This window comes from Vidua macroura, chromosome 14 (genome assembly GCF_024509145.1).
Source record: "Vidua macroura isolate BioBank_ID:100142 chromosome 14, ASM2450914v1, whole genome shotgun sequence".
In the NCBI taxonomy this organism is placed as follows: domain Eukaryota; kingdom Metazoa; phylum Chordata; class Aves; order Passeriformes; family Viduidae; genus Vidua; species Vidua macroura.
In genome coordinates, this window is record NC_071584.1 from 15,768,585 (window position 1) to 15,838,373 (window position 69,789).

A 69,789-nucleotide genomic window follows, 5' to 3' on the forward strand; every position below is an offset into this window, starting at 1 on the left:
CTGGGATGGAATAGAATCCCAGATTCCTGCCTCACTCTCTGCTTGGAGCCCATCTGATCCTGCATTATATTGAGAGCAGGTCCCCAGTCCCAATCCCGGCAGTTCCCACACTCCAGCACAGCCCACAGGCTCCGGGCTGAGCTCTATGACAATGTTTTACACCCGTTCTTGTGGTTAAAATTTCTTTTTTTTTCATCTTTTTTTTTTTTAAGTTCTCATTTGTTTTTCTAAGAAAAAGCAACCAGAAAATAATTCGGAGTTTATACAAAACATCTTTACATTATTTCTTCCAAAAAAGACTAGTATTTACACAAACAAAATGGGGGGGGGGCGGAACAAAAAAAAATTAAAAAAGGAAAAATCAACCAAATTTCAATGCTTTCCAAGAAAAGAACCCGAGGGACACACTCTGATTCGGGACCCAGCAGCTCGAGGTGCTCAGCAAAAACCAAGAGTTCTGATTTCACCCTTTCTTCACATATTTACAAGATTCTGCAGCTGTTCCCAGCAGCAGGAGTGAGACTGATGGAGACCTCAGCTGGGGACAGCCACCATGAGAAGCCACTGGCACTGTCAGATCACTTTTGGTACAACCTGTGGCCACACTCTGTCCCTTCTCCACCAAAACCAAACCAAAACTACATTGTCCTCTCACTTCCCCCTCCACTCCGGACTATTCCTAACGGATTCCACTGTCACCGTCACCACTGCCACCACCACCCAGCCAGGGCTCTTCCCACTTCAGGAAACACAGGCTAAGGTTTGGCAGAGGGAAAAGGGAAAGGGGATTTTTTTAAGACACAATTCTCTGGGATTTCCCCATCAGGGAATGGGGTCCTGGTGGGGGCGGCTCCCAGGCCAGGATGGGCAGTGGATCCCACAGAGGAGAAAGGGATGGAAGGTGCTACATGGGGGAAGCAGTGCTGGGATGGGGAACAGGGGGGAGCACCCACTGGGGTGCATCTCTCCCGAGGGAAGCGGCCAGTTTGGGGCCCTGGAAGCAGAACCACCTCAGGATGCCACGGGCAGAAGCGGAGCTGGGACACCCCACTCCACTCCAGCCCAAATTCCTGCCCTAAACCCAACAATGTGACACCACAGGATGCTCCCATCCCGCTCAGGGTCAAACCCCAGCACAGCAGCCGGGCCACCGGATCCCCCTGGGACCACCGGATCCCCCCAAGTCACCAGATCCTCCCAGGCCACGGGCCCCTGTCCCTGCTCTGCCCCTACCCCCGCCCGCTCCATGTCAAGGCACTTTAGCAGAGCAGCTCCCTCGCTCTTTGGGCACTTCCTAACGCGGGATTCGGGGCCCTGGGGACAGGCGGGAACAGCGCAGGTGGGAACAACCCCGCCGGCCCCACTCCTGCTCCCTGAGCAAAAGCAGCTACTGCTGGAAGGAAAAGAAAGTGAGGAAGGGGGGACAGCCCGAGGACAGGCAGTGACAGGGCACCGCCAGCCCTGCCGGGCTCACTGGCATCAGCCGCGGTGCTGGCGGCTCCTCCCGGGAAGAGGAAGCTGGGAATGATCCCACCAGACAGGCTCAGCCCCTTCCAGTTTTGGGCAGGAGATGGACAAGGCAAGGGCAGGGGAGCCCGGGCTGTGGGACCCCCGGGCGGTGGCAGGACAGGGAATGCTCCTGTGCCAGGAGCAGGGCAGGGAACAGGCACAGCGGGGGCTGGTCCCCAAAGCAGGTCCTGCCGAAGGGCACTGGATTCTTCAGGTCAAACAGGAGGGTGGAAAAGCCTTTGGCTCAGCTCCCAGCCAAGCCATGCCTGGTGCTCCAGCCTCTTGGGGGCTTCCAATCCCGAGCACCAGCCTCCTCCTGACACCCCTGGCACAAGCTGCAAGTCAGGAACCTTTGTTTTCCAGTTTTCCTTTCCAAGGACAACCACCTGCAGTATGCCCAGCTTGGGAGGGGGCTGCAGCTTCCCCCTGCCACCCCCTACTTTGCTTCCAGCAGGCTCAGCCCCAGCCTGATAGAAAGCCAAAGGCTTTTTTCCACAGTGGGATGCTCCAGAGGGGTTTGGGAAGAGCTGCCAGGCCACGGCTGCTCCACATGGGGCATGAGCAGTGTCCAACCCCTCGCGCACTGAACGCTTGAGACAGGGTGGAGATAGAAATTTTTTTTCTTTCTTTCTTTTTATAAAGAGACTAAAACAAGAGTCAACAGCTACGAACACAAAAGTTTCCAGGGGCAGTGGGGGGAGCGGGATCTGCCCCGTGGCCGGCAGGATGATGTGCTGGAAGGAGGTGATAGCGTGTGCCCAGAGGTGGCGGGCCGGAGTCCCGCCCGGAATTCACAAAAATAAAAATGTTACAAAAAAATTAAAATAATTATTATAATAATAATAATAGTAGTAGTAGTAAATCGGGTTTGCCAGCTTCCTCCCTGCACAGTTGTCTGCATCTTGGCACCATGGCAAAGCATCCTCCTCCTCCTCCTCATCCCCCTGTGCGCTCGCTGCTCCTGGGACCGAGGCCCCGGCGTCGCTCCAGGCTCCGGGACCCTGCGGCACTGGCGGGCACTTCCCACAGGGCCGGAGGGGTGACGCGGGGAAATCCCAAACCACAAAGGGGAGGTGGAGTCTCCGGGTTTGCCAGCGGTGTCCCGAGCACAGAAAGGCACGGCGCCCGCCCCCCACGGCCGGCCACAGTCTGGAGAAGAAGAGGAGGAGGCTGAAGGCTCACCCTCAGAGTCTCGGGATTACAAAAGCTGAGAACTACAAAACTAAATACAAAGGGGAGAATCAGCACGTGAGCGTTGAGCCCTCCGCTCCCCGGCGCCGCTCCCGGCGCTGCCCGCGCCGTGCCGGGGGGGGCGTTTCGCTTCCTCCCTGCGGCGCCAGCCCCGCGCCCGGCGCTCCCGCGCTGCTGCATCGGCCGTTCCCAGGCTGCTCCTCACACCTTGTAGTAAATGTTGGCTGGGCTCTGCGGGGGCATCTCCTGCACGATGTAGACGGGGTGCCCGTAGTCCCCGCTCACCTTCTCGTAGTGCGGGCAGTAGTTGTTCTCTGTAGTCCGTAAGGGGATGATGATGTCGCTGGGCTCTGAGCCCGCGTTCCCGCTGCATTTGGGGCTGGCCAAGGTGCTAAGGGACAAGGCTGCGGCTCGCTGCTGCGTGTGCTTCCGGTGCCGCTTGCGGATCTTGATCAGGAGCACAACGAGGAAGATGATGATGAGGATGAAGATGACGCAGCCGGCGCCGATGGCCGCGAACACGGCCACCTTGGAGCTCAGGAAGCCATCGCTGGGACCTTGGGTCTCCTGGCCATCCTGGTTGACGGAGCCTGCAAGGCAAGGGGAGACGGGGGTCAGAGAGGCAGCAGATTTGTGCTCTGTCCATGCGTGGATCACACCTGTGGAGCGGGGGGATGAGTTGCTCATTGGAGCCCCTCTCTGCTCCCCAAACTCAGAACAACATTCTCCTGCCGTGCTCCCAAGGAGGGGAGCCCCTCACCTGCAAGGGGACGGCACTTGCTCCCCACCTTCCCTCCCCAGTCAGACCCACACATCCCTGGGAAGGACTGGGCAGGGCAGGCAGGAGTCCCAGGCATCCACAGAGGGGGCACCACACACCCTGTTCCCCATCCTGCACCACTGCTCCCCTTCCCATTTCCCAGCCTATGGAGCAGAGTGTTGATCATGCCCAGGTGACACCATTCCAGACCTGGGGAGCTTTCCCTCCCCATAACAGACCAGGATGTCCTGGTGAATGTGGGCTCTGACACCCAGAGCCCCCCAGTCTCCAATTACTGACCCCTGGGCCGGGGCAGCCGCAGCGCCCGCAGGGGCAGCTCTCAGAGGCTGATCCAGGCAGGAAGAAAAGAAAGACTTCCCAGCTTCATCTGATTCCACTTTGCTCTCAGAGGGGTCAGGAACGCATGAAACTACCTTCAAAGGGCTCTCACACCCAAGGACCTCACCTCCTCCAAGCCCTCTCAGATATACTGTGAGGAACACATGGGAGGAGGAGGAGGAGGAGGAAGAGTGCTGAAACAGCACTTCCCTGCCAAGCTCTGCCAGGAGCTGGGGAAACAAACCTGAGCTGCTCTGCAGCCTGGGCTTGGGACAGCAGCAGGACAGCAGAGATGAGCACAACACTTCAAGCAAACCCATCCAGATCCCAGATCCAGAGAGTGTGTTATCCCTGTGATCCATGCAACAAGCTTAACTTGGAGGGGCTTCATTGGCCCCATGGGAGGCAGAGTTCCATCCCTCTCCTGGGGAATCCCTGAAATACCCACCTGGCTTGCCGGGCTCCTCCACCGCCGGGACCTTGCTGCGCGGGCTCTGCGTGACGACTTTCACGGTGTCATCCGACTCCTTGCTCGGCCGACTCGTCGTCAGCTGCTCTGGGATCACCGCGTTGGGATCTGGGAAAGGGGAGAGGAAGGATGGATGAGAAGCCTTGGCCCAACCTGGAAGGCAGCAGCTTGTTCCCCCCTTAAGAAGTGCCCCCAGTTGTCTGCCACTCCCACGGGGCACAGGAGCACTGGGAGATGCCGAGAGCAACAGAGCAAGGCTGAGCTGCTCCAGGGCTTGTGGGAAGCAGGACCCCACCCTAATTCCCTGGTTTGCTGTTTTCAGAGCTCCCGTGCGTGGGCTGAGACAGGTTTCTTGCTCGGGCAGCAGGAGGAAAGGAAGGGAAGGGCAGGCAGGAGGCCAAGGCTGCAGCACGGCTTTGCCTGTTTATTATAAATATTGGCCCCAACGTGCAAACACAATAATGAGAAGCAGAATCGGGAGCTATGTATCCGAGTGGGGCCAAAATGAGTCCGGGGCATCGCTGGCTCTGGGAAGCAGCTCAGGATGGAGGTGGTGGGGAGCAGGAGCCCCAGGAGAAGAGTCTGTTAGTGATATCCCTGATGTCCCACTGCCACCGGAGTCCCCACAGCCTGGTGGCCTCCAGAGCTGAGAGCCACCAAGCCCAATCCCTGATGCCTGGCCAGCTACAATCCCCCCTTGGATGCCCAGGAAGTCACAGAGGCACTGCCTGTGCCAGCCCCTCTGAGACACTTGCAGGGCTCATGGGTCCTCTGCCCAGGTCACTTCCCACTGGGACACAGCCCACGAGGTAACTGGGAACAATCGCTCCCTTTCAATCCCAGTGCTTCGCACATGCGCCATGTTGGCAAGAGAAAAAACACAGGAAGAAAGATCCTAAAAATGAAATTCTGCTGAACTAACCCAGGAGTGCTCCCAGGAGCAGCTGGCCTGGCCTCAGTTTCCCTGGAATCTTGAACTCCCACATCCCCCAGAGGCATAGGGACCCTGGTTCAGGGGCAGCAGGAGACCCCAGGGAACAGGAGGACTCACCCTGCCCCACTTTCATGACAATCTTCATGGAGCGTGTCTGGCAGACCCCTCCTTCCCGGTTCTCCAGGCCATCCAGCGTGCCGTTGGAAGTGGCTGCAAGAAAAGAGGGGGAATGTTAGACAGGTTCCTAGGAGCTGGAAGGGCACTGCTGGGCAGCTCTCTGCTGTTCCCTGGCTTTACTATGCAGGTCCTCACTGTCCCCTGGCACTGCCAAGCAGGTCCCAGCTATACCCTGGCACCTCCTACCCCAGGGATTCACTCCTGACCCTCCCACATCTTCACACCCCAATCTGGAGCCCTCCGAATTCCCAGCTCCTGCCCCTTCCAAATCTGCCTGCGGCAGTGAGGACATGATCCCTGCAGCTTCCTCTCACTGCCACATCCACACAAGTGAGCCATTCTCCACGCCTGCACCCTCCTCCCCCTTTAATTCCTGGATAATTTCCTTTGCTCCTGGTGCAGAATGGGAACACTTGCATATGCACAGTTTAAATTATACATCTCTAATTACACCCTGTGCCTCGGTGAAGAATGTAAACTCAGAGCCCCAGTGGACTCCAGGGGCTCTAATTGCAGGGCAGAAGTCACTTAAATTCACATTAACTTTTCGCTGGAACCAGCACCGAGTTTTCAGCCCTTGAATCCCATGGGAGCACAGGGAAGGTCCCCCATCCTCCAGCCCTCTGCAGGGCTCAGGGCAGGGGGGACACAAGAGAGAATAAACCCAAACACAAGGATTTCAGGATTAAGCATTAAATGGCAGATTCTGATAAACAGACTCAAAAATTGGTTTCTGACCTCACCAGGGCCCTGGATGTGTCCCACTGTGCCTGGCATGGAGCGGGACCTCCCCAGGGACCTAGATGGTTCCCACCCCATCACCTCCCTCATCACGGCAAACACAAAGCATCCCAGTGCTCCACCAAATCTAAACACAGGGATCAATTCACCCAGGGAAGCAGGAAAACCTGGGAGGAACTCAGCAACAGCTTGGGGAAGGCAATGTGATGGAGAATCATGGAGTCCAGGGATAATTTTCCAGACACAAGGCAGGACTTGGCCAGCATAGCGCAGTCAACACCTCCCGGAACCTCAAGGCAGAAGCTCAGTCCTGGGGTTTCAAGTTCCTTGTGCAGCCCAATTCCTGCCTCCATCCCACAAAAAAGCAGGTCTGGGAGGGCAGGTGACTGACAGAAATCTGGGACGAATCCATCGGACCCTGCTGGGTGTTGGTGAGGGGACAGGAAGAGGCTGGAGTACAGAGCAATGTGTTTCCACATTCCCCTTCCCACAGCAGGAGGCTGGGTGCCTCCACGAGCCTCCACACTGGGATAAACTAGAAAGCACCCCCAGATCCCTCCAGGAAGCAGGCTCCAAGTCCATCAGCTCCTTCCAAACACCTCTGTGCAATCCAGGCTCTCGCCTGAATCCCCAGCAAATGTTTTCCTAATCAGGAAGTCCTTGAGCCATTTGCTGAGTTATCACCTCTCCTGCAGCAGGGTCCCCACTGCCAGCGGCTCCCGGGATGGAGCCGTGCATCCAGCTGGGATGGTGCATCCAGCTGGGATGGTGCATCCAGCTGGGATCTGCTGGCAGCCCTTCCAACAGCAGCACTTTCAGCACCGAGCCCCATGCAAATGCCTGGGAATGTGGAGAAACGCCCCCGACAGCCTGCACGAGTTCTCTGGAATCCAAACAGGATGGACCTGAGCTCAGACTCCCCATAAAAACACATCGGGAGCGAACTCCAGCAGAAAGCTCGGCAGCCCAGTTCTCTCAGGCCAGAGGCGCCGGTTTGGGGGTGAAATCAGCAGATACATCCCAGCTCACAGCCCTGAAGCAGCTCCTTGAACAGTTTCCCAGCTTCCCAGCTCCATGCCATGGGTTGTTGCATCTCAAAGAGACTCATCCATCGAGGGAGAAGGCGGCAGTCTGTAAAAATCAGTCCCTGTGAGGCCTCACGAGGTCTGATTTATAAATAATTAACTAATTATAACAAAATGTGGTAACAAGCAAGTGTGGTTCAAGTGTGGGAAACCAGAAGACCCCATAAAGGCAGCAGTTCCTCCAAATAACTATGAAAACATTCCATCCACATACAACAAAAAATATTAAAGGTCCAAAGAGGACAGAGGGAGCAGCTGGAGCCACAGGAATGGCAGCTGGAGCCACAGGGATGGACAAAGGGACACAGCTGAGCAGCCTTCTTCCCACCCCACAGCTGGACACAAAGTTTCTTCTTGTTCTAGCCGTGGAAATGATGAGGGAGAAAGTAGCTTTGAGAGGGAACCATGTGGAAAAATGAAGCAGTTGCTTGAGGGAACAAAAGAAAGGAAAAACATTTGTAAAACCCACAGTGATGGTCTTGGAATGGCCTCTGGAAACAAGGACATGAGCTTCCACATTCCGTGTAAATCCACAACGGGCCAGAGAGAAGCTGGATGCGCTGGTTGGGCTTCCAAAAGTCAAAATTCTAAATCCCCAAATCCATCCAAATAGTGCAGAGTCCAGAGAGTTTGACATGAACATGTAGGGCAGGGTGATGTGAGAGCAGCAGGTCCCTGATCCATCGGGAAAGGCTCCTCCAGCACAATTCCCTGCGAAGCTCAGTGATGAAGAGCTGCTCCTCCTGCTTTGTATCCTGCTTTCCCAGTGGAAGAAGCTCCAGCAGACTGCTCCAGGCTCAGCTCAGCCCAGCTCCAGTGGATCCAGACTGGGATCTGGGTGGCACTTGATGGATTCCTCAGGTGCCTGTGCCACTCACTGCCACAGTTAGGGTGAGCTGTGGTGACACCACCAATCCTCAGCTGCCGATGGAATCCAGAGTCAGTAACCCACAGACGAAAATGTTAAATCCACAGGCACGGCTGCAGGAGAGCTGCAGAGAGGCAGCTGCAGGGCAGCAGCAGGAGGCAGAGCTGTGACACAACAAAGGAAGCCAGGCAGGGAGCTGGGAATACCCATGGAATAGGAAATGGCAGGTCTCAAACAACATTTCACCTTCACAATCCGCACCAGCAAGGCTCAATCCAGCCAGACCCAGCAACACTGAGCGTACAGGAGCATTTTCCTGCCTTATTCCATTTTGGATGGATTTGCAGGTTGGCTATAGGACTGGGAGAGCAAAAATAACCTCTGGCCAGTGACTTCCAAAGGCTGACTTCCAAAGGCTGCTCCCAGCCCACAGAGCCACGAGATGCCTCTGCCCTAATGGAGCATTAAGCCCCGGGCTGCCGAGTGATGAGGATTTAACAGTGATACCATTAACCATGTAATTGCTTGTCAATTTAGAGGAGATGCTCAGCCACCATGGAAGCCAGGCAGGACCTCCACTCCTGGAATCCCACACGCCCATCCAGCCCAGTGACACACACCACGGAGCTGGGACAGATGGCTGAGATCCCCAACAATCCCATGGTCCCGTCTCCAAGCCAGCAATGCCATGTGCTGTCCCTGCTGCCTCCCCAGCACCAGCACTCGGTGTCACCAGAGCTTTTCTCCCTCCCCTAAAAATATTTCAAAGGAGAACTCGGGTTTTGGCAGATGGGAGACGCTGGAAGTAATACCTGGCAAGAGATGAAGGCAAGGGTCTCTTAAATGGTCAGCCTTGGCCAGAGCGAGATGTTTGGTTTCTCTGCTGGATTCCCTCTAGCAGGGCTGCGTTATGATTTGGGCCCCAAAGCACAATTAATGTGCTGAGACTGTAGCGAATCCAAGTCTCTTTCCTTTTATTGCTCTTAATCACTCTTCCATCTGTGCAGCTCAGCCCTGCTCCAGCCCCAGTCAGGCACGGCGTGGCCACAGCCCGGCCGCCGACCCCACCACCCCCCTGGCCCCCAGACCTGCACAAGGTTCGTGTTTCCATCGCTTCAGGAGAGGTGGCAGCATCCCACCAGTGCCCCACAGCCTGACCTCGATCCTGCCAGAACCACAGGGGCAAGGGGCAGCTTGCAGAGCAGCCTCAGCCCAGCCTGGACACCCCTGGGCTGAAAGCCCCTCCTGGCACAGGTGAAGCCCCCACAGGTCACTCTGGAGACGTGCCTCCCACATCTCTGATGTGCTCGGACACTGCCAGAGATCCCTGCAGGAATCCACAAGCAGACTGCACGTCAAATAAAATCCCATCTCCTGCCACTCCCCCTCTCCAGATCTTTTTTACACCCCCTCGGTACCAACACAGAGGTGCTGCACTGGAGCCAAAGCCACCATGGGCACTGAGTTCCTTCCCCCCCATCCCAACCAGGGCTGGCACCCCAGGGGACAAGGAGCCACTTCCAGGTCACAGAGCAGAGGCACCCACCTACTCCACTGCACACCAGCTCCCTGGGGAGCACGGCTTGGTTACAGCCCCTGCTCCTCCTCCTCCTCCTGCTGCTCCTCCCAGGCATCAGGGCCACGCAGCTCTGGCTCAGGGCATCCCCTTATTGGTACTATTAATATTAATATCAGTGTCACTTCCTAGCCAGCCCCACTGTGGGGACACGAGCCCCGCACCCCGTGCACATTCCCCAACCCCTTTCCTGAGCTCCGGCACACTGGCTGGGGCTGCTGCCAGAGCCGGGGCAGGGGCTGTGCGGAGGGAGCCCACCCCACGCTGTCACAGTGCCAGCAGGGCCGGCAGCCGCCTTCCAGCCTTCTTCCAGCCTTCTCCCAGCCTTCCCGAGGCAGCTGCGCCGGGAAGGGGCCCTGCAGCCCCTGAAATGCCTGTGTGAGCCAGCCCGGCCCTGTCCCGTCCCCGCACGGCGCAGGAGGTGCAAGGCTTGGGTTTCACAGCCACTCCTGCCAGCTCCAGAGCTGCTCCAGAGCTGCTCCAGCCACACGGTCCGGCATGGAGGGAGAAGGGCCACGGGGGCTGGGCCACCGGCACCGCTGACCGCGGGAGGGCCCCCTCTGTTCTCCTCCCTGGCATCAGGGCACTGCCAGGCCCATGCCATGAAGCCAGCTGGGATTGCTGTGTCCCTCCCCACAGCTGTACAGGGCAGGTGAGGAGCCTGTTGCTGCAGCAACTGGGAATGTGGCCATCCCACCCCACAACTCCCTGCTCCAACAAACACAGTGGGAAAATCACCAGTTCAAATGCACTGCTGGAAATAGGAATGAAAACCATCACATGGGGTTTGTGCGGGATGGGGTTTGGCTTTCCCTGGCCAGGGTCAGCACCCCCAAAATCAAAATAAAGGGTTAAATTAGCCCCATTCTTTACAGAGAGCAGAGGGATGAGCACAGTTACAGCTGGAAGAAGGGAGGACACCACCCACCACACTCATCCTCACCACCTACAGCTCCATTCTCTGCCATTCTTTCCTGGGGCAAAGGGAGAACGGGCAAACACTGAAGTATCCACTGGAAAAAGACACTTTAACCCAAGTAATGCTTAAGTGAAAAGCTAATTTCCCATTAAAACAGCTTTCTGGTGGAAAATTATAACCAGCCCCAATTAGTGTCATAATTAAGAGTCACTGCTGGATTGCAGGGAACCTCATCCAGGCTGGAAAGCACATCTTGGCTGCAGGACCACAGCTTGTGACTCACTCAAGCCCTTTATCATCAACACTGTCGATGTGGATGAGCTGTGGAAACTCCCAGTGTCTCCATCCTGCTTCCTGCGCAGCTCAGGAGGACCACAGTCCTAAATAAACCCTTTGTCTTCAGGTCTGTCCATCCCTTCCAAAGAAAGAGCACGTCATTGGGAGAGGAAGGTGATTTGTGCAGTCCCTGTGGTCGCCCCAAGCAACCGGAGACACGTCAGGATGAAAGTGTGACATAATTCCCCACCTGATGCTCTGCCAGAGTCATTTGTGGGCCCTGCTGAGAGCAGGAGGGGAGGAAAGCACTTACTGCCTTTTAACAGGGTGTAAATCTCTCCTGTTAGGTAGCAAAACCTCTGGGAGATGACTGAGAAATCCTTTGGGAAGGGAATGGAGACAGACAGTGCCATCCCCCAGCTGCAGGGACGATGCCAGCTGCTCACCTGAGCTCGGGCTCCATCCGCACTCCCAGGACTCAGAGAAGACTTCAGGTGATCAGGGACAAAGAGGCTGACAGAGGGACAGATTCATGTGCAAATCTTCTGGAAGCTCCAGGTGCCTGGGAGAGCTCAGGGAGCCAAGGAGGTGCCAGGCAGTGGGGAGGGACAGCAGCCCTGGGTGCTATGGGACAGCCAGGAGGAAACCCCACTGCAATTACAGGCAAACTTTGCATAACCACCAGGAACTTCTGGAACTGGGGAGGTGACATCGGGGAAACTCCTGGCCTAGAATTGCAAATAATCCCCTGCCTGCAAGAGGAGCCAGCCCAGGCACTGCTCCCACCGTGACCATGCACCCACCAGAGCCTGGCTCAGAGTAGGATCACCTGTGGCTTCTGGTGCTGCACCCCACAACAACTGGAGCAAGAGAGGATCCATTGCTCCTGGGGATTGCATGGCAGGACCTCAGGAGCTGGTCTGCTCCAGGCAGACACAAGTGCATGGACCAAATAGCCTCCAGCAACACTCTGAGTTAGAGTTTGGAAATTTCCAATAGATGCCACATAAACCCCTGACTCTCCAGACAAGGATTGGCCTCCTTAATGAGTAATGGATGGAGGAAGAGGACTCTCTACCCCCAAATTAGAGCTGATCCCACTGCAGCCGCCCCCAGATTCCACTGCTCCTGCAGCCCCCTCTCCATGAGGTGTGTAACTCCCACTCCACACTGCCAGGTGGGATCAAAGAGCTCAGGAATTACACAGCAGCAGCAAAAACATCAGTCCCAGGGAAAAGAGACTTCAAGTGGAGGATGACACCAATCCTCCCCGCTGAAGGGGCCACACACCACCTGGGCTGGCCTGGCTGAGGGGTGGATAGACACAGATCCCTAGAAATTAGGGACGGAAAAGGATGGCATGTCACAGTTCGTTAATGTCAAACTCTGCACCCTGCACATCTCAGGGTCCAAGTGTGATGGTGCTTCCTGAAGCCCCCAGTGAGCTCTTGGTCTGACAGACAGCACCCACCACCACCAGGATCCACCACCACATCCCAGCACCTACCATCACACACCCAGCACCCACCATTACAGACCCCTCCACACCAGTTCAGAGCTGCAGTAACACCAACAACCCGCTTCTCAGCACTACAGGAGCAGTGGACTGCAATACAGATCCCAGTAGAAAAGCCCAGGGAGAGGGTCTTGATGTTATGGTTATTTAAAAAAATATGCCAAGGAAGTAGCTGCCTGCACTTATCCATGCACAGCTTCCCAGCCACACCAGTATGCCAGGATTTGTTTCAATTCCTCATCAAGCTGAAAACTCTTTCTGCCTTAAGAGTCTCCTACTCAATGTTTAATCCAAAAGCAGCCAAGTTTAATCATTTCCAGAGTCCCAGAGGAAGTCCTCAGAGGTGACCACCACTGAAGAGCCAGGTCCACCACAATCCATGCAACTGCAGCTCCAGGAGATGCCCTAGGATTTGCTGCAGACATGGCAGGAGGAGCAGGGGCTGGAAGAGCCAGGGTGAGGAAAGGGAAGATGGGATGCACCAAAAAACCTGCTCCGGTGTGATCCTCCCACCACAGCTGCCAAGAGAGCCCTTTTAGGGGGGACAGACAGATTCCCAGTGTCCCAGGAACAGAGGGGCAGAGCAGGATCAGGCAAGTGATGCAGGGGGAAATGTCACCTCTTCACTGCCATCACCCCTGCACACCATCTCTACTGTCACCTCAGTGTTCAGGAGCACTGAGGAGCTAAACATGTTTTGTTTTCTCCTAATGGGTCGTGACAATGCTAAAGGGGTCGTGACAATGCTAGAGATGCTCTTGCAAATCATTTCTCCTGGGGAAGAGCATCCTGAGATGCAGCCAGCCCAATTTCCCAGGCAGACAGCACCCAGTGCCCAGCTCCAGAGCCCTTTGCTGTGCCAGGGCAGTAGGCAGAGCTGGGCTGCCCAGCAGCCAGGGAGATGAGCGGGCACGGGGACCCCTGGGTGGGTGGTTATGGCAGGCAGGGACCCCTGGGCGGGGGTTTGTGGCAGGCAGGGCCCCCCGGCCCCAGAGCAGATCAAAGCACGGGGTATTTACCTCCCGGCCGGGCCCGGGACACCGGCCCTTTCTGAGGGGGCTTTTCATCCCTATTAGGGCCATGAAAGGCTGAGCCATGAGATCAGCTGCCAGGGGCTGTCCGGGGACAGCGCTGAGCCGAAAAGGTCAGGAGGGAGGAGGAGAAGAGAAAAGAGGCAGAGGCTTAAGGGACAGGGCTCAACAAAATCACATTTACTGTGGTCACGCTCTTCAGACAAGCCTGCAAGACAAGGAACCGCGTGTTGTCTAAGGGCCATTATTTGGGTTTGACATGGCCAGGGCCCAGGCTTTGAAGTCGGGAGCAGGACACCGTTAGAGCCGTTTGTGTCCAGCCACCGGCTCCCACGCGGCATCACCATCCCCTGCCAGCGGCTCCCAGCACGATGGGGATGGAGGAGCAAAGCCCCAAAACCAGATGGATGCCACCAGGCCGGCTCTGCTTGGCCCGGGTGTGTCGCAAGCCAGGCCCCTTTGGGTGAAGAATGAGGAAGCCGCTTAATTGAAGTTTTATCAGCAGAAGTTCACAGCTCCCATCATGGCATCAAACGGCCCTTGGGCTTTCAACTCCCCTCCACCAAACAAGCTGTGGGAAGGAGGATGAGGAGCACATGAAAGTGGCCACATTCAAATGGCATCAGCAAAGAGCTGGCGGGCTGACAAAGCCCCCCCTGGCACAGCCCCCAGCCCAAGGAACCAGGGAGGGAATTATCAAATCCCAAGGAATGCAGGAAGGAGCACGAGCGGCTCCGCACACATGCACTGGCACGGGCTGAAGGCTTCCCAAACCAACGGAAGCTGGAGGAGCACAGCCAGAAAAGCGAGTATGGCAACGTGTCCCAGAAAAGCTCCCGAGGAGGAAGGATGATCCTGGCAGCTGGCAGGGTATAGGTGACCCCCTTCCTCACGCTGAGCTGCAGAAAAACGCTGACAGAGCGTGGCCCGGGGACGAAGCCACATCGCAGCAGCAGTGATGGTTTACAACAAATAATTCTTGCCAGGTTAAGACTAATTGCATCTAAAAACAGAAATGCAAGACAAGGGCTTTAACACAACACTCAGGGTAATAGATCCGCTCTCACTGCATCCCACTGCCAAAAAGCGTTGGATTGGATTACGGACGTTATTACATCAAAAATGGATTGAAGGGCTTAAGGACTCACAATAAACAGCAAATGCCTCGGATTTATGAGGAAACATCTACTAGGACCTTGCTTTTCCTTCAGCATTGTCATCAAACAAGGGCTCTGTGCTTTAAAGAGGCTCATGGGACAGGTTGGACACTGAGGAAGAACACCTGGAAGAACACCTCAGCACCACTACCACATCTGCAAACAGCTGTCTGGAGTGCACCCTGAGGCTGAGCGAGGTTTGCCTGGGGTCTCCACACCCCACTGAACATAGAAGGGGCTGCCAGGACCACCACCAGCCCCAAAAACCAGAGAAGGAGATGGGAACTATGGGAGTCCATCCAGTTCATCCCCTACCATGACCAGGGACATGTTCCACTAAACCAGGTTGCTCCAAGCCCTATCCAACCTGGCCTTGAACACTTCCAGGAATGGACTAGGTGATGTTTAACAGTTCCTTCTAACCCAAACTATTCTTTGATTCTCTGATCCAGAGCTCTGGGATAGCAGGGAGCCACCCTGGGAGCTCCTCCTCACGTCACCCTGCTGCCAGGACATGGGGATTAATGGATCTCTATCCAGGCACCTCATTACCAGAGATAGTAAAACTGGAGCAAGTTCAAAGAGGAGCAGCAAACGCAATTAGGAGCTGAAGTGAATTAGGAGGGGAGGTGGAGGGAGCTGAACCTGCAGGGCTGGATAAGCCATGGTGGGGCTGGAGCTGCCCACGACATCCCAGGAGCGCAGGCACCAGGCAGGGGGGAGGCTACTCCAGTGGGAAGTATTTTCAAGGGAGGGCACAGGACACTGGGGAGAGGGAATCACACCAAGACACCAAAGGCAAGCAGGGAAACATCCAGGAGACCCAGGCATGGAAGTAACCACAGCACATCATGATAGAAAACACACAATTCCCAAATTCTCATCTCTTTCACCCTCTCAGCACTTCATTCTGGGGATGGTGCCCACGTCCTGCTGGAGTCCCACGTGCCCCCCAGCCTCTGTCTCCAGTGTGGACCTGCAGGCAGATGCTGCTGCATCTTGTTCATTACGGAAAGCCTCAGGAATAAGCATCACCTTTCCTTATCCACCCCCAGGAGCAAAGATGCTTTTAAGGAAAGCCGGGAGCTGGTGTAGAGGGGGTCGGTGTGAGGCTCCAGAGAGGACGGGGACAGGGAACAGCAGCTTTCAAAAGCCTTTTCATGGCTAAGCCGAGGGCTGGGGCCATGTCCCTCCATGATAAAAGTGTCCCTAAATAAGGCTTGGCATATCCAAAGCAATGGCAAGGAGGGGTCCTGAATAGGAGGGCCCTGGGAAGCCCCCTGGCTCCGGTGAGGAGGTTTTCCAACCGCTGGGGAAGGTGGGGGATGAGTGGCACACGCCCTGTTCCCCTCGGCTCCAGCATTGCTTCCCCAGCTTAAAAATGAAAAGGGAGAAAAAAAAAAAAAAACTCTTTTGTGTGTTCAGGCAAAGCTTGGGGAAAGGGAGGGGAGAAAAATTGGGGGGAAAAAAAAAGACAACATGTGGGTGGTCTGCTCAGGACACTTTTGACTTTGTTTTTTTGGCTATTTTATTTCTTGGCAGAAAGAACTCCTGGGGCTGCTCAGCAGAGGGTATGGCCAGATCACAGGAGCATCCTCAGCCCACCCAGGGGCCAAAGTTCAGCTGGCAGCTCCCAGCTCCGAGGGGTTTCGCATCAAAGCTTGGAGGAGTCAAGAGAAATTAAAGTCAGAAACGGTCCAAGGCAGGGGCAGAGGGCACTGCCGGCCCCCTGAGGAGAGGAGGGGCATCCCACAGGGATGCTCCAAGCACCCCGCTCACTGCATCCCTATACAGCCTGGAACTGGGAACAAGAGGATAAATAGGATTTTATATTAAAAAATGAGTTTAAAAGCCTCAGCCCAACATCCAACGGGACGCACAGCCGGGGATTTCCCAACCTGGGCTATGCCGTCTTTGCAAAATCCCGGCTGCGTGTCCCGTCGGATCCGAAGCGAGCCGGAGCCGGTCACCTGCAGTGACCCAGGTGTGCTGGCAGCCTTGGAGGGGAGCTGGCATCGGCTCAAAGCTGCAGGGGCCCCGCGGGAGCCGCGTTTGGAGTCGGCAGTGCACCGGCGGCCGCTTGTGAAAGCACCTCCCAAAGCTCCGGGAGGTTGATTTTCACTTCAGTTTTTGTGTGAAATGCAAAACAGCTCCTTAAAATTTGGGTAATTCAGAGGCTGATAAATCCTTCTGCCTCCACCTTCCTGATGGACTTGGTTACCATAAGAGGGATCCCATATTTCTTCTTCTTGGTGCTTTGTTCACCTCCTGAACTCGTTTTGGGGAACCTATTTGTCTTTGAGGGCTCTTTGCAGCCTGACAGTCCCACGGGCTGTAGCTCAAAGGACCCCAATTTCAGCCCTCATTAGCTTGATGACCATGTCAGTGCTTGAACTTGACCTCCAAACACAGAGGAGCCACTGACCAAGTGCTTCAAGATGCTTGGCTGACCCAAGCCTGCCACTTTGGCCTCTCTTCCAAGTTTTTGCCCACTGCAGGCAAAGCTTATATTCAATCAAGCTTTCCATCAGCTGAAGGATGGCAGAAGGGCCGAACTTTGCCATCCCAGAGCCACCAGGCTGGTGCAGCTGTGTCAAGGGAGATGGGAGCCTACATGGCAGTTGTGCCAGGGGTTTTGGCATCCCCATCTGCAGCATCTGGGCTGGAACCAGGGTGTCCTGCCCACACTGGCTTCAAAGCTGGTGCCTCTCAAGTGATACAGGACAGACATCCCCATGTCTGGACAGCGACAGTGACCATTGCTCTGGAAGAGCCTGGCCCTGCCACAGTGGCTCAGCCCTGCAGAGCCCACGGTCACTGCCAGCCCCGAGCTGAGCTGGCTCTGCAGGTTGTGGTGCCAGGTCGTCCCTGTTGTCACCCCTCCTGTTAGGGAGGCTTCCCTGGCTGACCATCCAGGAGCCACTTTGGCATCTCCACGGCCACACAGGGAACACGGGGAGCCCCCCACGAGTCCCTGTCACCACCCAGCAAAATTTGCCATGACAGAAGTGATGAGGGCTCAAGGCTGACCTGCCAGAGCCGGGCCCGGCTGCTTCCTCTGCATCAGGTTTATTCCAAATTATTCTGCAGCAAGATTCCAACAGCTCCAGCCAGGCTTGCTGGGGACATCCAGACCAGCAGCTTCATCACAGCAGCATGCTACAGCACAGACCCCCTGTCTCCACTGCCTGCTATGGCCTTGCTGCCCCCTCCCAAAGATTCCAGGCTAAAAATACCCTGTTTCCAGCCAGGAACACACGGCTCCCATGGCTGGGAGCTCGCTCCCACACGGGCAGTGACCCCTGTGCCAGCCGCTCGCCGCAGAGCCCACGGCACACAGCGAGGGGAGCTGAGCCGTGGCCACCGTGCCCTTTGCAGTGCACCCAGCCAGGCGGGGACAGGCAGGCTGAGGAGGAGGGGAGGGGACAAAGAAAGAGCTGGCAGCACTGTCCAGACACGGCTGAGCTCCCCCTCCATCCGCAGCAGAGCAGGCACAAGGGGATACATTTCTGTGCAGCAATCCCCTGCATGCACAGACCACAGGCTCCAAGAAAATCCCAGCCTCCTCTCTCTCCCCTCCAGAAAATGCCATGGTGCACCAAGACACAAACAGAACAAGCCAGTGTGCAGAATTTTTCAGCCACTTCGATCATCTCACACATTGGACACCATCAGCACTTCCCCGTGCTGGGGCTGCTCTTGGAAGCAACATCCAGGAGTAAGGACAAACATCACCATTCCTCTTTCTCCCCAGCCCCAAGGCAAAACCCCATAACACTTCCAGCAAAGATGGCAGCAAAAAATAGGCTCCAGGCATGACAGTGCTCCAGGGCCGACCCCAGACGGGGATGTGCTCCTGCTCCCAGCGTGAGCAGGGCAGGGGACACAGCACAGCAGCCAGATAGGGACTGGTGACCCACTCAGCCAGTGACACATTCCTCCCCCTGTTCCCATCCAGCAGGACATATTTTCCATCCGTGTCAGCTCTCTGCACCAGCCAAGTCACACATAAGCGCCTGGTGACACTCTCCAGGCGCCCGAGCCCTCCCAAGCCAGGGCTGGCAGCAAGGAAGAGGAGGGCGACTCACATGTGATGAAGTAATCCTGCTGCCGCTTGAATTCCAGGCCCATGTAGTTGGGGCTGAACTCCTGGAACTTGATGGTGAAGCGGATCTCCTGCTCGGGCCGGTTGCATGTCACCAGCACGTTGGGGTCCATGACGGTGCTGCAGGCATCCGCCTGCTCCTTCCTCACCAGGTACAGCTTGTAGTACTCGTAAGGCTTGGACGGCTCCGCCTTGGGGCAGATAATGTCCAGTTTATCCCCAATCTCTGGGTAGATGACTAGCCCCTTCCCAGTCATGAACCTGGAAGAGAGGAGGGTAAGAGGTTACCACGTGCTGGAGCAGAGGCCACACCAGCCCGGCCCACCCCACTCTGACACCATTTTTGTGCTTCAGCTCTGCTGCTCTCCCTCTGTAAGATGGGTTTTGACACCGAAACCAAGTTCTTCTCTTCCCTCACCATCCCAGCCTGTGCATGGAGCCAGCACAGGCTCCTGCTGACAAAATCAGGGCTGGCTTGGGTCAGTCCCGCTCGCCAGCCATGATTAGGGTGGGCACCCTTCCCGTCCCCAAGCCTGGCATCCAACCGGGAATGAGTCTTTCCACAAAGGGCTGGGAGACGCCGCGGCTCTGCCCGACGGCCAGGCAAGGAGCTTCCTGCAGGGACAGGCAATAATTAGGCATAGGGAGAAGTCCTGACAATGGGGTGAAGGGAGGGATCCCGTCCACGCCCTGGCTCCCTGAGGAATTCCTGTCCTTAAATGGAAGGGAAGGAAGCATCCTGCAGGACAACTTCTACTGAGCCAGGCTCAACAGCATGCCCAGGAGCGTGGGAGGACCGGATGGAGAGGAGCAAGGAGGGAGGAAAGCTATTCAGGGCTGGAAGGCAGGGCATTGGGAAGGGTAGGAAGGCAAGATGCTGATAATTAACATTCGGATCTCGTTATGGTGGGGCAAGGCACTGATTAGGTTTTTTTCAGCGTGAAGGAGAGGATTAGGGCAGCAAGGAGGGAAGCAGCAGATCATCTACTTTGATGTAGGCAACTAAATGCGTTCCTGATGGGAGATAAGGTGGGAATGGATTTTCCTGCAGAGTTATCTCTGCTGCAACTCTCTCACGTAATCTGGGCACGGGAAAACGCAAAGTGAGCACTTTGCCACGGCTGCACGGCCATGCTTCCCCTTCCACTGTCGGACACAGCCCATCCCTGTGCCAGCCCACCCTGGAGATTGGATGGGGCCGGGATACCTTCTCCCCCAGCCAGCTGCTCTGGCTGGAGCTGGAGGCTCCATGGAAGGAAGATCAAACACACAAGACCAACCTGCTCCGTGGCTCCATGCAAGTCTTAGCAAGAAGCCACAGAGCTGGAACCAGCACCAGGCCTTTGGCTGCAGGAGCCCAGCAGATCCACAGGCTGGGCTGGAGCAGGCAGGCGGAGCCGAAGCCCACGCTCCCCTAAGTGCCCTTGGCACGGGCTCTGGAGCTCGGTGCCAGCTGAAGCAGCAGGGCAGACACGCAGACATCATCTGCACCTCACTTGCAGCTTGCCAGGTCAGAGGAGCATCCCAGGCAACCAGAGCACTGCACAGGGATGGTGGGCACAGCCCCATCAAGAAACTGGATTTAGAGGGGTTATGAGTCCATCCTCCCTGCCTGACTGCAGCTCCACCACATCAGCTCCAGTAGTACCCAAAACAGCACAACGGGGCAGTTGGGATCATCCCAAACCCAGCACCAGTGGCACAGCAGCACCTTGGCCACATGAGGTTGCAGGGAGTTTTGTACAAGTCATGATTCAGGCAGAAGGTGAACAGGAGACAGTGGGAAACTTGGCCCCTGGAAGGTCTTTAGGGACGCAGGTGGGATGCAGAGCCTGCCTCCATCCCGGCACTGCCGGCAGGTGAGCCATGCTTTGCTTCACACTACCAAGTAGGTCACCTGGCCAGTGGCCAGCACGCACTTCCAAAGGCTTGGGAGCGATAAAGGCTTCCCCACCCACGGCCAGGGCCCTGACGCAAGGCCGGAGCGGGAGCAGGAGGCGGGAGCAGCCCCTGTCCCTCCCTCCCCGCCCGGCCGCAGACACGCAGCGCAAGTGAACACTTGCACGGGTTCCCACCCCGAGAGGCAGCTGGATCCCACACTCCTTTCTCCACGGTTGGGCTGAGTCAGAGGCTTCCTGGCACAGGACTCTGGAGTGACTCAAGCTCCCTCCTCCAGCTCCTGCCAGCTCCCTCCTGCCCAGAAGATGCCAAACAGGAAGCCACAAACAAGTCAAGCAGATGTCTTGCACCGCCGGAGCAGGAGGAGAAGGCTCCTATCCACCCTCATCTCCATACCAGGAGGACCTATCACACCTCTGTGGCCAAAACCTTGGCCAACACCTGCAAACCAACCGGTCCCTGGGCCACCAGCCTGTTGGGATCAGGCCAAACGGATTTGTAAGCAGGGGAGGGGCCATGAAGCAACCGAGGGAGCTGAGAACCTCCCAGTACCACATCCTGCTGGCACCTCTTCATCTCAGGAACTTCAGGACCAAAGCCTACCTTAGGTTTATTTAAGGATAAAACAAGGAGGCAAATCCCTTCCACAAACGCTCAGTCTCAGCTCCAGAAGCACACAAATGCTGTCTGGGAATTAGCTCAACATCTTCCAGATCCACACAAACATGGAACAAGACAGAGCCACTTCCCTGTGCATGGAGCTTTTGAACTGCTCCCTCCAACCGCTGTTCCCCACCTGCACACAGACCATTTTCCCTTTGTCCTCCAATTTTCCTGATTTTTTTCTCCTCCATTTCTCCTCTTCTCTAACAGCAGGGCTGTTTCCAGATGACAGCCTGGACAGCACAGGAGGGGACATAAACCTGAGGCATGTATCTCGAACCCCTCACACAGCTCTTCCAGCTTTTTGCCACACACAGAGACCTTCATTTCCCCCAAAAATTCTGCTTTGTCACAAGGACAGCTTGTGATGATCATCCTAGGGAAGACCAACAATAGCTCCCACTATGCCAGAGGCTGGTTCTCTGGGAAATTCTTCTTTAAAATACACAGCAAAAAGCAACATTTATCACAAGAAAAGGAGAGGAAAAAAAGTCCAAAAATTGTCACATGTTGCCTGAACGCAGGATTTCAGCCAATTCTGGAGACAAGGTATTTTAGTTCCAAGGGATGGTTGAAGACAAAAAGGAATTACACTCTTGACTTGTCTTCACAAGGACATGTCTTCAGATTTATCTTAACCCGAAGGAGGGAACAGAACAACTCTTAAATTAATAGGGAAATTCATCGTGCCCTCAGAGCACTCACTGTAATTTCAGGGAGGGATGGGGGAATCTGCTGTTCCTCTAGAAAATACAGCCTGATTTCCCTGTTTTAAGGTGGGAAGGGGAAAAAAAAAAGAGAAAAACTAAAACTTAGCTCAATCTTAAGGCTGAAACAACTCTCAGCATTAAGAATCACTCTCCTCTACCTTGCCCACCATGCAGGAGGAGGAGGACAACGGCTCCAGCCTTACTCCTGTCCCATCCATGAAGTGTCCACGGCAAGGCTGGATAGGGCTTGGAGCAACCTGGCATAGTGGAAGGTGTCCCCATCCATGGCAGGGAGTGGAACTGGATGAGCTTTAAGGTCCCCTCCTTAAGGACCCAAACCGTTCTGGAATCCTGTGATTGGCACCATCACCAGCTCACAGGTAACATCCCAGTATCATTTTTCCTGGTGTCCAAGGGGGTGGGAATTATTAACTACAGCCATTAAAGCTTTAAACAAGTATTTTTTTGCCAGCTGAACAGGTGGAGAGGTCTAACAGCTTCACCCCTTAAAGACTCTGAGGTGATTTTTGGGTGGCATCCATGGCTGCCCACCTGCAGAGCCAGGGGACCATCCCAGCCAGGCATCCCCATCCCCAGCGCCACTCCAGGCCCCCAGCTCCCGGCCCCACAGGTTCCTTGGGAGCGATCAGGTGGCAGCGTCCAATTTCCTCATTGTTTCAGGAGGTGTTTTCTGATGGGAAAGGTGAAAAGGGGATTTGTGAGCCTTGTAAACCGATTCCTCTGAGTTGGGTAAACAACGGGAGCTCTGTTGGCAGCAGGATGCCGGGATGCCGGAGCAGGGAGATGGGATTAAAGTGCAGCCTCTCCCGTGCCCTGAGCTGGGGGGCTGTTGGTGGGGCCCTCAATCCCTTGCAGAGCCCCCCTCACTTCCCCTTGGGGGTCCAAAATACAGGATCTGATGGAGGGACCAGGGGCTACAGGTGGGACCTGCTGGAAGAGCCATGGACTCAGCCAGGGCCCAGTGTCGCAGGCCTCCCAGAGAGGGTTTGCCGGGACAGGAGGAAGAACAAGCTAAGGAAGAAAACCAAGCAAGTTTGGCCAGAGCAAGATTGGGAGTCATATTGGGAATGATACCCCACTCCTCCACACCCTCCTCCCGTGCAGGCACCTCTCCTCCATGTGGGCACACATGGATAGACATGGATGAGCCAACACACTCCCAGCAATCCTGCAGTCACAAGTATCCTGCAGATAAGTCATCTGGAACCTTAAAATCCAACAGTCCTTCAGCTCTTCATTAGGGAAAACCAAAAAATGGCTTAAAAATACATTTTTTTAAAAGAATGGGTTGACACATTTTCCAACTGCTCTCCCCCTGGATCCAGGCATTCTTTGCACCACATCAACCACAAAATCTCTGAGGCAGCATCACCTTTCCCCACATCCACAGCATATGATGCCCCTCACCTGATTTCAGGCTTGGCAGAAACAGAACAACATTTCCCAAGAACCTTCTCCTTGGAGAAGATGTTCTAAAGCTGACGCTGACATACATATAAGATGACATATGCTAAATGCTGTTTGCTTCAAAGAAATCCAAAAATAACTGGATCTTACATGGAGGACGTGTATGTCTGCCAGGGAAGGCTGACGGTGCCCGGCAGAGCGAGACCTGCAGGAGCTGGGAGGTTTTCCTGGTGTCTGGGCAGCTGAAGCCCCCATGGGCCCAGCTCTCCACACCAACAGAGCATGTGAGTCCTTCCAGACGGATCACAGCTCCCATCCACCGGGAATCTCCTCAAGGAAGGGGTGGGAAAGGGCCAGATCCAGTAAAAAAGCCAAAGCTCCGTGTTCAAACTGGGTGCGGGATCCTGAAAAACACTCCTGAACCTGCGATTTGCTGGTGCCCAGCCACACACCAATCCAATCCTGCCCTCTCTGCCTCACTCATCCAAGCCTTCCTGGGACATAGCAGCCATGCCCAGGCACTGGGGACTTTCTGCCAGAAGAATCAGTCGTGTCCCCAGAGCTGTTTTCCAGACCCCGATGTCACAGAGACACATCACACTCCTGCCATTGGAGGGCCCCTGCACAGCTCATCCAAAGCTCCCTTGGTGACACCCAGCCACCTCTGCCCTTGCCTAAATCTGTATTTTCATCACGAAAGAGAATTAAGAGGTCAGTAGTAAAAACTGGAACCTAACTTAGGTGAAGTGGGACATCACAAGTCAAATAGCATTACCAGACAGGGACAACCACATGGTCCTCAGGGAGCTTGAGCTGAGAGCATCAGCCACCCCCTGTCACAGGGAGAGGTTCTCCTGCTGACACCAGGAGGTATCAGTGAGACAGTGCAGCCCCCACCTACCTCACTTCACCTCTCCAGAGCAGAGGACAATCAAACCAGTGGAATTACACCTAATCCCAAAGCCCCACCTGATTCCAGCACACCACCAACATCCACAGCCCTCCCCAAAAGTGGTGCCAGTACACAGAGGCACAGCCCCTTTCTCCTATTTGACTCCCATTCAGCTCTTGGGAATAAAGATACTCCGTGGAAGGAAGTTAATTACAAGTGGAATGAAAAGGTTCCTCCTTCTGTATCTGTCGCCTTCTCGCTCGTCCATCGCACCACTCATCGCCACAAGAGGGTAAATAGGAGCACACGAACCCCCACGCTCTCAGATCCCACTCCTTTCATGTGCTCCTCTATTATTAGTCTCCTTTAGAAGAGCCTGCCATCTTTTTTCCCCCTGCTAATCTATGGATAATTATTTTCCTTGCCCTTCAGCAGCCCTCTTCTATTTCTGCTCTATCCTTTGGAGCCGAGGTGGCCACACAGAGCCAGCAATTCCAGGTATCTGAAAGCAGCTCATATCTCCTTCAGTCCTTTGGTCTCTGCTGTTCAAGGAGATATTTTTCACCTTCCAGCCCCCCCAGCTCCCTGGGAGAGGGAACAGCCTCTGCTGAGCCCCCCCTGGGGCTGTCCAGTCCAGTCCCCCTCCCAGATACACTCCATGGCCCTTTTTTTTCCTCATCTCGGGTTTAATGAGGCCCATTCAACCCTCCCAAAGACAAAAGGCCCTTCTCGTTTCCAAACGGATTTACACGACGCATCAGTGAGGCATAAACGGGTCTCCATGGCAACGCTCACCGACCCCCCCCCCAGCTCTGGGATGCCATTTTCCAACTCTGCTGCTCCCCAAAACCCTTTTGTTGCTTCCCTGCCAGCTGGGAGGCTCCTCGCAAGCTGCTAACCCCCCACCCCACACCAGGGGTGACATTTTTTGAGGTGAAGTTACAAAATGCCCAAGCCAGTGTCCCCCTGGCACAGGCGCCCCAGAAAGCTCCACACTGTGACTGACTCCGGGTCACGGTCAAGCCAGGGTTGGGATTGAGAGGAAGGGATGGAAACACCAAATGCAGGGGAAAACGAACCCAAACTGCCCCTCTGTGCCCAGAAAGGGGGGTGATGCCCAAGGCAGTGTGGTCTGTCCATGCTCGAACACCAGCCCCAGTCACAGCGTGGCTCCCAGCACCTCTCCACAGGGAAACCGGTGGCTCTGGGGATTTCCATGGCTTTGGCAATGGCCAAGAGGCCACTCCAGTGCTTCACACAGAGGTTTGGCAAACAGGAGCCTCATGTTCAACACTGGACCGTAACTCTCCCCAGGCAGCCTCAAACACTGAAGGCTGAGAGAGCACCTTGCTTACCCTGAGCAGCCCTGGAAGCAGGGAAGGTGAGATTCAGGGAATGTGGGATGCAGGGAAGGTCTCACTGTAGCTCCCTGAGCTTTGTTCACATGTTGCAGTCACTGCCATAGCTCTGAAGACCAAGCCATTACCCAGGGGAACACACCAGAGAGCCCGATTTTTCAGGAAAATACCCACCACTGCTGGGTTTCTCAAGCAGGAAGTCAGGAGCAGGATCCTGGTTTCAACTGCAAACCTGCAGCTTGTGAACAGGTCTGACTTCCCCTCCTGCAGTCCAGACCACTTCTCCTACCACCAGCCAAGAGCAGAGGAGGGTTCCAGACATCACGATGCTGGGAGAACAGGTCAGCAGACTTCAGGAAAGCTGGCATGGATGCTGTGAGATGCCAGCCACACCTCAGCACCCACAGCCAGCGGCTGCCACCACAGCTGGTGACATCCCTGGCCCCAGTGACTCAGCCCTCCTGTGGCACAGCAGGGCTGCAGGAAGGGCTTTCTCCCTGAGCTATCCCCATAATTACAGCATGGCCAGGGAGAGTATCCTAGTGCCAGATTCCCCACCAGCCCCAAGGAGGATGACAGATCACCATCACCAAAGGCAGCACCCACAAAAGGAGAATGTTCTCCTTTGTCCCACTGTGGGCTCGGCCAGGATGTATCCTGATGCCAGTCCTTCACTTCCAGGGACAGCTGCTGACCACCCTCATGCCCCAAGGAGGAGGAAGAAGAGAAGGGGGAGGAGAGGGAAGGCTCCCAGCCCTCAGAGCAGCCAGGCCTGCCGGGAGCAGCCATGTGCTGCTCCATCCTCCCAAGTCCGCGCACACTCCGTGCACCCGGACGCTGCACCCGAAAGATCTCAATGCAAACCTAGCGAGGAGGGGAAACAAAACCTGCTGCTAATTGAGGGATTTTGGAGTAGATTTAATTAGGGCCAGAGCACTGGCGCAGGCTGCTGCTGCCACCTGCAGCACTCTCCACAGCCGCTGGCGTGGGCTCAGGGGACCCCGGGCTCCCACCCACTCCCGCCTGGGGTCCAGACAGGGAATGAGGAACACCCGGAGTCCTGCAGGCTCACCCCCGTCACGCACCCACCCCCCCAAACCCGTTATTTCCCAGCACAATAAGCACCTCCAGCAGCGACGGAACCAAGGGCTTGGCCAAAAACTAAAGAGGAAGAAAAGCCATATTTTCTCCCTGGAGTCGGATCGTCCCGATCTCCCCTCGGAGGAATCAAGAGGGGCCGAGTTATCTAATTAATGCTGGCAGAAGCGGGAGGCCGAGGGCTGGGGGGCGGCGGCGGCCCACAAAGGCGGCGTGGGGAGCGGTCTCCCCGCCGCCGCCGCCGGCATCCCCCGGCAATGGGGCCCCACGCTGGGAGTGAGGTAAGAGGGGATTCAAAGGGGGGTTTGTCAGGGGTTTTGTTTTTGGAAACGGGGGAGGGGAAGGGGACAGGGCTTGACAAGAGCTGACAGACAACTGAACAAAACCATAAGGGCCATGAATGGCAACACGGCGCTTTAATTGGCGTAGGAATGGAGAGAGAAGTGAGACAATGAGGCTGGGCGGCAGCGGCAGTGGGCACTCACCTTCTCCTACCCACACCCCAATCCCTACCCCAACAGAGGTTGGCAGCTGGAGGCTGCACCGTGACCCCCATGCCAAAAAACACCACCTAAAACCCACAGGGAGAACATGGAGGCAGAACGACAGAGCCCAGCACACGTCAGGCATCACAAAACCCTGACGGCACCAGGAGCGGCACAATCCCAGCCCCGGGACGCTGCAGATATTAAATGATCCATCGGAAACAGCTCGTGTTCCCGCTCGGCTCTGTGTGTTTTCCGGCTTCGGTTTGGCCACTCGTGCCCTGGCTACAGCTCCACTCATCCGGAGGACAGGGGGCCGGGAGGGGGAGAGAGGGAGAGGCAGGTTAAAAGGGAACACGGTTGGATCAGCGGGGTTCCCACTCCTTGCCTGACCCCTCAGAAATAAAACGGAGGAGATTTCGTCTCCCGGTCCAAAGCAAAGAATTACTTTGGCAGGGGCTGCGGCGGCGGCCGGGCGCCCACTTGGAAGGGAAAGCAGCAGGAATATGCCCAAGGAACCCAAGACAAGCCCTCCCCGCCAAGCCCCGCTCATTCTCATGCAGATCAACCCCAGTCGGGACTGAACGGAGGCAAATTGCAGCCCCCCCCCCCTCCCCAGAGTAGGGCTAGGGGCACAGGGAAGGGCGGGTGGGGGGTTCAGCACATCAGATCTGACACAAAACCTGGTGTTTTCCAAGATCCCCCCTCTTCCCACCTCTCAGTTTTCAAGCTCAGTTGGAAAAAAAAGGAAAGCTAAGAGCCAAGAGCTGAAGTTACAGCTGGCCTTAGGAGACAAGGAGCCCCTTCCTTCCTGAACCCCAGGACCTGACACCCCACAAACAAAGTTTGCAGCCAGGAGTCTCAAAATTCCCCATGGGACAGTAACTGGGTGCTCCTGCTGCTGCATTCCAAGGGCTACAAGAGGGCTCCCCAAATCCCTCAGCTTCCCATTTTACTGGCTACCTCCAAAGCAAGGGAGAGGAGCCACCAGCCTCGCCATTTTCCTGAGAAATACCAGAAAAATAAAGCCTACATATGTCCTGGGGAGCAGTAGAAACCACAAGGTCTCCTGGATTTCCCCTGGCTCCCAGAAGCCCCTCACTGTGTCCCAGGGCTTGGGTTTCCATCCCTGGAGATCCCATTGAGGGCTGGGAGACAGCTCCAGAGCACCCACCCAGGTCCCTGGGGCTCTGGCTCAGCCCGGGGATGCAATGCTGCGGTTTGAAGGATTAATCTCAATGTTAGGAACTGGGCAGGGAGGAGCGAACCCTGCGGAGGGTTCCCCGTCCCAGCTGTGGGATGCCCTGCCCTGCCCTGACAGGTCTCCCGGGTTTCGCCAGCCCTGCCAGCCCCTGGTCCCAGGGGAGCAGCGTCACCCCCACCGCGCCGCCCTGACTCACAGCGGGCCCCTTTGATCCCCCGGCTCCCGGAGTGGCCAAACGAGTTCTGGCATTCCAGCTCTGGCTCCCGTCTGGAAGCGCCATCTTCCCAGGCAGCTGCAAATCACCAGCCCTCAGCCCCAGCATTACTGGGAACTTGTTCGGCTGCCACCGGCACTGGGGGTTATTAAGAGCTTCCCAACTCCCATCCCAACACAGGCCATGTGCACATCTGCCCACAGCTGCCCACCCCAGCTAGAATGGACCCTGATGGCCATCCAGTTCCAACCCTGCCAGGGGCAGGGACACCTTCCACTAGCCCAGGCTGCTCCAAGCCCTGTCCAACCTGGCCTTGGACACTTCCAGGGATCCTGGGGCAGCCACAGCTCCTCTGAGCAACCTGTGCCAGGGCCTCACCACCCGCACAGGGAAGAATTTCTTCCCAATATTGCATCTAACCCTGCCCTGTGGCAAGTGGGAAGCCATTCTCCCTTCTCCTGTCTCTCATCCAAAGTCCCTCTCCAGCTGTCCTAGAGCCCCTTTAAGCACTGGAAGGAGTTCCAAGGTCTCCCTGGAGCCTTTCCTTCTCCAGGCTGAACCAGGTCACCCCATGTTCCTCACTCCCACACCAATCCCACCACCGGCTCACTGCACTCAGCTGCCCCAGACCTCTGGCCCGGCTCCAAGGGGGTGGATGGGGCTGGGTTAGGTCTGGGAGAAAAAGCTGAAGATGAGTCACAGGACCTCAAAAGTTCATTTGTTCTCTCCCCTCTTGTCCTCCTGCACATAACAGCCATCACCAAAGCCTGGAAAGCCAGCTCTGCAGGGAAGCTGGATCCAGTCTCCTCCTCCAGTCCTGCTCTGGATGTCACCCAGCTGGGCAGAAACTGCCCCTTTCTCCCCAGAACCTGTTCCCAGTGCTGCCCACGCCCCTTTTTACTGTGAGGTCCTGTTCTGGAACAACAGCCCAAATTTTCTCCATATCTACACCAAAAAGACCCTCCTAAAAGTTTCAGCACTGGAAGGAATTGGGACACTCTTGTGCTCCCCCTCAGCAGCCCTTCCACTGCTCCCAGTTTACCCAGCTGAAGGCTTATGGGAAGAGCAGCAGCTGAGGGAGGGGCCACGAGAGAGGCCAGAACAGCACAGGAGTGTCAGGTTTTAATCCCTCCTCCAGGACAAAGAGATCTGGCTTGTACTTGCTTTTATTTTTAGGCCAGATTTACATGTACAGCTGAACTTCAATCCAACGTACAACTTCCAGCTGGGGAGAGGAGAGGAACCAGAACTCAGCCAGAGATCTCGGAACTGGTGCTCCTTTCCATCTCCAAAGATGTCACCAGACTCCGCCAGGACACAGGGCTCCCACTCCCAGAGGGAGCTTTCACAAGGCACTAAGCAAAGCTCATGTTTAAACCTAAAAATAACCCAGCCCTTGGGCCCGGGGAGGAGCAGGAGGAGGGCAGAGCACCCAGCCTGTCCCGCTCCAGCGCCAGCAGTTTCCAATTGCCTGCGGACGGGGAGTGTTCCCAATCCTCCCCCCGAGACGAAATCCTCCGCCTTGCCACCCACACTCATGGAAGAAAACTGGCGAGAGCTGCAGGAGACCAAAGTCTCCCCCAACCACATCCTGCCCCCCTGCTTTGCTGCCAGATGCGATCCCCCAGAGCCTTGTCCCAAGATCCCGCTAGCTCCAGCATTCCCAGCAGCGCTCCTCGCCCCACTCAGCGCGTGCCACCGGGCTGGGGCCACGTCACAGCCGTGCCACCACGCTGGGAGCCTGAGAGGGCTGATGCCACCAATGCAACAGGAATTCATTCCAAGGCTGGTGTCTGTCTGTCCTGCTAAGGCAGAGCCAGTTCCCAATCCCCAGCACAGAGCAATCCTCAAACCCACCAGTGCTGTGAGAGCAGAGACCAACCCCCATGGTTGGAGCGATGGTTTTGGGGTGTCCCCTAGAAGAGAGGGTCCTTTATCCTGGCTTGGGAACACCCCAAGTGAGCAGCACCGGTGCTGTTGTGGGTCCTCCCCGCCCTGCCCTGCAGCCCCTGTCAGAACTCACCCACACAAATCCCTCACCAGACTCCAAATCTCCTCCCTAAACCTCAGCTCCTCCATCCTGCCCTGCAGCTGCCAGCCCCTGGCAGGATTTAACCCACAAACCCTTTGCTGGACCCCAAATCTCCTCTGTGACCTCCAGCTCCTCCATCCCTTTCGTGCTTCCCTCTCCCAGAAAAGCCCTTCATAGGGCTCCAGCTTCCAACTATCCCACTTCACTCCAACTCCCTCAATCCATTTAAGTCTTTCTTTGCATGTCAGGTGTTTTTTTCTTTGCCTTTCTCTTTTTTTAACTTATTAAGGAGAAAGTTCAAACCATTGGCAGTGTCTGCGACGCACTAATTTGGAACTTAGTGCGGTGTCGACATTGCATTAAGTATTTCTGTCAACCATGAGGACACACCATGTCTGTGTAAGAAATTACACCAGCAATTATAGCTAAAGAGGCATGTAAAATTTAAAAAAAAAAAAATTAATGTATTCAGAAATGATAACTGACATTCTTATTAGGATTAATCTAATTTTAGTAGACTCATTTATATCCTGCCTCTGGATAAAAAATGAGTTTCAATTTTAAAACCTGGATAAAAAGTGGCATTTTTTAAAAAAGTACTTTTAGAAGTCACCCTGCATGATTAAGCGAGATGATAATGCGAGGAAGCTTAACAAAAAGCTGTGCCATTAAAGGAGATATTTGTTAAACAAAACAGAAGCAGAGATATTTATCAAGCCCAGCAGATTATTCCAGGGTAACTCTGGACCTGGCACTGCTGGGTGTTGCTCGCGGTCGCAAGTTAATGGAGAGCAAATTGGGAATGGCAGATAACGGGGAAGGGGCAGGAGTTTTGGCGGGCGCATCCTGCACCAGCAAGCCAGGGAATGGCAGCACTGGGGAGAGCCATCCATAGCCTGGATGAGTCCATGCCCCACTGGACATGGACAGCAATAAGGCAAAGGAAGAAAAACCCCAAAAGGTGAGTCAGTTCCACATCCCCAAAAAAGAAAGAACACAAGATGGAAGACCAAGGTCCTTCCCGAGGTTTGCTGAACACCAAGTGGGGCTCGGCCCGTTCCAGCATGGCCCAGCCCCGCTCCATGGCACTGCCTTAGATGGGCTGCTGGTACAAAATGTGCCCCTGGCCTCAAGCTCTGGTGTTGGCATGTTTTAACTCCATGGCAATGGATGCTTTGATTGCCACAGGTTCTGGCAGAGCACAGGAGTGTCTCTTCTCCCTGTGCCAGCCCACCACACTCTTCCTGCTACGTCCATCTCCAGCAACACCTCACCAACCCACGAATCTCCTCATCCATCGAACCAGCCACCCCATATGAGGAACCAGCCAAGAGGCCTCCTCCAGGCTCACCTGTTGCTCCATGTCCCCACATCAACATCCCCCACGTGTCCATGACCACCACATCCCGTGGGACACTGATGAGATCCCAGCCATGCCAAGGCGCAGGACACGGAGGAAGGAGGGCACAGGTAGCCTGCACAGCCAGGATGGGAGCCACAGCACCCACAGGGCTGGGCTCCCTCCTCTCACCCACATCCCCCCACTACAAGGGAATTAAGCACGGAAGCAAAGCACCAAAAGATTTAAGAATATGTGGAAAGACTCAAAAGCTGAAGAGGAAAAAAAAAATCCCAGGCTGATTATTTTATTTTCTCCTGACAGTTTGAGCCACAATGGCCAATAAATCCCAATTACGGATTTTAAAAATGCTTCCTGCAGACACTTAGACCATCAAGGCAATTCTGGGCTCCCATAACTCCTGGTTTATGATGGTCATACATGTCAGTTTTCCACAGAGCCCAGCATTTCAATAAAATGACCATAAACCTAGATTAGAGATTAAAGGACTGACTCAGAAGTTGTCAGAGGAAGAAACAAGTTTCCCTGCAATTGCTTTGCCATTTTTACCGACCAACAGTTTGGCTTTTTGATGGGTTTATGCCAGCAGTAAATTCTGGGCTGCTGACAGCTCGGTGTGTGAGACAAGTGAAGGCAGCAGCAGGGAGGTGCGGGGAGGACACAAGCCCAGCCCAGGCTCAGGCGATAACCCCGAGATGAGAAGTGACAGGGCTCCTCCTGGGCTCCCCAGCACTGGCACGGGAACACGGATGCCAGCTCCAGCCAACCTTCCTGGCCCCCCCTCCCAGCCCCCCGACCTGTCAGACTTCTCTCCAGGGAGCAGCTCTGTCCTCGTTTCTCCTCTTCCCACCTTGGCAGGGCCAGGAGCTGCCAGCACATGGGAAGGTGACCCCCTGAGGGCTCCCCACTGCCAGCACCGGGGAAGGTGACCCTCCGAGGGCTCCCCGTGGCCAGGCAGGACCAGGGACGCTGGGGAGCATCCCCGGCCCCCCCACCAGCAGCTGCCTCTCTCCTCAGCCTGTCTCAGCAGCAGCAACAGCTCAAGGGAGACGCCTTTGAAAGGATAAACGGCAGGCGTTTGTTGTGCTCCCGTTTCCTGGATGAATGCGCTGCTTCCTTTTACTAAGTGCTCTCTTAGGAGAAGGAAAAGGGAAAAATAAAACAGGAGCAGAAAGGAAGGAGGATGACTCACGGTGAGGCCACATCTCCACCGACACGCGAGAGCTGCGAGACGGTGCCAAGGACAAAGGCTGGGATCAAAAGCACGGGAGCAGATCAAACGCGCCCTCCCCGGGGAGGGGGAAGGTTTCAGGGAGCTGCCCGGGAGAGGAAGGTGGGATGGAGCCGGGCCCTCCCGGCCGCCCATGGGCTGCAAGCAGCCATCTCCCTTTCCTGAGCTTCAGCCCCTGCTTTCACCATCTGAACAGGAGCTCCAGTTGTTGGAGTTCAGTTAAGACACGCATATAGGGCTCCATACCAGGACACGGGCAGCGATGGGGACGGAGAGCATCAGGAGGAACCGTGGCTGCACTCAACAGGAGGTGAAAAAATGCCCTTTTCCTGAGGAAATGAAAGAGCTGAGCCCGGAGCTCAGCGCGCAGAAGGAGGCCAGTGCCCTTTCTGCCGGTGTCTCTCAAAGTCTATCAAAAAGTCCCATTTACATCAAAATGCCCTTCCAGACATGCTTCGATTTTACTTTTCCCCTTTCATCTCCGTCCCCCTCCCACCCCACCTCACAGCCCCATTGTCCTCGCAGCACCAGGAGCGGGCCGAGCACGCTGCCAGCGGGAAAGGAACAGGAGAGAAAGAAAAGAGCTGGAAACTAAGAGAGAAGCCGGAATCGCTCCTGGTCCCGCTCCAGCGGGAGCTGTGACCCCATCTCCTCCCGCCTGCTGCTTGGCGGCCGCCCCGGGGGACGGCGCTGGCCGTGTCCCCTCCGCGGGGACAGGGACTCGCTGCCCCAGCCTCCGCTGTCGCCCGGGGCTCTGCTCAGGCTCCGGTGGCCGACGATGGTTTCAGTGAACTTCCAACAAAAGCCTCGGGCAAGGACACCATCCTGCTCCGCTGTCCCCGGCCAAGCAGCACTGCACACCCTGCTTCCAGCACCGAGGACACTGGTGGCACTGGGAAACCCTGACACAGTGCTCTGGGCTTGGCCATCACTGCGCATCCCAACTGGCAACAAAGTGAATCGAGCACAAGTGCTTCACTCTGCAGATGAGACTTTAAAATGCCAGGGGAGCTGAACACTTCCACAGGTGCCAGTGCCAGACTCAGTTCTGACCCAGCCCTGTCCTACCTGTCCTCCTCCAGCAATTTGGATTTACTGAGCTGTTTCCTTCCCCAACCCTGGTCCCAGCAGTGCCACATCCTTCCCTCACTTTTCCAAGCCCCTTAAAAGCAGAATTGCTTTCCCCAGCCTGCCGGATGGACACGCAAGCCCAAGACTGAAATCTGCTCCAGGTTCCAAGTGCAAATGAGGTTTAAGTTTAACCCAGTAAAGCCCAACTCTAGCAGTGCACAATCCCAATGTTGTTCACCAGGCTCTGTCCACCTTGCCTGACACAGAGCTTTTCCAGTCCTCCCGTCCTATTGTCAGCATCTATTTTTAACCCCCAGCATTATTTCTCCCTGTGTGACTTCAGACACTCTCTGGGGACGAGGTGGAATTGCTGAGCTGGTTCCAGGCAAAGTGACTCAACTCTCACCTTCAGAAGCCACACAGGAATCAGAGGAGAAGTAAATTTTCCTCCATTCACATTTTCCTTTCTCTTTCCTTCCAAGCTCTGTCTGGGGCTGAAAGCAGGGAAAGCTGCAAGGAGGTAAAGCCTGTGTCCATCAGCAAGAACATGCAGCAATGCCATTTTCCTCCCTTTTCCTCCCTGGTACCTTCATAATCAGCTGGATTTTACTTGGGAAAAATCCTGCATCAACTGCTGGTGTATACGAAGGTCAGAATGGTAACCTTAACACAGGTGTTATGAGTGGAGCTCTGAGCTGCCAGGCACAGGGAATCTCATGGAGAGAGGCACCATTCCGGCAGGAGGGAGCAGCATTCCCCTCGCGGGGCCCTGGGCCGAGCGCCGGTGCCGACGCTTCACTGCTCCCTTTGAGCTGGTCTTGATGGCGCCGCAGAGCAGTAATTAAGGAGAAGGTCAGCAGCGAAGCCCTTCAAGAATCTGTCCCTTCAGGGGAGTATCCAAACAACCCCACCATTTGCTACCTTCTAATTCCTAAAGCGCACAAGCCCAACGCCAATCCAACGCCAACCCAATGCCGAGCACTTGTAGATGCCTCATGAAATGAGGGATGCGTGTGCTGCGTCAGCCAGATGTTGACATTATTTGGCATTAAGAGCCAATAAATAATCATTAATGCTGCTGCTGCAGCAGCCAGGCTCTCTGCAAGAAAGCCCAGATGCCAAAAATGCCGTGTTTATGGCACAAGGGGAGGCAGGATCCGGTAGAGCCGCCTGCTGTGCACAATGCAGCCGGCGCTGCCAATTCCAGTGTGCATCCCAGTCCCTCAGCACTCGGCACTCCTCCTGAAGCCCCAGCTCAGGGGCTGGCAGAGCTGGGAGAGTCCCTGCATGCCAACCTGCCCTCCACAGCCACACAGAATCACACTGGCCACCAGAAGCTCGGGTGACATCAGGAGTCGTTGCATTCCGAGCTGACACTGCTCCAGCCAGCCCTGTTTTCTGGGATGACTCCCTGGTTTCGCTCACTGGAGCTGGCAGGACGCTGGAACACACACAGCCCCGGAGACAAGGGGAGGCAGCATCTGGAAGCAATTATCCCAGCACTCTTGTATCTGTCACCCACTCCTTTTGTAAGGAACCATTCCCAGTATCAGCAATCTCTCAGTCATAAACCAGGAAAGGGATTTTACCCCTCATCCCAATGAGGCAGTGGAGACTTTCCTGATGGAGAGCAGGGTGGGCAAGGCTCCTCCTGCCAGGTCACAGGAGAACTGGGCACAGCAGGGACAGGCACCTTAAGGAGGAAGCCCACTCAGATAAGGAATACAACAATTTGTCTTGCCTGTGCCCTGGTATCATGCTGCAGCACTTTCAACACTATACTTCTGAGTTTGATGCCCCAAAAACCTCCAACTGTTTTACAGGCATGGATGAACTTCTGGGAGCTCTGTGGGATGGTCCCCATGCCTCCAACGCACCCCATGCAATTCCATCCTCAAACCACGTGCTCCATCCTAAACCAACACGCCTCCAGCCTCAAACCATGTGTTTCCATCCTCAACCCACGTGCCTCCATCCTCAAAGAGGAAAAACAAGGAGCAACAGGCCTTGTCTAGGAGAGCAGGAGCCAGGAGGATCCCACAACCTTCCCCACCACCGTGAACACCCCCTCCCCAGGCTAGGTAGTCCCTGCATTCTCCCTGGCATTCTCCTCATCCCACACCATGCTCAGGGACAACATGTAGCTTGCATCCCAAAAGGAAAACCAAGCCAAGAAAGGCTGACCGATGGGCACCAGGAGTGTTTCAGCTGGCTGGCAGATCCAGAAAATCCCCAGCACCTCAAACAGGAGCACCCCCACCCACCTTCCCGAGCCCACAAACTCCACATGCAGCAGAGGGAGGTGGCTCACGAAGACTTTCGTGCCTCTCTTGGATGTTATGAAACCAGGCAGGGAGCATGAAACTGCCTGCCGTGGGTGGGAGCACCCAGGGCTATATGGAGAGCCCGGAGGATTCCTCCGTGGTCTGGGAAAGCACGTGGGCTCCCCCGCCCCGCACACACCCTCGCAGGGTGGGTTTTTCTTCTGGAGAGACTGGGTGAGCACAAATACCCAGCACAGCCCCACATGAAGGGGGTAATTAGGGAACAGCACCCAGCGCTCACCAAGTCAGAGCAGAGATCAAAAGCAGAATGGAGCATTAAACCTCACCGGGACTGGGAGCTGCTCCTGGGAATGGACTCCTGTAGGACACCCCCCACCAATCCCTGCATCCCAGAACCACTCACTGCAGGTAGGGAACGCCAAGCCAAGGCAACACAAGCAGGCTTTCCTCCCTCCCCTACTCCCAGCAAGTCTTCCATAGTTCAGGGAAGTGAAACAAAAAGAAGGAAAATAGGAAAAAGCTCTTCTACTGCCATTAAATGAGCAGTAGGCACGAAGCTCCAAAGGACAGAGCAGTGGGAGAAGGGGGGTGGTCCAAAAAGCACAAGCGACCCTCCTCTCCCCTTTCCTCTCCCTCCACTGCTTTGCCAGGATGTTGCTACTTCAATTATTTCAGTAATTAGTTGAGCCCAGGCACTGCTAATGGGGGGCAGGGGAAGGGGGGCACAGAGAAAGGGGGTTGCAGGAAAAAGGGGACACAAACCAGCTGGGATGCACAGCCAGATCTCGGCCTCACAAAATTTCCATGAAAGAAGAATAATACAAATCTTAAACCCAAACACAGCTGAAGGGGAAATTCCAGCTGCCTCCAGCCCTTCACACCTCCAAGCGCCTTCCTGAAACCCCAATCCAGCCAGGCCTCCTTGGCTCAGTGAGAGGGAAGGGGGCTGTGCATCCCCAGTGGCACAGGGACAGCCTTTCCCACCTCCTGGGGAAGCATCTCCTTCTCCTCCTCCTCCTCCTCACATGCTGCGAAGGAAGCTGGGAACAATGGGATGCATCAGTGCCAGCTCCGGCAGGGATGGACACTTATGGACCACCCACCTGACTGCCTAGGGACAAGGGACAGGCTGGGAGGGACAGCCTGGAGCAGAGGCAGCTGACAAGACCCCCTCCCTTGCTTGGTGTGAGGGGCAGCTCCCTGGCCTGGTGACATGGGGGGACACGAGAGGGACACAGGGAATTCAGCAACTGCAGGCTGTGGTCACTGAAGGAGGGGCTGTGCAGAGATTCCCCATCTTCCCCCACCCCAGCTCTTCCCACAAGAGAGGGGCTGCTGGCTGAGCCATGGGCCAGACCTTCCCTTACAAAAATAACACTTCATCTTTTTTTTTTTTTTTTTAATTTCTTCTTTTGAAATAATTGACTAATTGGCCAAGCCCCAGGTCCATGCTGGGAGTGGATCCCAGGTTTGCTCTTGCATAAAGCGCTTATTAAAGACATCACAGGAGGACAGGACAGGAGAGGAGGGGAGGGGGGCCAGGCAGAGCCTGGCAGGCCGGGGCGGTGCCCAGAGCACGCTGGAAATTTCCCATCGCACCCAGAGGGAGGCAGCCCAAAAATTAATCCTGATCATCCCCCGCAGCGCAGCTCTGCCCCGAGCAGGGCCTGACTCAGCCGGGATGGGCATCACCCGGGGCGGGCATCACCCAGGATAGGCAGCACCCAGGGAGGGCATCCCAGTCCCAGCACCCTCAGAGTGGGGCTGTGAGTACGTGAAAGGGAGGGGGTCCCCCTCCTCTCCTCCCTTTAATCCCCAGCCCCAAAGCAGAGCCCTTTCAGGGGAAAGTGTAATGCAATACCTGGAAAATTTCTCCCACCCGTTCTCCGCTGTCGGCTGCCAAATTTAAAACATATTTGCTGCCTGGCCTTGAAGAAACGTAACCTGCTGCCCAATTCCAACACGTTCATTCTTTGGGGGACAACGAAAAAATTCACAGAGCCGCTGGTGGCTCCTCTGCTTACACCCCGCAGCCCTCGGGGCTGGGAGCTGCCAAAAAGCTGCCTGGGAGCCTCTGCCAGCACACACCGGAACGCCAGGAAAGAACAGGAGGGAGGGAGCCCTTGCACAGCAAGAGGTTTATGAGTCAATGTCCATGAGCCCCAAGAATCAGCTGGGTTGCCACCAGACAAAAGCCCTTGGAATATGCAACATTCAGAGCAGTACAAAACTCCGGAGCATGGGGTATAGGCAGAGACCTGCAAGGAGAGGATCCTCACTCAAAAATGGAGCCAGCCCATCTCCCCTCGCAAGTGGAGAATTGAGGGAGCAGGTGGATGCACACGCAGCCTCATCCTTCATCCCACCACCCCTCACCAGGTGGCTCCTCACCAGGAGGAATTTTCTGGCAGGCCAGGGTTTCAAGGGGAGGCTGGAGCTGTGGGAAGGGGCTGGGGGAGGGCACAATGTGTTTAGCAGACTGAGCGATCCGACAGGGCCCATTAAAGGAAACAATTTGTAATACAATAATTATTATGTCGTTTCTCTGGCCTCTTTCCTAAGCCTCCCTTTAAACAGTTTGAGGCTTGAGGGGCCTCTAGAAAGCAGAAATCTGTGGAGCTGAGGGTGCTCCAGTGTCCATATGTGCCAGGATGAGGAAGATGGGATGGACACATAGAACAGACACTTGCTTGAAGCTCTCCATGCAACGGGAGCTCACAATCCTTGAGGAACACGGGGAACAAAGAGGAACTGCTGCTCCCCAACTGCAGGGGATCATCAGCAGATAAGGGATCTCTCTGGGAACACCACTGGATGTGGATCCATAGTTGCTCCAACCTGGAGCGAGGCCGGGTCCTGTGGCCGCTCCAGCTCGGCTTTTCTGCTCTGAAGTTCTCGGCCACACATCTGAAGAAAGCGGCAGTAGCGAACAACAGAGCGAGTGCAAGCAACACAAATCCCCGGGATAATGAGCCCGGAGGAGGGAGACGGTGGGCTCTGTCTGAGGAGGGAGCAGTGCTTTTATTGGAGAGGCCTAAAAGGGCTATAAATCCTCAGATTCAAAGGCGAACTCAAGCTCTTTCAAGTCGGAGGAAGGCCTGGGATGTGTCAGCTGGGAGGACTAACCACGCCGCGTCCCCTGCTGAAGTGGCCTCTTCAGCAAAGCCGCGGAGCAGCCCGGGATATTACACCCAGATCCTTTCCATATGCTCCCGGCCGGCCGCAGGCAGGGCACGACGGCATCCCTGCCGGCACCGGGAGCCGCCCGACCCCCCGCACAGGAACACCGGCCACCCTGCCTTAATGGGGGGCACCTTTGTGCCCATTCCTCTTCCAAACCCCACTGAGACTTTGCCCCCCGAAATCCCAATGGGAGTAGGGGGCTGCGTCCCTCCCTCTCGCGTTTGGCTGCGATACTACAGCAAGCCCAGACAAAGAGCGCGGAGCCCGGCACCAGCACATCCCTGCGTCCCTCCACATCCCGAGGCTGCCAGCCCTGCCTGCCAACCCGCACACCAGGCCGTGCTCCCACGTTTCAGAAATCCATTAAAAGGGAAAAATCGGTGGCAAAGAGGAGACGGTGCCGAGCCTCAGCCCTGCGTGAGCAACCGCAGACGCTGCCCAGCCTAATGAGAAGGAAACCATGGACACACTCTGGAATGGGTGTAAGGGGGTTTATAGCTCATAAGCCATGAAAAGGCACTTTGCTTTTCCCAAAGTATCTACTGGGAAGAGGTGGGATGGCAAAAGCCAGGCAGGGCAGCTGGTACACAGGGCTGGGCTCATCCTGGTAGGATGCCAGGGGCAACGAAAGGGATTGCTGCAAAGTGGGATGTTCCTGTCCCATCCCCAGCAGTGACGCAAGCCTGGGTGCCACCAACACCAGCCAGGACCCCCAACTAGGGAGGGCACCCACCCCAGGGCTTTGAACTTCCTAAACTCCGGCCTGAAGGTGCTGGGACAGAAGGAGCTGGGACAGCTTGTGTGCTGTCTCCCAAGTATCCCAGCCTGCCACCTCCACACTGGAACCAGCAAGAGCCAATCCATGTTAAACCAGGTGACTGCAGGCTTCTCACCACAGCCCAGCCCCAGCAGACGCGGCACACGTGGATCCGTGCAGGCACAGCACCACAGAGGGATAGAGCCTTTGAAAAACTCCAAGGGGAGCTCATGGCTGGACACCAACCAAATCCCTGGCTCTGCCCTCACACAGCCCCCCCTGGAAAAGCCTGGTCCCATGGCCTCAGAAAGGGCAAGCAGCCCACCTGGGAAGGGCCGGCTGCGGGTAGGAAAAGGTTATTCCCGAGCAGGCGAGCCAGGGTTATAAATAGCTGGCATTTTTGAAGTGCAGCTGCTCAGCTCAGCTCGGCCGGGGCGGCACTGCCACGCCGGCACCTGAACCGGCTCGGATCCCGCCCGGGGGCTCCGGCAGGGAGAGCTCACAGAGAAGCCACTGCTCACTAGAACACCACGAGGAACCCCCCAAACCTGTCCCCTCATCCTCCAGCGAGGAGGGACTGGAGGCCCCCGAGCCGCACTCTGGGGATCACCTGCAGCCTCCACTCCAGCTCCAGCAGAACCTGCTCCACGGAAGGGCAGGGGCCAGGAAAACCCCACTGTGCACAAATCCAGCCTCACCGAGCAGGACGTTTAGCCCTGGCTTGTCCGACTCCTCTGGGACCAAGTCTGGACAGGCTGGGGGAGCCAGGAGTGCCAGGACTCCAAGGCTCAGCTGCGAGCAGAGCACTGGGGCTCCAACCAGGGATGGGATCCTGAGACTCCATGAGCCCAGCACCACTGCTCCAACCAGAGACAGGATCCCAAGGCTCCGGCACAGGCATGAGCTGAGCTCTGATGCCCCAACTGCAGATGCAATCCGGAGGTTCCAGCATTGCCCTGAGCAGATCAGCAGGGTTCAACCACAGATGGGACCCCGAAGCTCCGGCACAGACATGAGCTGGTGACCAAGCAGGAGACAACCACAAGGGGCAAGAAAACCCCTCCTGAAGGATGCCGGGACTGCACCAACGCTCTCCACAAGCAGCACCACCATCCCTCCTGCTCTCCGGAGCAGGATTCTCTGCCACACCAGCCGACCCAGAGCAAAGGATGGGAAGGGGAAAAGCCTTGGAAAACAGCAGCAAGGAGCTGGGCTCTCCCTCAGCCCTGCACAACAAAAGCCCCACAGCCCAGGCCGCGCATTCCTGCCCAGATGTGACGCCGCGATAGCGCTGAGCGAGTCCTGCTCCTGCTCCCTGATCCCAGCAATCATTAATTAGAGACAGAACGGAATCAGCTTTGTTTCTCCCCACCCTATTCCAGCTGCCAGACTCCAAGTAGCATGTGCTACTGATCGCTCCAAGATGTTTTCCCACTGGAGTCCAGCGCTCCTTGGGCAGACAGGCTTCCCAGCAGTGTGGCCGCTGCTGTGCCAAGGACAGGGCGCACTGCCACAGGGACAGTGAGCACAAAGCTACGGGAAAGCTGGGGGAAAGCTGGGACATACAAATCCTACAGGGAAACAAGGGATCATCCCCACTGCTAAGCCTCTGGTTTACAGGGGACAATCCAAACAGCTCCTGAAAGACGTCATGCAAGGGACTACTCGTGCACTCCAGCTCTTTGCGACCTCCCATGATCCCTAAAAACAGGGACAGGGCTTGGGGGACCCCTGAGCCCCCAGTGAAGCTGTTTGGGGGACCCCCTAAACACCTCGTGAAGCTGCTCAGAGGGACTCGCAGCCCACCTGGCCGCACCACCAAGGGCACAAGCACATCCCACCCTGCCACATACAGCCTGTTTTGGGATAAGGATTCCAGGGAACAGCTTAAACCCCGAAGCGACACAGGAGCTCAGGTGCAGTGGAGGAAAGCAGCCCCTGCCAGCCCTTCCCGGTCAGAACTGGCATGGAAGCCCCATCCAGCCTCACTGCCAGGCACATCCAAGGAGCTGCAGCAGCTGTTTTGCTCCAGAGAAAGCTCCGGCTCCTTTTACAATCAATCAGCCACCCCATCACGGCTCTTTTTTTCTTTTAAAGGAAGCAGTTAAATCCATTTTATGGAATCCAGCGGTATTTACCCGGCTACTGCAAGAGCCGCAGCCCTGCCTTCCCTTTTTTTTTAATTTAAGTTAATGAAATCATTCCCAAACGACCCGCAAGGAGCCCTGGGTGCTCCTTTCCCCCTGGCACAGGCAGAGGGAGAACGCCTCCGGTGAAACGTGGGCTGGGCACGGGGGGGGTTCTGCCTTGTGGGGAGCAGGAACTGGGAGGGCTCCCAAAGGCCTGGCACCCAGCAAAGGGTCCCCCCTCTTCCAAAGGAAACTCCAGCTGGAAAGCAGGCTGCCCAGGCTTGCTTTGCCCAAACCAGCCTTCGGAGATGAAGCCCTGGAAAGGCCAAGGTGCACACAGGGGCCAGAGGATTCTTTTTGGGAACACAGAATCATAGATCCTGGAATGGTTTAGGTTGGGAGGGGACCTTAAAGCCCATCCAGCCCCATCCCCTGCCATGGGCAGAGACATCTTCCACTAGCCCAGGTTGCTCCAAGCCTTGTCCAACCTGGCCTTGGACACTTTCAGGGATGGGGCAGGCACAGCTTCTCTGGGCAAACTGTGGCAGGACCTCCCCACCCTCACAACCAAGAATTTCTTCCCAATATCCAACCTAAACTTCCCATCTTTTTAGTTTAAAGCCATTCTCCACCTCTCAGCCTCAGGAAGGGGGAGTCTCCACAAGTCAGAAACGACTTTTAATTAAAAATAAGCAGCGAGTTTTCCCTAATGCCTAAATCCTGACATCGCGAAGCGCCTCCTGCGCCCACGGCTCCCGTAATTCCATTCCATCTGCTCCAACAAGTGCGAGCCCCCTGCTCCAGAGCTCCAGGCCAGCCCTTCCCCTCGGAAACAGCCTTCCCGCAAGCACTTTGTCCCTCGTAAAACGGCATTAAAAGAGGCAAAGATCTGCCAGGCTTCAACCCCAGCGCTGACAGAATTCCATGGGACACCATCATGTCATTAAAGGCAGAATAAAAATACCACGAAGGATTAGACTTTTGTCTGGGTTTTTTTTCCCCTCTTTCCCTCACCTTTTTTTTTTTTTTCTTAAATAAATGCATTTATTTGGTTTTTAACAAGTTTGGAACTGAGCAAAACTTTCTGGAAGGGGAAGAGGGAAAAGCAGAGGCAAAAGGAGGCATTCTCCGGAGCCGCGTGGATGATGTGTCCCATTTCCCCCACCTTCTTATTAAAATACTTTCTGGGGAGGCGAATTCCAGCCTGAAATGAATTTTCCAAACCATATTTTATTAGGAATGTTTCCCTTTAACGGTCGGTACAGGAGCCCACCAGGGTCAATATTTCTCCCAAATTACAGCTGAGGGAGTTGAGAAAGGATTTAGCCAGAATTCCTCTGGCAATTCCCGGCTGTCCAAGGAGAGCACGCTCCCACCGCCCCCGGCCTGCGCAGCAAAGGGGACAAGTAAATCCCAGAAGCACTTTCCCCAAAGCCCCCCCTTGGACACGATGGAATAAATTAAAGCCATGTTGCCTCTCCAAGCCCCCTTCCAAAGGGCTCTGCAGGCATCCCAGGGAAAGCTCACACAGAGGGTGAGCTCATCCCAAGCACAGGTTTGAGACAATTATCACTTTTTCCAACAAAACCGTTTCTAGGCCTATTTTTTCCCCTTTCAAGACCCAGTATCCTCACAGTGGGAACGGGGTGATGATTTCACCACTGGCTTTGGGACACACACCCAGGAGCCGACCTGGGCTTCCCAACACAGCACACAGCTTAAGCCTGACTTAACTCGATTAGGAAATCATTCCATCTATCGGATGTGTTATCAGCATCCCTCTGATAACACCAGGAGCCCCAGACTCGCTGGTGGAGCTGGAGCCCACAGCTCCCAGCTGCCCAGAAAGGGCAGGAAAATATTTTCCTTATTTACAGCAATCGCACTGAGGCTGGCCGGGCCCGGAGCACCACGCTTACTCCTCGGATCTGTTGGAAAATTCCATTTAGCTGTGTTATTTTTAAAGGCTTTAGCTCTCTTTACTCTAAAAACAAGAGTTAAAGCTCAGCAGAATGGGATGGGGGCTGGCACAGCCCCGGCCTTACCCCAGGAAGGGGCTTGGAAGCCCAAGTAGAGTGGCAAAGGGTTTTTATGGATCTATCTGGAAGATAATCCCAATCCAACCAACAGCAGGAGTCTTCCTGCAGCTGGAGCCGGACTTTGCCCAGCACACCAATCCCCTGACTGGTTTCCTCAACTGGGCTTGCGGGGAGCGGCCGTGAGGAGGCTCTGCCCGATGCCACGCAGCCAGCAAAGCTCGGAGCTGGGAAAGAAAGCGACGGATCCCAAAGACAGATCCCGGACACGAGGATCCGGGGTTGCTCCGCAGGGGCACAGACTGGAGGGATCTGAACGGGATCACGGCCGGGCCCCGAAAGTCTCCACCGAGGCAAAAACACTTCCATGGGTTTTGCCCACACATGTCCCGGCAGAGCCACTTCTGGCTGGAAACGCCGACGTTTCGGGTGCTTTCCACTCTCCCCTGTCCCTGTGGGGATACAGGGATGGGGAAGCACCCACAGGAGCAGCCCCACATGGGATGGCACATTCCCAGAAAGCTGGGTCCAGGACAGACAACCTCTGAGCTCCAAATCCACGGACAAGCGAGAGCAGACAACCACCAAACTCCAAATTCCCAGAGAATGGAGAGTGGACAACCACTGAGCTCAAATCCGGGGTAGAACTGAGGGTGGCAAAGCACCAGGCTCCAAACTGGGGGAAGGAAAAGCACCAAGCTCCAAACAGGAGGAAAACAGGGCAGACAAACACCAAGATCTGAATTTGGGGAGAACAGAGCGGATAACCAGCGAGCTCCAAACTGGGAGAAAACTGGAAGCAGACAAACTCAGATCTCTGATTTGGGGGAAACCAAGGGTGGACAACCCCAATCCCTGAATTCAGGGGCAACTGAGAGTGGGCAACCACCGAGATCCAAACTGGGAGAAAACCGAATCCAGACAACCTCTGAGCTCTGAACTAGGCGTGAACCAAAGGCAGAAACCGCTGAGCTCCAAAAACTGGGAGCAGAAAACCACCAAGCTCCCAATTCGGGAAAACCAAGGAACCCCTCAAGCTCTCCCTGGACACCCCAGGGAGGGACATCTCCAAGGCCACCACTCCAGGGCTCAGTGGGAAGTTCTGGAGCGTCACCCCTGTGCCAGCCAATGGCCACGGCCTCCTCCCAGCTTCCCAGTCCTCAGCAGCTTGAGGAAAAGGCAGGATAAGGAAGGGAAGAGGGGTGACACGGCACCCTCCACCACCAAGCCGGAGCCGCCTCCACCTCCAGCTGCCTTTTCCCAAATAAAAACTCTATTTTCTGGAACCAATTTGCCTGCCCCTCACCAAGCTCACGAATTCAGTGGGGCAACTCCTGAGGGAAAAGGTTCTCTCTGCTCCCAGCCAACTGACACAACTCCCAAAGAAAGGAAAAACACACCGAGGAGAACGAAGTGACGGAGCCGCCGTCCCGGCGCTTCCAGAGCCGGGGACAGGCAAAGTGTGCCTGCAAAGTTCCTTTATCCCCACCAAGAAACCAAGGAAATTAACATTTGCTTGGAATACGTGTCCAGGCAGGAAGGTTGTCCAAATTGTTTCGGTTCTTTCCAACCCTCAAAAAACTCTTTGGATTATTTTTGGGTTATTTTTTCCCTTGAGAAGTGCGGTGGGGAAAAAAAAAAAAAAAAAGTAGGCTAAAAGCAAGAATTTTTTGAAGGGAGAAAGATGTAAGATAAATAAACGTTCTATGATCTACAAGATAAAGCTGAGCAAGGGCCACCGACCCATCCTGACCACCAGCCCCGGCGTAGGGGCGACCAAACACCCCCCATTCCTCCGCCTCCTCCTCGCCCTTCATATTGTTCCTGTACGGCAGCCGTGTCCATATCCACAGATTTATATAAAAATATATAAATTTATAGAATTTAGGTGGCTGTACAGGCGGAGCAGCCCCACCGCCCGCTTTGTTCGGACCCAGTCCGAGGTGGGTGCGGAACGAATCCCCTCGCCTTCCTCCGCGGCTGATTTCGGATGAGAAAACCCAAAAAAAAAAAAAAAATTAAAAAAAAAAGGTAATAAATCCAAACGCTGCAAGGAAGCGGCGATCCGGGGAAAAAAAAAAAAAAAAAAAAAAAAAACCGAGGCGTGAAAAATGAAAAAAAAAAATTCAAATTCAAGAAACAAAACGTGGTTTTCAAAAATAAAAACGGATTTCAAGAGAGGAAAAGCTGCGAGAAGTAAAAGCATAATTAAAAACGGGGGGGAAAAAAAGGAAAGGAGGTTTTTTTTTTTTTTTTGGTACGAAAAGCAGCGCGGCGCCGCGGGTCCGTCCTCAGCCGGGGGTCGCTCCGTCCGCCGCCCGCAGCCTCCAGGCGCGATTTTACCTTAAAAACCTCGCTGTTTCCGCTAAATTCGCATTTAGAACGCGGTTTCGGTGCCTTTTTCCCCGCGGGGGGTGCGAGGCGCGTCCCTCCCGACCCCCCCCCTTCTCTCGCCGCACGTACTTGGGGTTCGCGGAGCTCCACGACACCGGCTCCAGGCTCTTGGCGAGCGGCGCGGCGAGGCGGCACAGGGCCAGCAGGACACCCAGCAGCCACCGCCCGCCGCGGGGCCGCGCCATCGTCCCTCGGCGGCGGGACGGGCCGGGCGTCAGGCGCCCATCACGCTCCGCCGCCGCCTCCTCCCGCTCCGCTCCCCACCCGCCGCCTCCGCCCGCCCCGCACCGACTGAGGCGCCGCCCGCCGCGGCAGCCGCTCTACCCCTCCGCGCAGGCAGCGGCGCGGACAGCCCGCACGGGCGGCCAATGGCTGAGCGGAGAGGGGGGGGGCCTTGCGGGAGGGCACGCCCATTGTGGGTTCTTAAGGGGAGCGCGGAGGATTTTCGGTTTTTTTTCTGCCCCCCCCGTTGCCGGCCGTTGCTGCCGGGTCACCGGGGGAAGGTGAAGAGGCGACAGCGTTGGGGACGAGCTGGCGGAGCGCCGCTCTGGGCGCCGCACCGGCCCGTCCCCATCCCCGCCGAGCCCGTGAGCCCCCCCCGTGCGCGCCGCGCTTGGCCTCGCCCTCCCTTTCAGCCGCGATCCTACAGCGCCCCCCAGCGGACGGCGCCGGCTACGCCCGGAGCGGCGGCGGAACCGAAATATTCCAAATAAATCCGGGATTGGGAGGGGTCTCCAGGGGATTCCCCGGGCTGGGACGGTTTTTCCAGAGGACTGGAGAGTATTTTCATTTTTTATTTAAAAAAACCCAATTTTTTCTATTTTTTATTTTATTTTTTCGGGGGTTTTTCAAAGGTTTTGGTCGTTTTTCCCCATTTTTTAAAAAAAAAATTTCACTTCTTTGACGTTTTGGAGGGTCTCGGAAAGATTTTTGAATATTTTTACTTCTTTCAAAGGGATTTTTAAAGATCTTTCAATATTTTAGGGCTTTTTTCGAGGGTTTTTAAAAATATTTTACATTTTTGGGATTTTTTTTGGAGCGTTTTTAAGTTTTTTAAACTTTTTTTCTGTTTTTTAAAAGATTTCTCAATTATTTTACTTCTTTGAGGGATTTTAAAGTCATTGCTGACTTTTTTTGACTTTATTTAAAGATTTTTTTGAAACTTTTGAACTTTTTTAAGCATTGTAAAATATTTTTTCTTTTACCAGTTCTTTTTAAGATTTGGAGGGATTTTTTTACCTTTTCAGAGGGTTTTAAATTTTTTCCCCCAATTTTTGATTCTTTAAACTTTTTTAATGTCGTTTTTCAGTTTTCTGATTTTTTTTTTTTAGTAATTTGTTGCTTTTGCCATTCTTTTTTTTTTTTTTTTAATTCTTCCAATGTTTCAAGGTTTTCTATTTTTTGAGGTTTTTGCATTTTTTAAAGCTTCTAAAATCTTCTTGATTTATTAATTTTATTTTTTTTTCTTTGGTTTTTTTTAGGGTTTTGTTTAGATTTAGGATGGTTTTTCAGAGTTTTTTTAGATTTAATTTTTTTTTCCAAGTTTTCTTGATTTTTTAAGTCTTTGGAACTTTTTTTTAACGTTTTAAATTTTTTTTTTCATTTCCAGAATTATTTGGAGCTTTTCTTCCTTATTTTTTTTTTAACTTTTTAACAATTTCTTCTATTTTTGAGGGATTTTGAGGTTCTTTTAAAATTTTATTTAAAGTGGATTTTCTATTTCTGTGGCAATATTTTTTATGCGTTCTGGACTTTTTGGAGTTTTTGTAATTTTTGATTTTTTTTTAATTTGGGCTATGAGGAGGGAGGAGCCAAAATCCAGAATTAATTTGCTTCCTATGAAGAAAATCTTTGGAGTCACTTCACTTTCTATTACAGGAACAATAATAAACCCCTTTGGAGTTGGTTTAATTTCTATTAATAAAATAAAAACAAAATAAAATAAAACCCCCTCCCGAGTCTGCTCACTTTTTATTAAGGACATTTTGTAAAAACCCTCAAGTCAGTTCCTTTCTGTTACAAAAATAAACCAACAAATTTTGGCGTCACCTTCATTTGTGTTGAGAAAATTGAAAAACAAACAAAAAAGTCACTTTAGAGTACAAAAATAAACCAAAAACCCCGCCGAGTCCCTTCAGCTTTTATTAAAATAATTCAAATTAAAGCTCGAAAATTCCAAAAAATGGCAGAGTCAGTTCCATTTCTATTGAGAAAATAATAAAAAAATTGTACAATCAGGGTCAAATTGGCTCCATATTAATAAAATTTATTCAAAATCCAAGGTTTTAAATGTGATTTTTTCTGTCTGTTCCATGAAAACCCCAAGCTGGGGGTGGCACGTGGGGTGTGGGGCTCCCTGGTACAGGGAGCAGCGGGATTTGGGCTCCTGGAGCCGTCCTGATCCAGAGGAGAGGGAAACACCTGAGGGACGAGGAGAAAAACCATCCCAAAATGTGATTTTTTAATATGTTCGAGTGCTCAGCTGGGTCCTGGAGAGGGGCCTTGGATCCCTGCCCATTCCCTGCCCATTCCCTGCCCATTCCCTGCCCATTCCCTGCCCGTTCCCTGCCCATTCCTGGGTATCCCTGCCCATTTCTTGCCCATTCCTTCTTTCCCTGCCCATTCCTGGGTATCCCTGCCTTTTCTCTGCCCATTCCCTGCCCACTCCCTCTCTCCCTGCCTGTTCCCTGCCTGTTCCTTCTTTCCCTGCCCATTCCGTGCCCATTCCCTGCCCTTTTCCTCTCTCTCTCTACCCATTCCCTGCCCATTCCCTGCCCGTTCCCTGCCCATTCCCTCTCTCCCTGCCCATTCCCTGCCCGTTCCCTGGCCATTCCCTCCCCGTTCCCTGCCCGTTCCCTGCCCGTTCCCTGCCCATTCCCTGCCCGTTCCCTCTCTCCCTGCCCGTTCCCTGCCCATTCCCTGCCCGTTCCCTGCCCATTCCCTCTCTCCCTGCCCATTCTCTGCCCATTCCCTGCCCATTCCCTGCCCGTTCCCTGCCCATTCCCTGCCCGTTCCCTCTCTCCCTGCCCATTCTCTGCCCATTCCCTGCCCGTTCCCTCTCTCCCTGCCCATTCCCTGCCCGTTCCCTGCCCGTTCCCTGCCCGTTCCCTCTCTCCCTGCCCATTCCCTCCCCGTTCCCTGCCCGTTCCCGCTCTCCTGCCCCTCCATCCCAGCCGATGACATCAGGCCCCGTTGCCATGGCGATGCCGCTCTCCCGGCTCAGGCTCAGGTGGGGCTCGGGAGCCCGGGAATCCTTTGGAAAGGAGGAGGACGATGTCCCCACGGCTCCCCTGTGCCCAACCCCGCCCTGCCCGGCCAGGAGGGCACAGGATCCCTTCGGGATCACTTTGGGAACACTCTGGCATCAGAGCCCGTGGCCTCGCCCCAGCGGGGACGTTTGGTGCTGTGGGGGATGTGGATCCTCGGGATGAGGGGAAGGAGCGGGTGAGGCCGGCACAGGCGAGCCAGGCACGAGCTTCCAAAGGTCACCAATTTATGGAGAGCTCCACAGCACGGCCGCACCTGGCAAAAAATCCAGGAAAAACCCGGGTTGTGGCCTCTGCCCACCCCGGAATGCATCAGCGACACCAAACCAAACACTGGTAAGGTGGGAGAGGCCCCGTGGAACGGGAACAGGTCTCAGCCAGGGCAGTGGGACACTTGGAGAGGTGGGAGAATGGGAAAACTCCTTCCCAGCCCTCCTGGTGTTGTCCCAGCAGGAAACACCTGCCCAGGGAAGTGGAGCACCTGGTTCTCCCACCCAGCCATGGGAAGGAATCAGTGGTGACCGACCAGGGCGATTCCTTGGATGGTTCAGGGATTAAAAAAACCCAATAAATTAAATGGGAAATGGTTCCCTGCCTCAGGTGCACCCATGACACCGGGATCTGGGCTGGGCTCCAGGTGGGAAAAGGAAGGGATCCAGAGCCAGGGGGTTCTGAGCAGATCCAGGGGACCACACACCCCATCCATGCCCAAAATCCCAGGGCATGATCCTTGTGCTTCCATAAGGAGTTCCTGGGATTTCCACCTCCCTTCCCTTTTCCCGGGGCTGGCATGGACACTCCTATGTGGATGTTACAAGTTTTGGGGGACTCAGCTCCCACACAGCTCCATCCTGGGGTGCTGCTCCAGGCTCCCATTCCATGAGGGATCCAAGAGTCACCCACAGGACTCTGGTGTTCCCTCACCTGCAAGTGGTGAGGAACAAGAAAGGACATTGCTGAATTCCCAAATTCCTCACCTTTTTGGGGCCCAGGAGCTGCCTCGTCCCCAGTCCATGCCCCCTTCCTACAATTCCTGCTGTGCCCTTCCCACACCGTGTGGATTCTGGACTCTTGGCTTCCCTCTCCTCTCTCTTCACCTAGAAACCTCATTAAAACATTTTTGGGGATGGTCCGGGCGATTTTCCCCTACCTGCTCCATTCGAAAAGGACTGGACTGGTGACACCCGGCGTCATCCCCAGAATTCCTGGCTCTCCCACCTCCCTCGCTGCTGGCAGAGTCTCTCCGAGCCCAATCAGCCCCTCATCAAGTGATGAGCTGCAGCCCAATGCATTCCACAGCCACTTCACATTTAAATTACCTGAGAAATTTCCGAGCTGGGGAAAAAAAAATAAAAAGAGAGAGAAATGGGATAAAATAGAGGTTTAAAAAAAAAGAAAAGAAAAGAAAAGAAAAGAAAAGAAAAGAAAAGAAAAGAAAAGAAAAGAAAAGAAAAGAAAAGAAAAGAAAAGAAAAGAAAAGAAAAGAAAAGAAAAGAAAAGAAAAGAAAAGAAAAGAAAAGAAAAGGAGAAATTCGGCTGAACACCAGGAAAAAGTGCTTAGTGCAGAAATCTGGGGGATGGTTCCCCCAGGAAAGCGCTGGAGTTATTTAAAGCTCACCTAAATAAAACATCGGTGGGGAATAAACTCCTCTCATCCCACAGGCACCGTGGGACCAGGGAGATATTCCCCCTAAGTGTTTTCTAGGATGAAAGGGATGGGATCCCACCGGGCTGGCACGTGCATCCCCAACACCCTGGCAGAGGCACAGCCCCTCTCCCTGGAAAGTGTTTTTCCAAGGAGCCCTGCAGAGATGGGACCAAAATTCGTGATTAACCCAAATCTCTATTAAAAAAAAAAAAAAAAAAAAAAAAAAAAAGGTGTTTTTTTTTTTTTCAGACATCCAAAAAGCCTTGTACCCATGGAATAACAGCCAGCCAGGCAGGATGGGTGCCAGGGAAACAGAGAAATCAGAGCATCAAAACCAGCAATGAAGGTGATGTCAAGGGTTCGCCTTTCCCGTGATTTATCCCATCATTCCCGCGCTCAGGCTCCGGGAATCTTGCACCTTCTGCAGATGTGCTGCCTGATTAAAATGATGCAACATTTTTTCTGGCTGTGTCATAGGATTTCAATTTAAAAAAAGCCCCATTTTCCACCTGGAAATCCGGGCTCTTCCCACCTGCCCCAAGGGGAGAGGGAAAGGGGGAGCTGGGAGTGTTTAATCCATGGGGAAAGGATAGAACAGGGAAATGCAGCAGCACGAGGCCATGGGGCTCCAGAGGAACATTTTATGGGGCTGAGAAGTCGCTGCATAATAGGCTGGGGAAGGAAGTATTAAAATCTTTAACCGGTTTTCAGAGCCGCGATAATTAAGGTGTTGCAAGCCACAATTGCCTGGAAAAAAAAATCCAAAGGCAGGGAATAAGATTTTTATCGCTTGCAGAAGTGGCCACTCATGGATTTGGGGTTTAAAAAAAAAATTAAAGAAAAATAATAAAACCCTGCAAGAAAGGGAAAAATTCAAAGGTGGCTGAAAAGGGGTTGGGCTGGAGATGGAAAGTGGGAGCTGGGGGAGCAGCTGTCGGCGCTGGGAAGTCAGGGAAGCATTGTCTGGAGTCCAGCACTTTAATCACGAGCTTTAATGGAACTGGAGTAGAGGTTTAATCCTAAACATCCTCACTGGAGCAGCTCCCTTTCCTCCAGACCTCTGGGAAGGGAGGAATATTGGCTTCAATGAATGAGGCCACAGAAATGGGTGAGAGAGGCTGAATTCCCCCCTGGCTCTGCCTTCCCTTCGCTCTCTGGGACAGGACACATCATCCCCCCTCTCCGGCAAATCCATGACTTTGGCTGTGCCCTGGGAAAGAGCAGAGCGCGGCTGAGGGCTGACAAAGGGAGAGGGAAGGGACAATAAAAACCTCAAAAAAAATCCCTGGCAGGCAGCTGGTGCCACCCTAAACATGGAGAGAGGGCAACAGGGGGATCCTGAACATCCAGATATTCCCAGAAAACCAAGCAATGCATCCTAAAAACCCCACCAGAAGTGAATCAGCTCATTCTTGCAAGAACAAAGGTGAAGGGTGAGACGTGCCAGGGAGCTGCCTTTAGCTCTTTGACCATTATTGTTGAAAATATCAGGAAAATGCCTCAAATTGGCTGGAGAAGGAGCAACCCCGAATGGCACAGTGGGGAATTACAAGACGAGTATGGTGGGCAAAGAAACATCTATCGATATATATTAATTTATATATATATATATACCCATGTAATTCTGTAGATAGATATGTGGTTATATATGTATTAGTATATATTTATATGTGGGTATACATGGATTGTATATATTTACACGTGATAAATTAATGTTTGTATTTTAATTTATTAAAAATGTCTATTTTATATACGTTTATATGTTATATATATATTTAATTTATATATATATATATATGAGGTAGCGATATATCCATTGGTGCAGAGCTTGCTGAAGGAGGCAGGAATATCCAAGGGGACACTGCCGAGGTCATTCCTTAACATCTCTCTTAATGACCTGCAAAAGGCACCAGCAGCTCGTTAATGACCTGGCAGCGAAGATAAGCAGCTTGTCGCTGGAATTCCCGCTGAAATTCCCGCCGCTATCCCGGTGTGCGGGGCCGGCCGTCCTTCCACAGGCAGGGAGACATGAAAGGGGCCTAAACAGCCAGAAAGGAGCACAGGAAACGCCATGGTTTTGTTCGCGGGGGAAAAAAAATAAATCTAATCGGGTCTATCTGGGGCGAGTGATTAAAAAGTTGTTGGAGCGGCAGAGCGGTGGCGGCACCTCGGGACAATCCGTGGGGTTTAATATGCAGCTATGCCGGAGCTCTCCTCATCCACCTCTCCCAGGGAAAGCACAAAGTGCATTTTCAGGTCAGCGAGCCAGAGAAAGAAGGAGAAGCCCCAAAAAGGAGCAGAAGCTGGAGGAATGCTGTGTAAGCTGAGATTTTCAAACACATGGATCTGTTTTCTTTGGAGCGGCAGCGGCCGGGGGAAGTCGCAACTGCAGACAAAGCTCCCGCAGGGTTTGAACACCAAAGGAAAAGCGGTGGAGGGTGGAAGAGGAGCAGGAGGTGACCTGGGGCTCTGTCCTACCCCAGGGGGAGTGCCGGGAGCCCGAGGCTGTGCCGGGACACGCGGCTGCCGATGGATGTGCCCGAGGCGTCGCCGCTCCCAGGGCTGTTCCATCACCTGCCGTGGCCTCTGCTCCTCGGCCGGGGTGGAAAATCCAAGTGTTGCTGTCCCCAGGATCAGATCTGCTGTCCCCAGCGTCAGACCCGCTATTCCCAAGGACGGATCTTCCACTCCCAGTGCCACACCTGCCATCCCCAGGGCCAGACCTACCATCCCTACGATGAGACCATCCACTTCCAGTGTCGCAATTTCCATCCTCAGTGTCACAACTTCCATCCCCAGGGTCAAACTCACCGTCCTCAGGGTCAGACCTGCCATTCCCAGGGTCACAGCTCCCATCCCAAATGTCAGACCTGTTCCCCAGTGCCAGACCTGCCGTCCTTAGGGGCAGACCTGCCATTCTCAGTGTCACACCTGCCTCCTCCAGTGTCCCATCTCCCATGCCGAGGGTCACAACTGATACCCAGTGCCAGACTTTCCATCCCCAGTGCCAGGGCTCATCCCCAGTGTCACACCTGCCATTCCCCAGTGTCCCACGTGCCATGGCCAGGACCAGAGCCAGTACCCCGGTGTGACAGCAGGTTCCTGCCAGCTGTCTGCAGAGGTCAGGGAACGCTGTCTGTGGCCACACCGTGCTGCTGTAAGAGGGACCTGGAGGGAGAGGGGTTGGATGGGCTGAGCTCTTCTCCCAGCTCCGAGCGGCAGGCGGCCCCCGGGGCAGGGTCCCGCGGAGCTCCCGGCACGTCCCCACCCTCGTGCCCCGAACCAGCCGGTGATCTCACGTGAATGAGCTCAGAGCTGGCTGCGTCCTGCCAGGATTTACATGGGAGGCTCCAGAGAGTCTGTGTGTACTCACAAGCCTCCCGCCGAGAGCCACAGCTCTCCCCGAGGGGAGGAGGAGCGGGGCTCCCTTTCCTGCTTCCCCACCCTGCCCTGCCAGCTCCGGCTCCTGGCAGCCGGCCTGCTCCGGCGGCCCACGCTGCTTCCCGGGCAGCTGCGGGAGCCGAGACGGGGAGATCCAGCCTCCCTGGACACCTCACTGTGCCCTGCACTCCTCCTGCAATCCTATAGCCCTGCACTCCTGTACCCCTGTGGCCCTGAATCCACGTGGCTTTGCATGGCTGAATTTCTGCATCCCTGCATCCTCAGTCCTGCACCCACACACCCCTAAACTCTTGTAGCCCCTGCAATCCTGTGTCCCTGTGCCCCTGCATCCCTGTATCCTAAATCCCTGCATCTCTGTGCCCCTGCATCTCTGTATCCTAAATCCCTGCATCTCTCTGTCCCTGTATCCCTGCATCCTAAATCCCTGCATCTCTGTGTCCCTGCATCCCTGCATCCTAAATCCCTGCATCTCTGTGTCCCTGTATCCCTGCATCCTAAATCCCTGCATCTCTCTGTCCCTGTATCCCTGCATCCTAAATCCCTGCATCTCTCTGTCCCTGCATCCTGTCTCCACTCTAATCCCCTGCATCCCCACACCTGCACACTTGCACCCCTGCACTCGTATTTCCCGTCATCCCCGTGCCCCTGCAGCCTGTGGCCCTGCCTCTCTGCCTCCCCGGATCCTGTAATCCCCTGCATCCTCTCACCCTACACCCCAGCATCCCCTCCCATCCTGCTCCCCTAATCCCAGCATCCCAACACCACTGCATCCCTGCATCCTCACGTTCCCACACCCCATCCCGATCCCACAGGACCCAGGAGGGGATCCCATCTTCCCACAGAGCACAAGGCTCTGTAATCCTCCCATTTAGGCGGATCATGGCTCTGTGATTCCCACTGGGACATCACTCCATGCCCCACTGCAGGTTTTGGGGATGTTTTCAGCCCCGTGGTGCCGCTGAAGGCTCCCTGTGCAGAGCAGGATGGGCTGAAAGGCAGAAGAGGAAAGTGGAGAAATTCACTTTTATCTCTCAGCAATCACAAAAAGGGATAAACTGAACATCCTGAGCAGTTGCAGTGCTCCTTTTGTGGGGCTGGTAATTTGTGACAGTGAAGATCACTGGAAATATCTTAATTAATGTTTATTTTGATGGCTGTGGAGGTTTGGGGTGACGTGTCCCTGAGTCTGGAGTGGGGAGGGGGGGCAGGGTGGCAGGGGGGAAAAAAAAAGCAGATTTTTTTTTGACTTGCTGCCCAGAACCACAAAAATGCCTTTTAAAGCGTCCCTCCCTCGCCCGAACAGGCTCGTCGGGAGCAGAGCAGAGCTCATGGAAAGAGGAGAGATAGAGAGATAGAGACTCAGAGGAAGGAGGTGAGGGGCAAAGACATGGGAAGGAGACAGACAAACACACACGGAGCAATTTGCATGGTTTATGAGTCTTTGATTCCAGCCTATTTACAACCTGGGCGCTCACACCCCGGTGGGAAGTTGAGAGATTACTGTACTTACCCTCGATTTCGCTTCACATCTTTATCGAGGGATCTCTCTCGCCTCCAGCCAGACTTTAACGAGCTGCAGCTACGGCAGGGGCCGGCCCCGTGCGGCCGAGCCCCTTCCCCGCCTGCTCCCGCAGCCATTCCCGGCTCCGGCTGCCGTTCCCGGCTCCACAGGGACACCCTGGTCATCCAAGGGACCCCTCTGTGGGGGCCAGGGACATTTCGGAGAGACAAGGGACATCCCTGCTCTCCTTTTTTCCCCCCAGATTCAGACATGGGTAAAATAATTTCTGGGATCAGACCAGGCAGTTTTGGGTTCAGCACAGAGGAAAGAGACCCCAAACCCAGAGCATTTGGGTTCCAGAGGTGCAGGAGCTCTGCCCTGCCAGCATCCTGTTCTCCCATTCCCTTCTCATTCACCATCTCATTCTTCTCCCATTTTTTTGTCATTTTCCTCCTGCATTTTCACTGAAAAAAACTGAATTCCAGGCAAAGGGGACGGTTGGTGGCATTACCGGGTACAGTGGAAAGAAACGCGTGACCCGCGGCTTTTTGTTCCTTTGATATTTGAAATCCCGACATCCACGTCCAGAGTAACTTCTGGAAAACTCGTTGGGGGAAAGGTCTTTCCTACCAAGCAAAAATGAGGCAATTTGGGGTGAATTCCAAGCCCTGAGTGAATCCTTCGTCCCACCGAGAATTCCCAGACATGCCAAGAGCCACCGGCTGTTGCTGGGTTCCTGAGCACCCTCATCCCACCTCCTGCCATGATCCCAATTAGCTCAAGGAGACACCACGAGTCCCTCTCCTAACGCCCTTCCCTGGGTGTTTTCTTGGGATGAATCCTGTGATCTGCCTCCGTCACTCAGGGCAAACCTGGGGTTCATCTCCCATTCCCCAACCCCTGAGCACACCAAGGGCTGATCAAGAGAAGCTTTCCCCGCAGTGTTTTGGCTCCTTTTCTCTGCTGGATTTCCCCCAGGTGCTCGGGATTATTTTTTCGCTCAGAGTTCGACACCCACACGCGCGGGGCTGTGCCAGGAGGGGCAGGGGCAGCCCTCCCTGCCTGGCAGGGGCGTCGTGCCCGGGCTGGGCCGGCGGAGCCTCGGGAGCCGCTCCCTCCCCCTTGGCTGCGACCCCCGGCACCGTTTCCATTCCATAATTGGGCAAATCTTTTCCTATCAGATCTCAGCGCAAGTGTCTACAAGCCTTGCCCGAATAATAAGGAATATTCAAGGAAAAGCTGGTGCTTTTTCTCATCTCCTTTTTGCCAGGAATCTGGTTTTTTGGGATAGCGGCTGGAGCACAGGCAAGGGCAGCTCCCGCATGACTATTCATGGGCAATCTTCGGGGATTTGCTTAAACTCAAAGCAGATTTGGAAGAAAAATAGGAAACCTGGAAGCCTTTGCTGATGACTCCTCCCGGGTGGCTCCCGCTCGGCACCACGGGAAGCTTCTCCGCTCCCTCCTTCAGCTTGGTTTTATTGAGGTGTTTTTTCCTTCCTTCCCCTGATGTTATTTAAATCTTGTTCTTTAATAAGTCTACAACTAAAAGCAATTAAGGAGCTCAGTGAGCAGCATCCATTTCAGCGCTGCCTCCAAGGCACGTCCAACGCGGGTAAGCTCTACCTGGAGGCACGGGGAGCATCGGGAACCCGATGGATGCCTGGCTGTGTGAAACCTCCCGCCCTGGGGGGCACAGGGAGTCCCTTCCGCCCCCATCCCGAGCCATCCCATCCTTCCAGGAGCTCCCAAGCCTTTTCCTCAGAGGGTGGATGGTTTGGGGGCCCTGCCCACACGCCCCTTCACCTAAAGGTGTTGCTACGCTGATAAACGATGCTTAAAATAAAATAAAGAGAGAAAACGCGTGTTTTCCTTTTCCGGGAGCAGCAGATCAAAGCAATTCTGAGGCAGATGATAATTCCTGGCAGTAACCACCCACAGGAGATAAAGGGGATGGAGGGGTCCTCTGAGAGATGCGCACAGAAATGCAGGTGACAGACATGGAGAGGGCTTTGGCCATGGAAAGGGACATCGAGCTTTCCCATCGGGGCGGCCCAGATCAAACCCACACTGTCCAAAAGTGCCCTGCCACAGCCACGGCCGGTGCCCACACGCCCTCGGCAGCCCACGGAAAGCCCTTCCTGCCAAAACTCCTTCCCATTCACCCTGACAAAGGGCTCTTGCCCTGCAGCTCAGGAGCAACAAACACGGAGGCAGGCGAGGTAACCTCTTCCCACAGCATTTTAATGAAGAAAACACCCACGGAGATGCAAACGCGGCCACGGCTCGCTGCCTGCCCGTCCTCCTTCCACCCGGGCTGCTGCAGGGATGTGCTGCCTCCCCGCTGCCTCTGCCCCAGCATCCCGGGTGGATTGGGCGGAAAGGGCATCCCAAACCCCGCGCCATGGGATGCTCAGGGAACAGGGCACTGCCGAGGGTGGGCAGCAGCACCCAGGAAGAGGGGAGGGAATCCGCATAAATTAGCAGGAGGCAATTTTACCCTCATCTTCTAATCCCTCGCACCTGGCCCGAGAGGCGAGTGGCAAAGAGGGGCGGGTTTAGTCCATCGGCGGTGAGAACAGAGGAGAGACGGCTCTGAGGGCAGCACATCCCTAATTCCCAGTAGGAATCGGGATCCTGGATAGGGATAAGCCAATGCCAAGCTTCCAGCACCAGGGCTGGGCACACCCAGCAGGACCAGCTCGAGGCTGGAGCCTGCTCAGACCCCGGGGACTCCAGAACCCCCCGAGGCCTGGGCTGATCCCCGGTGTGGGAAGTAGGGAGGAGGGAATTCTGCCCTGCCCAGGTGAGGCCCCACCTGCAGAGCTGCCTCCAGCCCTGGGCTCCCAGCACAAGAAGGACCTGGAGCTGCTGCAGAGAGTCCAGAGGAGGCCACTGAGCTGCTCCCAGGGCCGGAGCCCCTCTGGGAGAGCTGGAGGTGCTCACCTGGAGAGGAGAAGGCCCCAGGGTGACCCCAGAGCCCCTTCCAGGGCCTGAAGGTTGCCCAGAGAAGCTGTGGCTGCCCCTGGATCCCTGGAAGTGTCCAAGGCCAAGCTGGACAGGGCTTGGAGCAACCTGGGCTGTTCCACAGCAGTGGGTGGAACAAGATGGAATTTAAGGTGACTTCCAAGCCAGACCATGCTGAGATTCCATGATTATTTCCCTTGATTCCAAGATTATTTCCAGGCTCCAGCTCCTGAGGACTCTGAGATGGAGACCTGGCTGGAAGGACTGCAAACAGGAGGTGTGGAAGGTGCTGTCTCTGATGTAATCCTGCTGATCCCTGGGAACCAGCGGCATCTTCCCACATCTCCCTTGGCCTTGGGAGCCCAGCTCAGCTCACCCCACCACCCTCCAGACGGGCACATCTGACTTGTCCTCAAATCCAGCCAGCAGCTCCAAGTATTGAACATAAAAAAACTTAAAAAGAACCCAAGAATGATTTATTGAAATGTTCCCATTTTCACTGGAAACACAAAGGAATGATCCTCCAAGAAATGTGGTTTGCAGATGGGAATTTTTTAACTAAAAGTACGAAATGTGTGCAAACGAGAGAGAGTTTTGAGGGAAAAAACCAAAAATGCAACATGAGAGCCCAAACATCTGTTGGAAAACCATTCCCAAAGTTCAGAAAGGAGCTACCAGCAAACCCCACCAAGGCTGCAAGCAGAGAGAAGGACCATGAGCAAGTCAAGTCTTCCCAGGTGGACACGGGTGCCACACCCTCGGGACGGGCATCATCTCTCCCTATGAATTTTTGGGTTTTTATGGAAAAGCCGGGCTGTGGGAGCGCTGCCCCGGGACTCCCAGCAGAGCAGCCCAGACGGGTGAGGCTCGTGCCTGTCAAAACATTTCAGAATAATCGTCATAAAGCACGGCCAGATCAAAACAAGTTAAAACAGAGCCGCCAAGGTCTGGTCACCTCATAAACCACAGATAAAGCCAGCAGGGCTTCGCCAGAGCAGGTTTGATCTTCCTCCCTTCCTGTATCTCTTCCATAAACATTTTGGGGAGCCACAGGAGAAGAGTCTTATTGATGAAGTCTGAAAACTAACATCCTATGGATGCTGGGAATTATCCCACGCCTCATCCTCCCTGTCCAGGGCAGCACCAACCCCGGCAGATCCTGCCAGCCCTGCCCCAAGGACTCCTCTGTTTACTTTAAACCAATTCCCATCAAACTCCTCACTCAAGAAGGGGGAAAAACTGGATCAAAAGAGGCCCTTTGGCCGCCCTCTTCCTTCCAGTTGTCCGACCTTGGCAGGTGTTGACCGAAGGAGCCAGGGCCATCAGCAGCACCTCAAGAGCTTCTGTCAAGTCCAAAGAGCTGTTCCCAAATCCCTCTCTACCTTCTGCTGCTCTTGTGCTGCTGCCTTGAGGGGCTGGAGGATGTCCAGGGAAGGGAATGGAGCAGGGGAAGGGGCTGGAGCACCAGAAGTGGCTGAAGGAGCTCAGTTTTCAGAAAAGGAGGCTCAGGGGGCTCTGCACAACTCCCTGAAAGGAAGGGGCAGCCGGGGAGGTCAGGCTCTGCTCCCAGGGAATAAGGGAAAGGAGGAGAGGGAATGGCCTCAAGCTCTGCCAGGGGAGGTTTAGTTGGATATCAGGGAAAATTCCTCATGGGAGGGGCTGTCCAGCCCTGGCACAGGGGTGGAGTCCGCATCCCTGGAGGGATTTAAAAGCCACGTGGATGTGGCACTTGGGGACATGGTCAGTGGTGGCCTTGGCAGTGCTGGGGCATGGTTGGACCGCACAGTCCCAGAGGACTTCTACGATTCTAAGGATCATCCCTCCTGCCCCAGCAGCTGAAGATGTCTGTGAATTTCCAGGTCACTGCTTGGGATAGAGACCTGCCAAGTCTCCAGCTTCAGGTGCTCCAGGAGAAAAGTGGGATGAGCACGGAGCCCTGGCAGTCCTGGGGCTGGTGTGCCCACACTGGCCATGCTGTAACATGACCTTAATTAGAGTAATTGAGCTCTTAGACAAGGCTCGGAGCAAAGAAGTTGCAATATTTGGGGTTTCTAAAAGGTCTCTGCAAGGTCACTCAGCCAAGGCTGGTGAGGCAAGAGCAGCCCAGGGATAAATGGGAATGTTAATCCCTGGTTAAGGATGGCAGGATTTGGGGAACAGCCTGTTTGTGCGGGAGAGAGGACTTTCAACAAGGTCCCACAGGAGTTTGGCCAGAAACCTCCTCTGGTGCCCCCCAAAATGATCCAGGAGAGGGAAGAGCACAGCCAAGCACTTTGGAGCAGCTCCAAATTACTCCTGGCACTGAGGAATTGCAGGGGAATGGAATGATCGTATGGAACAGAGCAATAAAATGGCAGATGAACTTCCCTGCTCATAATTGCAGAGTAATGAACATGAAAAGCTTTTCCCCCATCCGGACACGCGCAGCGGCTCCGTATCAGCAATTATTAGGATTTAACGAGATCTCGGAGACGCTGCCGAGCCCCTTTGAAGGCCTCCTTTCAATGATTAGCAAGAGTCAAAAAAAGGCAAGTGGAATATTAAGAACTCTTGGAGCGAGGAAAGAGAACAAAAGGGGAAATGTCCTTTTTTTCCTTCATCTGTTGTCTCTCAGCTCTGACGGATCCATACTAGAGAATGAGGAGATGGTGGGGAAAGCATCACATTGATCCAGGATTTGGGATAACACCTGTGTGGAGAGAGTTAAAATGAACCAGGAAAAAGAGGATAAAGAGACAAACAACTTAAAGTTATAGAGGTTTGGAATGAGAAAATTGACAATGCAATCCTTGGATAATGGATTTGATGCTTTTCCCGCCAAGTGTCTTCATGGAGCTGTGGGAATTGTCACCAGTGGAGACTTCTCCCCACCCTGAGATCAGATCTGCAGGGTCAGCTCTGCATCCATGAAAAAAAATAGGATCAGCTCCCGGCAAATCCTGCTGGACCCAGGACGGAAAGTAAAGAGGATCAGGGTGGGCACCATGTTTGAGTCCTTCACCTGGAACCTCCTGGGAAATTCCTGGAGCTTTCTTGGGATCCACAGCACAACAGTTCCTGTAGGGTTTTGTCCTGTGAATTTGGGGAGGGCACGTTCCTCTTAAATCCTTCAGCCTTTCTTGCAACGCCAAGGCTTCCTAGGAATTTCCTGTGACTTGTATCTAGAACATTTCCAGGAATGTTCAAGGGCTTCATAAGACTTCTCCAATCTGAAATATCTCAAGGAATGCCCTAGAGCTTCCCTGACTTTCCTCCACCTAGAAACTTCCCCAGAATCTTCCATTTTCCCCGTGAGTTTTCTCTCTTCCGGAAGTTTTCTGGCATTTCCTTATCGGCAACCTGTCTAGGAGCATCCCAATGAATTCCAAGACTCCCACAAGGGCTCTCAAGAAATTCTTCAGTCTAGGATATCGATATGAAATTCTCCAAATACTTTTGAGAAACTTCTCCATCCAGGAAACCTCAGCCAAGGACTTTCCTCAGATTCTTCTGCCCTTTTCTAGAAATTCCTCAAATGAGGAATTCTAGGAATTTTCCTGGTGATTTAAAAAAAAAAAAATTCATTGTGCTTTGCAGGACTTTTTTCCTTTGCACTTCATGATGCTTCAAGGAATTTCCCAAATGATTTTTTTTTTTTTGGGAATTCAGCCCTGTTTTGTGAGTTTTCCCAAGTGCTCTGATTTTTACAGTGCGTCCATGAAATACCGACCTCTCCAGGCAGCCCAAACCAGGATGGAGGAAGGGAAGTCTCCCTTTGCTGTGCCACACCCTGGAGCCACCACGATGGAGAGTGGAGGAGCAGCATCCCAGGATGTGGCTGTGGTGGGGCAGAGTCACTCCGTGGATGTCAGGGCAGCCCCACCAGCTCTGTGGGAATTGTGCCATGGCAGAGCTGGGAAGGAGCAGGAGAAGCATCTCTGCCACATCCAAACCTCTCCTGGAAGAGAGGAGCCGTCCCTCACCAGCCCAGCAGGACTGTGGGGCAGCTTGGGATCTCCTGGGATCTCTCTGCGCATCCCTGGAGACTGTGCCAGAGTGCACAGCCCATTCCAAGCTCCCCGTTGGATCCGGGGATCCGTCACTGCCACACCAAGGGCTGGGTTTGGGATGTGATGTGACGGGGCTCACCCCCAGATCGGGGTGACCCCGGGAGGTGGTAAAGTCTCTCCTCCAACCCGTGCCTTCAAAGAAAGACTCAGCAGTCTTCAGTCGTCCGGTCTCAAGGCAGTTTATTGCATGTTATCTCAAGGCACACACACTCCCTGGCATTCTCTTTGACTCCTTCTCCCTCTTCTCTCTCCATCTCTCCTGCCCAAGGGGCTGCTGCCATCTTTTATATCACACATTACGTATTAAATGTTTATAGTTTTTCCCCAATGCCTATCACCTATATTGAACAGTGACTTTCTACTCTAAACCAATCTGTGAGTGCCAGCATCACCAAGAACATGGGGGATAGGAAGGAGAAAGAAGGAGCACAGGGCACGCCCAAATCCCTCCATCTTAGAACTTCTGACCCCCATGTACAGAACTCAGACCCCTCTGTACAAGGCCTAAAACCCCCCTGTACAGCACTCAAAAATCCTTCCTTTCACTTTGTGACTACTTCTATTATAATATCTAAACTTTTGTGATTTCTTGTTCTTCCTGCAAAGTTGGTAAATTTTTCCATGGGTCAAATTCAAAACCACAGGGGTCTCCGGCTGCCTGCCAGGGTCTCAGATGCTTCTGACCTGGACCCGGAACATCCAAGAGTGTCTGAGGGACACCTTGGGTTCCAACAGTGATCCACACTTCCCGCCCTTCCCTCATCCATCACCGCCAGTCAGCAGGGAACACACGGTCTGCAAGCTCAGGGTGTGGCAGTGACACAGCCACATGTGGCCAGATGTGAGGAGAGAAGGAAAAGGCAAAGCTGGGAGCAAGGCAGGATAAAGCCAGATTGCTTTGGGATAACTCCTGGACACGCTGGCAGCTCCTGCTGCTCCTGCTGCTGGCTGTGGTTTCACCAGGGTCAGCTGAAGATGCTCCTCAGCCTCTTGGATGTTCTGGAAACTCTGTTCCTGGTTCAAAGAACTCAAAGTTCCTTTGAATCAAACATCACCTTGCATTGGGGGCTCCAGAAGGAGCATCAGGAAATGTCCAAGGCCGGGCTGGATGGGGCTTGGAGCAACCTGGGTTAGTGGAACGTGTCCCTGCCCATGGCAGGGGTTTGGAACAAGATCATCTTTAAGGCTCCTTCCAACCCAGACCATTCTGCGATTCCATGATCTCCCGGGGAATCCTCAGGGTGCTGTGAGGCCCCCAATTTCCCTGACATCCACCCTGGTGTGGGTGATCCATGGAAAGGACCAGGGGGGTCTGCTGAGGGGGCATCACTCCCCTGAACGGTCCCGGGGGTGCTCCTTTATGGGCACAGAGGAGAAGAGCTGGGGAAAGCAGGGGCTGCACCCCCAGCAGAGCTCCGGGGAGCCCCCAGGGCACCGCCCCCCCCAGCCACACCCTGCTCAGGGTGACTCAGGAGGGTGGGGTGGACACACCTGGTCTGCAAATATTGTCTGAAATGCAGCAGCCCAGGCCGTGTTTGCTCTGTTTATCTCCTGACATTATTTATTTCCTACCTGTCCATGGGCTGGCTGCTGGGGACTGTCACCACCGGGCCGTGGCTGTGGCCCCATTGACTTTGGCACAGGGAAGGAGAGTCTGGGCCAAGCTGGGCAGCGGCGTGTGGAGAGGAAGAACTGGGAGAATCCAGGGCAGGGAGAGCTGGGGCTGCTGGGGAGTGGGGAGAGCACCTGGGCGCGTGCAAGGAGCAGGATGTGGAAATCAATGCTGGAACTTGGTCCTGCAGCTCCATCTTGCAGGAATTTGGGGTGTGATGCCCCTGGAGCACCAGCAGGGCCAAGGGCTGGGGGAGCAGGAAGGGCCTCTCCTCCTGCTCTGCTGTAATTCTGCGGCCAACGGGGTCACAGTGATCCCAAAAGGGTGGGTGGGTCAAACATGAGGATTTCTCTGGGTAAAGCAGCCCCAGTGCCCACCTTCCTCCTCCTCCTCCTCCTCTTTCTACTCCACTCATGCCTCTGGATCTGCAGTCTGGGCTCTCTGCAATGTCCTGGATGGCAAAATAGCCCAGAAGTTCCCAAAAGAAGCACAGGCTCTCTGATCCCACGGAAGAGCCACCCTCCCGTGCTCCAGCTGTCACCTGGCACAGGGTCAGGGGTGAGGGGTGACAGAGGGACAGGGTCAGGCAGAGAGACCGTCCTGGAGGCACCCAATTGTGTAAGAGGCAGCTTAGAGAGGAACTGGAGGATTTGGATCCTGTTTCTTGCTTAACTCCCTGATATCTGATCCCTGGGGAGGAAGAGAGGATTCTTCTTCTCTCGTCAGAGGGGGCTTAAGAAAGGCCACTAAGAAAAGCTCCTGAAGCACCATGTGAGGACTCTGAGCCCTTCCTGACACTGTGGGCAGTGCCTCGGGCTGTGGGTGCAGGATGAGGGGGGATCCCAGGACTGTGCGTGGTCCCAGTGCTGCCTGGGTGACCAGGGATGGGGGGGACAGTTCCTGGCGGCCTCCCAGCCCTGCTGCTGTGAGGAAGCCCCGGTCCTTTAGGAAGGGGATTTCTAACAAAGCTGAGATCACGTTGCTGTTTGACTTAATCTCAGGCCATTCTGCCTCCAAATCCCTCCTAATTCCTCGCTGATATTAATTACAGTGTATCCGACCCAGGCCTGGGGAGTGGTAGCTCTTCCCGACATCCCAACCCGAGCGCTTCCCCGGGATCCTGTTCGCAGCCAACAGTCCCTGAGCCAAATAATCCCTGGCCTAATGCACCGACTTAAATTAGATTTGGGCCCTCCGTCCCTGCTCCGCCACTTTCTGCTCGTTCCCCACAGCTGCAGCGCAGACAAAACAGGAGGGATTTGGAGGGAGGAGCTGGCTGTCTCCCCCAGCACTCTTGGATCACGGGATTTGGGCTCTCCCCTCTCCCTGGACCAGCCACTTGCTGCCTGTGGTGGCAGCAGCTCTGGTGTCACCACTGTCATGTCACCCTGGTGGCTGGGACAGACTCTTTGGTCCCGGCTGCAGGGCTGGGGACGCTGCAGCCCAGACACAGAGCGAAGCCAAGGTTTTGTGCTGACCTTTGAGCTGAAAACTGCTTTAATGGAGTCATGGATCTAAGGGAAAGAAGGGAGCACTTGCTCGGCATCTCCAAAAGCAGCTCGTGGCCCGCCAGCTCTGCCCGACATCCCACATGAACAGGGGAAAACTCCTGACAGGAGAGCATCCCACACCTTCAGCATCCCTGCAGGCACCCCAGGCAGGGAATCTCCCCCTGGCTGCTCCGTGGCTCCCGTGACATGGAGCGCTGGGAATCCCTTCTGGCACGAATGACCGCGGCTGCTGCGACCCCCGCTCCGGGCTGGGACACCCGGGGCTGTCCCACCCCCACGGACACGCTGCCCGCTCCCTGCAGGGAGCCGAGCAGGGGCTGTTATTCCAGAGCCACTTCCCAGAGCGAAGCCGGAGCCCCGGGCAGTGCCCTTGGGCCGCAGGCGGTGACCCGTGGGCAGCACATTGTCCGAGCCCTCCCGGGGCAGTGATTGATGGTGGTCCCTGTCCCCGGAGCCACAGACCGGCTGTCCCCTGCCCTGCTGGGACAGGCTGGCCCGCGGGACTGCTCCAGCCAGGAATCAAAGCTTTGGGAATGCGCACGGGAGCTCCAGACCCTTCCAGTCAGGCGGGACCCAGGATCCTGCAGGAGGGCTGGGGTCAGCCAGGGGCTGCCTTGCCCCGCTCCTGCCCCGGATTTGGCAGGGATTTGGGATGCTCCAGGCACAGCCGTTCCCTGCGGCGCCTTCCCAAGGCATTGCCGGTCTGGCTCATCTTCCAGTTCCCTTCCCTCCCTGCCCTGGGGTTCACTTATGGGGTTTTTTATCTGCTGATGTTTGTGCCGCACTCTGTGGGGAAGGGCAGGCAAAGCCTCGAGGGCACGGGGTGCAGGGAATCCTCTTGTTCCATCCTAACTCTTCCAAGACCCCGCTGGGAGTGAGATCCCCTCGCCGGGCGGGAATGGCGGCTGGCTGTGAGCAAGGAGTGAAGCGGAGCTGCCTCCCTCTCCTCCAGGTTTTACCATAATCCAGCTGGTTCTGGCCCGGTTTGGGAGACGAGTGCTTCCAGACAAATTGATGGAGTCAGCAGGATGGGAAGTGTTATCACGTACTACGAAAACATGGAATAATTCCAAGTCCCAGATTATCAGATAAATGGGCTCCTGATAACTGGCATGATTGGAAAGTAATGGGGAAACAGCTAAACGTGGTGGCAGGGGGTGTGCAAAACATGGAAAAGACCCAGGAATTCTTTGCCCTGTCCCTGAGCTGAGGGGGCTGGGAATGGTCTTCCCCTGCCTTCCCAGCGCGGTTCGCTGCTCCCCTCCCGGGGTGAGCTGGGAGAGAAGCCCCTTCCCCAGGGGAATGCCCCGCAATTCCCCCCTTCCCCCGCGCCTGCCCAGCCCCTGATTGCTCATTAACCAGCTCTTGCACCAGAGAATAATGAGTCGTAAATCACCCTGCAATCGCATGGACTTTAAACTCCAGCCCTCCTGGAGTGTGCGGCCATCCCGCCGGGGGAAGGGGGAGAGGCCCCCGCTCATCCCAGCCCAGCCTTGGTTTTCCTTGGACTTTCGCATCTTGCAGGCTCGGGTTAATCTTGGAGTAAACAGTGCGGGAGATAAGGAGCCGGCCGACCCGGCGAACCCCTCGCCCTCCATCTCACACCTCACCTTTGTTTTCCCTGGCCCAGCCCCGCAGGTGTTCGCTGCCAAAGCAGCCCCATCGCCCCTGGATGTCGAAGTCTCCGCCAGGCAAGTGGGACCAGCGCCATCCAGCAGCACCCCAAATCCCTGCTGGTTAACCCCATCCTCCCCCGGCAGCTCTGGATCCCCCTTTCCTGGGCTCTTTCCTTCTCCACAGCATCCTTGGGTGGGGTGAAGCGTGTTAACATCCATCCCGGGGGATAAAACTACTTTCATGTCCTCCTTTTTCTCACTCGCGCTGTGGGTTCTGCCACCTCGGGACAGTGTCACAGCCCTGGGGCGTGGGGAACAGGCTCAGCCGTGATAAGGTGGTGGCACCATGACTCAGGAAAAACGGGAGGAGGGAAAGCAGGGAGTGAGACTGGTCAGAAAACCAACACTTCCCCTACACATAAAAAAAGATGGGGGAAATCGTGTTTTCAAAGTCTTTCATTAAAATTGGGAGGACAGGGAATAGGACATTGTATTTGCAGTGAAACTGGAGAAAACAAAACCTCCAAAATGTTCGTGTTTGAATTTTTCTCCATTCAAGCTCTTCCGTGGCAAAAAGGAGGTTTCAACATCAGCCTCTGGCTGCCACAAGGAGGGGGGACGGACTCGTGTCACATCCCCTTTTTCTCTGTCCCCCCGCAGCCCCCCGGCCCTGCCGCACCCCTGGGCTCGCTCAGGAGCCCCCGCTCTCCCTTTGAACCTCTCCCTTTGAACCTCCCTCCGCCGATTCCCTGTGGGACACCTGAAAGCCATTACCCGGCAGATGCCGGCGGGAAGGGAGCGCTGGGGGCTCGGGGTGTCCTCAGGAGTGACCCGTCTTTGATCAAGACCTTTGCTGCCCCTCCCAGCCTCACTCGCGGCCTCCCCGGGTCAGTGCACGAGGGCAGCGCTCGGCACAACTGTCCTTATCCAGAAAAATGTGTGGAAATGCCAGCCTCCCAAAGCCACCTCGATGTGGGGACATCCCATCCCCAAATCCATCCCGACTTCGGGACATCCCACCCCTAAGTTAATGCAGGGCATCCCACCCCTCCTTCCCTCAGGTCTCCTCTCCTAAAACACCCCACGGGGCTTTGCCAGGACGCTGGAGGCCCAGGAGCAGCCGGACAGGAGCGGCC

At 54.9% G+C, this 69,789-nt stretch overlaps 1 protein-coding gene and 2 long non-coding RNA genes across 5 annotated transcripts; 2 read left to right on the forward strand and 1 right to left on the reverse strand.

Annotated features, from left to right (window-relative positions):
* Positions 1–2,582: 2,582 nt before the first annotated feature.
* EFNB1 (ephrin B1) lies at positions 2,583–47,353 on the reverse strand. 3 transcript variants are annotated; one of them, XM_053990174.1, is made up of 5 exons: positions 47,152–47,353; positions 18,637–18,914; positions 5,320–5,412; positions 4,248–4,376; positions 2,583–3,290 (listed from the first exon to the last, which is right to left on the reverse strand). In XM_053990174.1, the coding sequence occupies exons 1-5, from the start codon at positions 47,265–47,267 to the stop codon at positions 2,902–2,904; spliced, it is 1,005 nt and encodes a 334-aa protein (XP_053846149.1). In that variant the 5' UTR covers positions 47,268–47,353; the 3' UTR covers positions 2,583–2,901. The 3 variants fall into 3 exon arrangements, with proteins under 3 accessions (XP_053846149.1, XP_053846150.1, XP_053846148.1); XM_053990175.1 differs by lacking the exon at positions 47,152–47,353 and adding an exon at positions 25,778–25,956; XM_053990173.1 differs by lacking the exon at positions 47,152–47,353 and adding an exon at positions 23,504–23,862.
* On the forward strand, positions 23,990–27,389 carry LOC128814383 (uncharacterized). Its single transcript, XR_008439364.1, has 6 exons — positions 23,990–24,064; positions 24,419–24,537; positions 24,678–24,743; positions 25,874–25,944; positions 26,285–26,982; positions 27,286–27,389. It is a non-coding gene; the product is annotated as an uncharacterized LOC128814383 (long non-coding RNA).
* A 2,959-nt stretch (positions 47,354–50,312) lies between the features above and the next one.
* LOC128814603 (uncharacterized) lies at positions 50,313–52,457 on the forward strand. The gene is made up of 2 exons (XR_008439421.1): positions 50,313–50,684; positions 52,246–52,457. It is a non-coding gene; the product is annotated as an uncharacterized LOC128814603 (long non-coding RNA).
* The last annotated feature ends 17,332 nt before the right edge of the window (positions 52,458–69,789 follow it).

Bases quoted from the DNA above. Each gene is read 5' to 3' on its own strand.
- EFNB1 (XM_053990173.1), bottom strand. From the start codon at position 23,637: ATGCTCTGTTGGTGTGGAGAGCTGGGCCCATGGGGGCTTCAGCTGCCC. The intron at 5,413-18,636 runs GTGAGTCGCCCT...CTTTTCTTGCAG, and splicing joins GCAGGATTACTTCATCACAT to CCACTTCCAACGGCACGCTG. The intron at 3,291-4,247 runs GTGGGTATTTCA...CTTGCCTTGCAG, and splicing joins GGAGGAGCCCGGCAAGCCAG to GCTCCGTCAACCAGGATGGC.